At 46.2% G+C, this 67,238-nt stretch overlaps 9 protein-coding genes across 14 annotated transcripts in view; 2 read left to right on the forward strand and 7 right to left on the reverse strand.

The window, feature by feature from the left end:
* Positions 1-4,787: 4,787 nt before the first annotated feature.
* On the reverse strand, positions 4,788-6,094 carry LOC140222004 (uncharacterized). Its single transcript, XM_072291975.1, has 2 exons — positions 5,134-6,094; positions 4,788-5,026 (listed from the first exon to the last, which is right to left on the reverse strand). Exons 1-2 carry the CDS (start codon positions 5,981-5,983, stop codon positions 4,980-4,982), a joined length of 897 nt encoding a protein of 298 aa, XP_072148076.1. The 5' UTR covers positions 5,984-6,094; the 3' UTR covers positions 4,788-4,979.
* Positions 6,095-12,601: 6,507 nt separating this feature from the next.
* On the forward strand, positions 12,602-17,043 carry LOC117846161 (transcription factor RF2a). Of its 2 annotated transcripts, XM_034727275.2 has the most exons (5): positions 12,602-12,750; positions 12,855-13,528; positions 14,526-14,658; positions 16,132-16,216; positions 16,390-17,043. In XM_034727275.2, exons 2-5 carry the CDS (start codon positions 12,969-12,971, stop codon positions 16,746-16,748), a joined length of 1,137 nt encoding a protein of 378 aa, XP_034583166.1. In that variant the 5' UTR covers positions 12,602-12,750; positions 12,855-12,968; the 3' UTR covers positions 16,749-17,043. The 2 variants fall into 2 exon arrangements, with proteins under 2 accessions (XP_034583166.1, XP_034583165.1); XM_034727274.1 differs by lacking the exon at positions 12,602-12,750 and having other exon boundaries at positions 12,757-13,528.
* A 2,488-nt stretch (positions 17,044-19,531) lies between these two features.
* Positions 19,532-25,595, reverse strand: LOC117843710 (flowering time control protein FPA). Of its 2 annotated transcripts, XM_034724388.2 has the most exons (7): positions 25,138-25,593; positions 24,640-24,882; positions 24,460-24,537; positions 23,622-24,358; positions 22,896-23,529; positions 22,199-22,772; positions 19,532-19,943 (listed from the first exon to the last, which is right to left on the reverse strand). In XM_034724388.2, exons 1-6 carry the CDS (start codon positions 25,468-25,470, stop codon positions 22,218-22,220), a joined length of 2,580 nt encoding a protein of 859 aa, XP_034580279.1. In that variant the 5' UTR covers positions 25,471-25,593; the 3' UTR covers positions 19,532-19,943; positions 22,199-22,217. The 2 variants fall into 2 exon arrangements, with proteins under 2 accessions (XP_034580279.1, XP_034580278.1); XM_034724387.2 differs by having other exon boundaries at positions 22,199-23,529; positions 25,138-25,595.
* A 1,175-nt stretch (positions 25,596-26,770) lies between these two features.
* LOC117846541 (3beta-hydroxysteroid-dehydrogenase/decarboxylase) lies at positions 26,771-31,139 on the reverse strand. 2 transcript variants are annotated; one of them, XM_034727748.2, is made up of 10 exons: positions 30,645-31,135; positions 30,358-30,528; positions 29,463-29,579; positions 29,305-29,384; positions 29,020-29,218; positions 28,704-28,821; positions 28,324-28,498; positions 28,046-28,202; positions 27,234-27,300; positions 26,771-27,139 (listed from the first exon to the last, which is right to left on the reverse strand). In XM_034727748.2, the coding sequence occupies exons 1-10, from the start codon at positions 31,107-31,109 to the stop codon at positions 26,988-26,990; spliced, it is 1,701 nt and encodes a 566-aa protein (XP_034583639.1). In that variant the 5' UTR covers positions 31,110-31,135; the 3' UTR covers positions 26,771-26,987. The 2 variants fall into 2 exon arrangements, with proteins under 2 accessions (XP_034583639.1, XP_034583640.1); XM_034727749.2 differs by lacking the exons at positions 26,771-27,139; positions 27,234-27,300 and adding an exon at positions 27,320-27,961 and having other exon boundaries at positions 30,645-31,139.
* A 1,287-nt stretch (positions 31,140-32,426) lies between these two features.
* Positions 32,427-36,682, reverse strand: LOC117845919 (probable hydroxyacylglutathione hydrolase 2, chloroplastic). The gene is made up of 8 exons (XM_034726990.2): positions 36,473-36,682; positions 35,911-36,096; positions 35,054-35,257; positions 34,589-34,712; positions 33,844-33,944; positions 33,236-33,310; positions 33,060-33,158; positions 32,427-32,858 (listed from the first exon to the last, which is right to left on the reverse strand). The coding sequence occupies exons 1-8, from the start codon at positions 36,545-36,547 to the stop codon at positions 32,712-32,714; spliced, it is 1,011 nt and encodes a 336-aa protein (XP_034582881.1). The 5' UTR covers positions 36,548-36,682; the 3' UTR covers positions 32,427-32,711.
* A 2,130-nt stretch (positions 36,683-38,812) lies between these two features.
* LOC117844561 (uncharacterized) lies at positions 38,813-44,638 on the reverse strand. 2 transcript variants are annotated; one of them, XM_034725263.2, is made up of 5 exons: positions 44,497-44,638; positions 42,460-43,433; positions 41,922-42,194; positions 41,704-41,795; positions 38,813-40,054 (listed from the first exon to the last, which is right to left on the reverse strand). In XM_034725263.2, the coding sequence occupies exons 2-5, from the start codon at positions 43,405-43,407 to the stop codon at positions 39,130-39,132; spliced, it is 2,238 nt and encodes a 745-aa protein (XP_034581154.1). In that variant the 5' UTR covers positions 43,408-43,433; positions 44,497-44,638; the 3' UTR covers positions 38,813-39,129. The 2 variants fall into 2 exon arrangements, with proteins under 2 accessions (XP_034581154.1, XP_072147593.1); XM_072291492.1 differs by lacking the exon at positions 44,497-44,638 and adding an exon at positions 44,103-44,473.
* Positions 44,639-50,257: 5,619 nt separating this feature from the next.
* Positions 50,258-52,485, reverse strand: LOC117843403 (large ribosomal subunit protein eL38z/eL38y). The gene is made up of 3 exons (XM_034723986.2): positions 52,270-52,485; positions 51,000-51,183; positions 50,258-50,450 (listed from the first exon to the last, which is right to left on the reverse strand). The coding sequence occupies exons 1-3, from the start codon at positions 52,468-52,470 to the stop codon at positions 50,428-50,430; spliced, it is 408 nt and encodes a 135-aa protein (XP_034579877.1). The 5' UTR covers positions 52,471-52,485; the 3' UTR covers positions 50,258-50,427.
* A 362-nt stretch (positions 52,486-52,847) lies between these two features.
* On the reverse strand, positions 52,848-61,433 carry LOC117843402 (BAG-associated GRAM protein 1). Of its 2 annotated transcripts, XM_034723985.2 has the most exons (18): positions 61,127-61,423; positions 60,977-61,018; positions 60,775-60,872; positions 59,496-59,571; positions 59,017-59,145; positions 58,885-58,931; positions 58,424-58,547; positions 58,209-58,325; positions 57,057-57,086; positions 56,863-56,962; positions 56,213-56,319; positions 55,853-55,996; positions 55,654-55,758; positions 54,388-54,534; positions 54,242-54,295; positions 54,088-54,151; positions 53,897-53,958; positions 52,848-53,295 (listed from the first exon to the last, which is right to left on the reverse strand). In XM_034723985.2, the coding sequence occupies exons 1-18, from the start codon at positions 61,340-61,342 to the stop codon at positions 53,161-53,163; spliced, it is 1,797 nt and encodes a 598-aa protein (XP_034579876.1). In that variant the 5' UTR covers positions 61,343-61,423; the 3' UTR covers positions 52,848-53,160. The 2 variants fall into 2 exon arrangements, 1 of the variants encoding a protein (XP_034579876.1); XR_004637722.2 differs by lacking the exons at positions 52,848-53,295; positions 53,897-53,958; positions 54,088-54,151 and adding an exon at positions 54,848-55,193 and having other exon boundaries at positions 61,127-61,433.
* Positions 61,434-65,649: 4,216 nt separating this feature from the next.
* LOC117849218 (uncharacterized) overlaps positions 65,650-67,238 on the forward strand; it is a 2,320-nt gene continuing 731 nt past the window's right edge. Inside the window, exons 1-2 of the mRNA XM_072291884.1 lie at positions 65,650-65,673; positions 67,154-67,238. The exon at positions 67,154-67,238 is cut by the window's right edge and continues 731 nt beyond it. Coding sequence (XP_072147985.1) covers positions 65,650-65,673; positions 67,154-67,238 — 109 coding nt within the window. The remainder of the gene's footprint in view (positions 65,674-67,153) is intronic.

Genomic DNA, 67,238 nt, shown 5'->3' on the forward strand with positions numbered 1-67,238 from the left:
ACGCAGCTGACTCCCACAAGGTGCCCACGTCGTCGAGCACTCGCGGGTGGCTTCTTCGCTGACACCTGTGGAGGTCGTGGATGATGTGCAAGCGAAGGTTGATGGTTGTATATCTCTTCATCCAGCGAAAAATGAACTCGGAGCACAAATATTTTATCGTCGGGACGTGAACGCAGACTACTTCTGGAGGAGATTTGTGTGATCAGAGCTGCAGCGCGTATACCATTAGGTCATTAGCCGCTGCCATGATCGTCCGAGAGGTATTCTCGATGCTGACTTGTACAGGGAGATTTTCGCTACGACACCCAAGAATGAGGATTGTGGTGATGAGTAGTTCAGACAAACTCAACTTATTGTATGTATTTATTCCGTAGACTCCATATTATGCAAATTACGAGAGGAAATACTATGTGCGCAGGTAGCTAGAGATTCAGTTTTGTGTCATGCATAATGAGACTTAATTGGAGAGCCTCTCTACGACGTCTGCCCCGTCACGCAACGAGACTTGCTTTGACTGCTTCCATTTTTCATCTTGTGGAGTCTCTGGCTGAGTTTTTGTACCAACATTGCTCTTGCATCTCGTTGCTTTGACTGCTTCCATTTTTAATCTTGTCGAGTCTCTGGCTGAGTTTTTGTACCAACATTGCTCTTGCATGCTTCAAGAGGTAGTACTACTCCATATTGAGCTTTCAGTTCCGCTATTGTTTACAAGAAGTGGCCAAGACGATATATATAGTAGATGAATATCATTGTAATATATAATGCCTGCGCGTTCTCACATATCATGCAGAGGATGGTGGAGAACCATGCTCTAGCAGTCGTGCACTTGTACGTACGAGGTACTCTTGCACTTCTACGAGGTTCTCTCATCCGGCGAGCAAGCCGTTGATCTGAAGGAGACCAAGCAGATGCTGATGCGCTACGATTTTCTCTTTGTGCAAGATCTCGATCCTCGATCAGGTTCGTTACACGCAATACACCAACAGTACAATTTTCCAATTCATCCAGGTGAGCTAACTAAGGTCTCCGCGTCCGGGCAGGAGCTGCTGATGCCGCCGACCTGTTGCTGCTGCTGGAGACGCTGAAGCCTGAGGTCCGAGCCTTCGGCGGCGCATGGAACTAGGTGTTAGAGCCTAGCCTATGATCACTAGAGCACATCTAGTCGGGTTCAAGAGAGACATGAGAGGGCAAGGAGTTCCTGGTGAGTGCCTAGGGTGAGAGTGAGAGAATTGGGTTTACCTTCACCCCTAGAGGTGGGAGCAGCAGAGCTGCTGGCCATCGCGGGTTCTGTTGACGGAGTCTGCGCAAGGCAGCGACGCGCAGTGTCGAGCTTGGTCGCCGGCGAAGTGGCGGTGGTACTTCCCGCCGCTACTGCGCAACCTAGATCGGTAGGTGTGTCGGTGGGGGCGGCTGGCTTCGGCGAACCTCGTGAGCCGAGCCGGGTCCCCCACCCTGTTTATATAGCGCAGCGCGACAGGGGCCCACCACCCATTGATAGGGTGAGCGCCCCCGATCAGGGCGCAGATCAAGGTCCTGATTGGCCTTTGGGCCAATCGGGAAAGAGATCAATCTAACATTCTCCCCCTTGATCTCATCATTTACTTTTAGCTTTGCACTTTTCACTTTTATTCGTTTCATCGTAGATTAATATGTAGAGCATGTTTCATCGTCACAGCTTGATTGCCGATAGAATCAACAGCTACAACACACCTCTCTATTTTGAAACAATTCTGTTTCTTTTGGGCCTTATTCAATCCAGAAATCATAGGCTTTCCCTTAAACCCATGCCGGCTAAGTGTTCCCTGAACACATTGGGAGGTAAGCCTTTCGTAAGCGGATCCGCAAGCATATCTTTTGTTCTTATATGCTCGAGACTTATAGTGTGATCCTGGATTCTGTCTTTCACAACATAAAACTTTATCTCAATGGCTTTGGAAGCATTGCTTGATTTGTTGTTGTGAGCATAGAATACTGCTGGTTCATTGTCGCAGTACATCTTTAGTGGTCTGTGAATACAGTCAACCACTCTCAATCCGGGTATAAATTTCTTTAGCCACATTGCCTGCCCCGTGGCCTCATGACATGCTATGAATTCTGCGTGCATCGTCGATGACGCAGTTACTTTCTGTTTTGAGCTTCTCCATGAGATAGCTCCTCCTGCGAGAGTGAATACGTATCCAGACGTGGATTTTCTATCATCTTTGTCTCCCGCAAAGTCTGCATCTGAATACCCTTTTATCTCTAGGGAATCAGATCTCTTATATGTAAGCATGAGTTCTTTTGTGCCTTGCGCGTAGCGCAACGCCTTCTTTACCATTTTCCAGTGTTCTATACCTGGATTACTTTGATATCTACCGAGAACCCCGGTGACAAAAGCTAAGTCAGGGCGAGTGCACACTTGGGCATACTGTAAGCTTCCGACAGCTGAAGCATATGGAACCGCTTTCATTTGATCGATCTCGTACTGGTTCCTGGGACATTGAAAATTCCCAAAACTGTCGCCCTTGACTATAGGAGCAGGTGTGGCCTTACTCGCATGCATATTGTACTTCTTTAGAACCTTTTCTAAATATGCCTTTTGCGATAACCCTAGGACCCCATTCAATCTATCTTGGTGAATTTCTATGCCCAAAACATATGTTGCTTCACCAAGATCCTTCATATCGAAGTTTGAGGACAAGAACTTCTTTGTCTCTTGCAGTAGACTGATATCACTGCTTGCAAGCAAAATATCATCCACATACAGAATTAGGAAAATGTATTTCCCATTTTTGAACTTTGCATAGACACAATTGTCCTCTATATTCTCTTGAAACCCAAATTTCTTTATTATATCATTAAACTTTAGATACCACTGTCTAGAGGCTTGCTTTAATCCGTAAATGGATTTCTTTAGACGACATCCCACATTCTCTTTGTCTTCCATGACAAAACCCTTTGGTTGTTTCATGTAGACATTTTCTTCCAAATCCCCATTTAGAAATGCCGTCTTTACATCCATCTAATGTAACTCTAAATCGAAATGCGCAACTAGTGCCATTATGATTCTGAAGGAGTCTTTACATGAGACAGGAGAAAAAGTCTCATTATAATCTATTCCTTCTCTTTGTGTAAAACCTTTTGCCACAAGTCTTGCCTTATACCTTTCTATGTTCCCTTTGGAGTCACGTTTAGTCTTGTAGACCCATTTACAGCCTACTGTTTTGGCTCCTTTAGGAATTTCCTCAAGTTCCCAAACATTGTTGGAACTCATCGATTTCATCTCATCTTCCATAGCTTCTAGCCACTTCGATGAGTGAACACTTTTCATGGCTTCTTCATATGAAGTGGGATCACCTTCTATATGAACTTCTTCTGTATTATAAACTTTATAACAATCAGGGATGGCTGATTTTCTGACCCTTTGAGACCTTCTAGGCCCCTCACTTTCAGGCATATTCTGTGCCTCTGCTTGTGGCACACTATTCTGAGGTGGCTGCTGCAACTCTTCCTCGTGTGCAATGATGGGTTCAGTTGGCTCCTGAAGGACAGGTTCCAAAACTTCACTCATCGTTTCCACGGGTGGAATCACAGCAGGTGCCTGCACCACAATATCAGGGACTGTAGCAGGTGCTTGCACCACGACCTCAGGAACTATCGGTGCGGGAATAATAGGTAGTGAGAAGTATGGTTCCTGAATCATCGGATTAGGTCCACACACCCGCTTCTCCTCAAGATCAATTTCTCGAGCTACCATGCTCCCCCTCACCATCTCATCCTCTAAGAAAATCGCCTGTCTCGTTTCTACAAACTTTGTGAATCTGTCTGGACAGTAGAAACGAAAACCCTTTGATTTTTCCGGGTAGCCAATGAAGTGGCAACTTACTGTTTTGGGATCTAGTTTCCCGATGTTTGGGTTAAACACTTTGGCCTCAGCTGGGCTCCCCCACACACGTAAGTGGTTTAGTGAGGGTACTCTTCCTGTCCATAGTTCGTACGGTGTTTTGGGCACCGACTTGCTTGGTACTCTATTAAGAATGTGAATGGCGGTCTTCAGCGCCTCCATCCACAGTCCCAATGGTAAGGTGGAATAGCTCATCATGCTGCGCACCATATCCATCAGTGTACGGTTACGCCTTTCAGCTACTCCATTTTGCTGAGGTTCGCCCGACATTGAATACTGGGCTACTATGCCATTTTCCTGCAAGAACCTTGCAAAAGGTCCAGGAACTTGGCCGAATGGGGTATGCCGACCATAGTACTCCCCCCCACGGTCGGATCTTACTATTTTGATTCTTTTGTTATGCTGATTTTCAACTTCAGCTTTAAATATCTTAAATTTATCCAACGCTTCTGATCTTTCTTTGATCGGATAAATATAACCATAACGGGAGTAATCATCTGTGAATGTTATGAACAAGTCATAGCCATCCACACTTTTCACAGGAAAAGGTCCACAAATATCAGTGTGGATTATCTCTAAAATTCCTGTGCTACGTTTAGCGCCTTTTTTAATTTGCTTTACAAATTTTCCTTTAATGCAATCAACGCATTGTTCTAAGTCTGAGAACTCTAATTGAGGAAGAATTTCATTCTTAACTAATCTTTCTATTCTCCCCCTCGAAATATGGCCTAAACGACAGTGCCATAATTTCGACGATATTTCATGAGTTCTCTTTCTTTTCTTTGTTTCTTTCTCTGACGAGGATACATTCATATTCACATCACACACAGAATTGACTTTTTCACGCAATGTTAATAAATACAACTCATTGTGAAGGATGGCAACACCAACACATACATTATCGAACCAAATGGCACACTTTCCATTACCAAAATGACATTCATAACCATCATGGTCCAAACGTGAAATACTTATTAAGTTTCTGTGTAATGAGGGAACATAAAGCACATCTTTAAGTACAAGCATGAAACCATCAACTAGCTCTAAAGAGACATCGCCAACAGCTTCAACTTCTGCTTGGACTCCATTTGCGACTTCAACGCATCTTTCGCTTCTTTGCGTAGTCCTCGTCGAATGGAATCCCTGTAAAGAGTTTGCAACATGAACAGTTGCACCTGAGTCAATCCACCAAGTAGATTTCGAATACTGTGTATACAAGGATTCATTTACAAAAGAAATAGTATTCTCACCTCTTTTTGCCATTATTGACTTTAACCAGTCGGGGCAGTCTTTCTTGAAGTGCCCCTTTTTCTTGCAATGTAGACATTGGTCTTTGTCTACTGGGAGAAGCTTTTGGTGATTCTGCTGCATAGGAGTTTTTCCACGTGCCTTGAAAGAGGGGTTAGCAATCTTTTTTCTGTTATCCTTCACATAGTGCAATGAGCCACCATGTGAGGATCTAAGTCTGTCCTCTTCCTGCACGCACATGGCGATCATTTTCTCCATGTCCCACTGTTCTGGCTGCATGTTGTAATTGACAACAAAAGTGTCAAACTCTTTAGGCAGAGAAGCAAAAACCAAATGCATAATGTGCCCAGGCTTGAGCTCAAGATCCATAGGCTTCAGCTGCGCTGCCAAGTTATACATCCTCATGATGTGATCTCTTATGCCAGTCCCTCCGCCATTGTACCTCTCTGTGGCCAGCTGCTTGAACAGCTGGGTAGCATATATCTTTGAGGAACCAGTGAACTGATTCCTTATCTTGTCGAGGTACTCTGAAACGGAGTCACACTCTGCGATCGAGCCCAAAATGGCAGGCTCAATCGTATTCTTTACCAAAGCCATACATTTCTTGTTGGCAGTGGTCCACTGTTTGTTTTCAAGGGTGTATGCCAACTCCAGTGGAGCATAGTCCCTTTCCTTTTGCTGCCATGCAGCATCATCATCACCATCAGCCCTCACTGGCTTCTGTGGGGCTTGTGGCTGCGGTGTGGTCAGCACCCAGTCAACTTCTCCACAAACGAAGGAGAACTCAATCTTCTTCCTCCATTCTGTGTAGTTGTTGCCTTTGAGAATGGGTATCTCTTTGAGACACGCCATTAAGTTGAATGATCCTGAAATTCACAATCCATAAGTGAGATCATAACGACAATTGCATGATTTATTTCCAACGTTGGTCAAAAAATAAAACATACAACTGTTGATGCAATTTAAAACTATATCACCGTTGGGCAGAGATAGAAATAAAAGCATCAAAATAACTTTTTAAATCATGATACAGTTATTAACAACGTTGGTCAGAAAATAACAGCACCATGATCTAATTAACTTTACCATGCTCTCACACAAATTTAATTATCCCGTTGGTTCAAAATTAAATTTAAATGGAGCAATAAATATGACTTTTGCAGCGGAAACTGTGAAATAAATCTATTTTCAGAAGCAAAACACTGTACAAAACTTTATTAATCTCTAATACAAATTATCCCGTTGGTTCAAATTAGATTAGAGACTAAAACTATGCACAAAACATCAATTAAATGCTTCTGGAAATAGAAAAAACAAAAAAAACCAGAAGTTACTGTGCAAATCGCAAAAACCGGCCCACGCGCGAAAACGGCCCACAGCCCGTTCCCGCGCGCGGCCCGCTCGCGCTACGCAGGCGGCCCGCTAACGCGCGACGCAGCCGGCCCATTAACGCGCGACGCAGCCGGCCCATTAACGCGCGACGCAGCCGGCCCGCGAAAAACGGCCCGGCGCTCAGCCTCCCGCGCGGCGCGCGCCCGCAGGCCGCAACCTGGGCCTGGGCCGCGAAAGCGGCCTGCCGCCGCGTCCCGCCTGGGCCGTTTGCGGCCCAGTCTACCGCGGATCCCCGCCGGCCGCTGTGAGCCGTTGATTTTGATCGAACGGCCACGAGTGAAAATCGGCGGAACAAAAACCCGGCGGAGCGCCGGCTCCCCCGGAACCCTAGCCACTTTCCATCTTTCCTCCCGCGCGCTGTCTCCTCGCGCTCTCGCCGCGGCGGCGGCGGCGGGGCTTTCTCTCCCGCGCCCGGCGATGGCCGGCGGCGGCGGTGGAGGGATGGCCCCGCCGGCGCACGGCCGCGGCAGCCCCCTCCTCCCCCTTTTGCTAGCCTCCCCCCTTCCTCCCTCCAGACCTCCAAGAAGTCGAGATCCAGAGGGCCATGGCAACCATGGAGAGGGGCCGGCGCCACCGCGGATCCCCTCGCCGGCGCGCGCGTCCACCCGAGGGTTGGGCGCGCCGCCGTCGAGCGGTTCTGTGGTGGTGCCTTTGCGCCCCCGGGCCCCGAGCAGATGCTCCGGCGGCTCGGGTGAGCCTTTTCTCCGGCGAGCCCGAGGCTCGTCCGGCCTTTGCCACTCGCCGGCGATGGCCGGCGGCGGTGAAGGCGACAGCAGGTAAGTGTTCCCGCGTCCCCCTTTCTTTAGATCTAGGGTTAGGGTTAGGGTTTCCAATTTCTGTTGCTTTTCTTTCTTCTTCTTTTTCTCGATCTGAGTCTTTTCCCGATCTAGAGTAGCTTCTAGGAGGTGTCTGATACCATTGTTAGAGCCTAGCCTAGGATCACTAGAGCACATCTAGTCGGGTTCAAGAGAGACATGAGAGGGCAAGGAGTTCCTGGTGAGTGCCTAGGGTGAGAGTGAGAGAATTGGGTTTACCTTCACCCCTAGAGGTGGGAGCAGCAGAGCTGCTGGCCATCGCGGGTTCTGTTGACGGAGTCTGCGCAAGGCAGCGACGCGCAGTGTCGAGCTTGGTCGCCGGCGAAGTGGCGGTGGTACTTCCCGCCGCTACTGCGCAACCTAGATCGGTAGGTGTGTCGGTGGGGGCGGCTGGCTTCGGCGAACCTCGTGAGCCGAGCCGGGTCCCCCACCCTGTTTATATAGCGCAGCGCGACAGGGGCCCACCACCCATTGATAGGGTGAGCGCCCCCGATCAGGGCGCAGATCAAGGTCCTGATTGGCCTTTGGGCCAATTGGGAAAGAGATCAATCTAACACTAGGATGTGGGCAGCGTCAGCGGACTCATTTTGGTCATGTTACCAGTTATCAGTAGTACTCTTATCTAAATGTCTGATCCCAAACTATCTGTCGTAGTACGTTCATGAATGGTTGATGAGACACATGGAACCAAGCTCTTGCATCGTTAGTGATGTTCGTTGATCTCCACTGTCAGAAATCTTTTTTGGTTACCACGTTCTTCAATTCCCTGCATAGTGAGCTAATCCCTCACAGCTTCGAGGAACAGCAACAGCAGCACACCAGCGTCAGTAGCAGCTCCAAACTGCAGCACACCGGCCTGAACCAATCAGTAATTTGGACACAAGAAGAATAGGACGTGGTGTTCACTGCTTGTTTAGTTTACCACGTCCCGAGATCAAGCCGCTTCGTAGGCGGCCGTCGAGGCGCCGGTTGTTGTTGTTGTCGGTGAATCTTGTCCACGGACAGGGCCGAGTGCAGCAGATTCGTGGGCTCCGAGCGCACCACCCGCAGCAGCAGCGGCGAGGAGCCGCCGGGCGGGGAGAAGGGCGGCGAGGGTGACGGGGACGGCGTGAAGGCGTACCTCTGGAGCCCCGGGCCGACGCTGACCGGCAGCGGCGACGGCGGCGTCGGGGGAGAGGAGGAAGCGGAGGCCGCGCTGCTGCTCACCATGATCAGTTGATCGCACCACGGTTCGTGTCGTGCACCGGTCGTGGCCGCGCGCGCAGATCGCAGGCTGACTCCGCGTGGTGCGCGTGGGAGTTGGGACGCTAGTGCGTTGGCAGGTCAAGAGTTTTTGGTGGTGCCGTGGTGGTTGTGTACGTGCACGTACTGCGAAACTGTAAGGCGTGTGTGCCTGCTGAGTTTGGCCAGCTACGAGTCAAGATCGCTCCTAGGCACGAGCTGCCACACGTGTAGAGCTAACTTTCTGACGCCCAAACTGACAGTGCTGGTTTCCTTGCTATCCTGGTCATGAAAACCTTGTTTGGTGGCAGTGTTCGCTCAGTGTAGCTGTGCGTTATCTGCAATGAGGTACGTACTGAGCAGTAGTATAGCAACAAGCTAAAGATGAGGTTGTCGTGTGGATTATGGCGGAAGCGAAACATCTTTTCGCTTTACTGGCGCGATGCTGATAGCGACTGAGCTCATAGGGTTGTTTTGTTTTCCTGGTTCAGTTTTTGCCTTATTTCATTTTTGATCAATTGTATTTATCCAGTCTGGATTTCTTCTTTTTAATATAATAGGCAGCTTTCTGTCAGGTTCGTTTAAAAAAATATGCCAAAGGGAAAGTGGTGCTCAATTTGTTTCAGTATGTGTGGTGGTTCTAATCGAAGGTGCGCTGCCTCCGCTCGATGCTGTGAAAGACGTCAGATAATTCTGCCGCTCCGGTCTCCAGTAGGCGTGGTAACATGCGTGCCGTGTGAATCCAGAGTGGCGTTCGATTTGGTTGATGGATTCCGTGACTCTGCATTAGTGTACGAATTGATGTGACGGGAGCATTATTTGAAGTATCGCACGGCAATGCATGGCAATGTGCCGGTTCGGCAACGAGCACTTCCAGTAGGTGGGTCGTAGCACAAGCTAGGTAAGAAACCAGTGCGACACCAAGACCTCTTACATCGTATACGTACAGTGGCACCGTCGCTGACAAATATATACTCAAACGTGATGCACTCATGTGCTACCACAAGGACACAGCGTATGTACACCACGCGTCCGCTCGATCGTATAGGTCGCCACTTAACGGGCCGTCACGCTGTTTAACTTCTCGCGGCATGGCGTAATCCATCACGCGTAGCCGCGCAGGTGGTACTTGTGGTGGTGCCCGGGTCCGAAGCAGCCGAGCAGGGGGTGATCAGCGCGCGGCCTCCACCACCCGCGCCACGCCCTGGCCAGCCCGGCGCCCACGCACCAGCGCGCGCGCCCGGCCGCCCGCGCCACGGCCCCGCCCGCCTCCCGCAGCCTCCGCAGCAGCCGCCCGCGCAGCCCCTCCGCCGTCGCCCGGCCACCGCCGTCGTCCACCGAGAACCGGTAGCTCTGCAGGAACAGCGCCCGCCGCTGCCGCTCCGCCGCGCCCAGCGCCACGTACCGCGCCGCCGCGGCGCCCTCCGCCGCAGGCATCGTATCGAGAGGTCGTGCGCGCGCCGCGCCCGGTGAGCTAGGTAGGTGTGCGGGTGCACGAGTGGGTGGTGAGGTAAATGAGCGCGCGGTTATATGCTGGGTCGGGGGCCTCGGTGGACGGTGTGACAGGCTGATAGGACTAGTGGTTGAACCAGAAACGGTAAACAAGGGCTTGTTTGGCGCCGATGGGTGCACCCGGCCGCACCAACCCGCGCCAGGATATTCCGGCCGGTTGGTTGGTTCAGTTTGGTCGGCATCGGCAGCGAAGTGGTCCGGACTTTTTTTATTTTTGGACTTAAGTGGTCCGGACTTTGGGCTACCTGGGAACGTAGACACTAGACACGTCGTGGTTAGCACAGAGCAGGACGCGTCTCAGTGACTGGACCTATGTATGTAGGTAGCGATGACTACACACTTGCACAGCATCGTGCCAAAAAAACTCAGCTCAGCTACCGCTGCTCCCGGACTTCCCACCGGCCCCACTGGCCCTGCTGAGCGCCCAGATGCATGCCCCCACTGGCCGCTTGCTGGTTGCTGGCGCCGCATCGAGTGCAGTGGCTGCCGGTACCGAGGCTGGGAGTGGAGGTGGAGCTGTTGTTGATGACTTATTGGGAGAGTGCAGTGGCTACTGTGTTTCGCGCGACCGAAGAAGGAAACCTTGCTCATAGTTGAATCATCGAAGGAACAATCGCATCTCACCCCATAGGTTGACTTGAAAACTTGGCATCTCAAACTATCACAAGGTCTGCATAAACAGAGGGGGCGTGATGGGGCAGCATGTCTAGTCGCGAGTGGTACCAGAAAATGACCACAATAACGTTCTCCATTCTTTTTCCCCATTCAATCCTCTCTGTCTCCTTCCCGCTCTCCCCCCTCTCGCTCTCCCTCTCTCTCTGGAACCTTCAATCCTTTCTCAACTCAACTAGGAAGTTTTTCCTTTTCAGATTACATATATAATAGGAAGTTTGCTGACAGCTAAGAAACATGCTAATGCACCCCAACTGGAAATTTTGCTAATACAGCCTTTGAGTTGCTAACGATGAAATGTACACAGGCCCAGCCCTCGGGGGGGGGGGGGGGGGGGGGGGGGGGGGGGGGGGGGGGGGGGGGGGTCGAGCTGTGCAGGCGCCCTGGGCCTCGAAAACAAAGGGGCCCATCCCAATAAGTAGTATAGTAGGCAGCAGACTGTATGTAGATGTATTTGGGCAAGGCCTAAAGAACGATCGTTGCAGAGCAGGCCACAAGCCACGTAACGTAAGTCCCCCTACTGAACCAACAAAGCGAATCGCCGATTCGCTTTGCCCTCTCTGTCCGAGTTGCGCACGTGTTGCGCACGTGCGACTTGTCGAGTCGGACACCTCCTCTCCTCGTGGCGTGACGACCTATCCGATCGCACGAGGGACGCGCCGAAACGGCGTAAAACTCCGTTTTCCCGATACTGACGAACTTGCTGAGTTTATGATGTTGGTTTTGGATCCACTTTAAGTGTTTATAAATTATAAGTGCATTTCATACGTATATTGTTGCTGATAACCATTATTTTGATGTTCATATTAAGTGCCTCGGCTCGTTTTTTAGTCTCGATCAGGCCACGAAAACCTCAGGATCTAGAACTGTATGCCAAATAAAGAAAAAATTTGCTAAACTTTTATGAAGGAAGAATTTTTAAGATCAAAACCTGATAGTACCTTAATTTTTTTTGCTTCCTTTAATCTCTTTCTTTAGTTAAAAATAGTCCTGAGCATTTTTGGCTCGGCCTACGGGCCCGATCTGAGCTCGCTGGGATTTGGCCTGCCAATGCTTGCTATAGGACTAGGCGTGGTCAGTGAAAACCAAGTCTAAAAAATTTCGGATCGATCCAAGCCCATCAAACAATTTATTTGATTTATTTTTCAACTGAAAAGATCGGGAAGCTCAAACCCGACCCGAGCTTAGCCCAAAAAATCAGCACAACAACTCCTATAGGATGGTCTAGGATGGTCATGGGCACAAATTTTCGATCCGAAATGAATCATGCTTTTTTGACCCGAAATGAATCGAGCCTGACTCAGCCCGAAAAATGCTTAGGTTTAGTTGTCTTGTGCAACCCAAGCCGTGGTCTTCTTTCTCACTGATAATCATATTGTTACCAACCTTTTGTCATATATACTACCATGTATAAGTTCAAACGCAAGTACACCTAGAATAAAATCGTTGTTACCAAGCTCGTTATTTTTGCCGCAACATGCTCTCTATTAGATTTAACATTAAAACCTTTCATCCTAGAGCGTGTTCATCGTGTTTATTGCTTGAGCCATGTGGAACTATTATTATCATTACGACCATTATAGAGATCAAACTCAAGTGAGAAAAAAACATTGGATCAACATGCTCATTTTTCATTTGAGAAAAAAACTAAAACGAAGAATATTTCGTGGACTTTTACTTTCTGACTTCTTATTTTGCGCCCATGTCCAATGGCTAAATACTCAATTATCACGCGGTTGCCTCAAAATCTGTTACAATTGCATTGGCATATTGTTTTTGAAAAAAAAATCGGCGTATCCTCATTCACACGAAATAAATGACCCAAATCTTTCCCCTTTTATCCTTTTCCCTAGAAGAAAACATGATATAAACTCTCCCTTTTTCATGTGTAGAGTTCTTCGCTTTGTTGCATTCCAGCATTCCATGTCCATGTACCTCACGCAAAAACGCAAAATTGCCGAAGGGATAAACTGACAGACTGGGGTCAGTGAAGCAGATCAACAAGAGGTAAGCAGTGCTCAAATCTCAGGCCAACGAGACCGGACCCTTGCTCTCCAATCCTTTCCTCATTTCCTCTTGCTTATACTCCGTTTCGTGTTCTGGCAACCCAGCGCGTAGATCTTGGACGAGAATTTCTCCGCAAGCTCTCTGATTTTTGTTCTCGCGCCGCTTAGCGCTTCAACCCCAAAATTCTTGCCTCCGAAACTTGGGCTGTAGCCAAGAAGATGAACAAGGACAAGGCTCCGATGCCGGGAGACGGCGGCTCCGGCGACGGCTTGCCGCCTCAGGCCGTGCGCCGTGCTGGAGCGCCGCCCTCGTCGTCGACCCCGCCGCCGGAGTACGACATCAGCCGCATGTCGGACTTCCCTACCCGGAACGCCGGCCACCGGCGCGCGCACTCCGAGATCCTGAGCCTGCCCGACGACCTCGACCTCAGCGCCCCCCGAGGCGGCGACGGGCCGTCTCTGTCGGACGAGAACGACGAGGAGCTCCTCTCCATGTTCCTTGACGTGGACAAGCTGAACTCGTCGTGCGGGGCGTCGTCGGAGGCCGAGGCTGAGTCGTCATCTGCCGCAGGTGGCGGGGGTGAGGGGGCTGAGCTGAGCCCCGCGCCGAGGCCAAGGCATCAGCACAGCCAGTCCATGGACGAGTCCATGTCGATCAAGGCGGAGCAGCTGGTGGGGGCGCCGGGGATGGAGGGGATGTCGTCCGCAGAGGCCAAGAAGGCAGTGTCTGCGGCGAAGCTGGCTGAGCTTGCTCTTGTTGACCCAAAGAGGGCAAAAAGGTCTGTTTTCTCAAAGAACACTATACTTGTTCTTGTGACATTTCATCTGTTATGTAAGCTTTTTTACATGCTACTTAGTTTGGTTGGGCAGGTTTATTTTTTGAAACAGGATCGGGTAGCTTTATTTGGAATTGACTTCATTGTTTGTTGCTAATTTTATAGTAAATGCTTGCATCTGTAAATTTGCCATTGGGAGGTTCTTAGCTAAATGGTGCAGTTGCTCTAGGTTTCAGGTTTGCTTCATAGAGTAGGCCGGGTGAGAGGCAAGATAGGTCCGTAGGTGAGACTGAGGGAAAAATTACACAGTGAACCTAAGAATCTGATTATTAGGTGCAAAGACAAATAGTATTGAGGGGCAAAAATGTCTGATTCTCAGAGCTTCTTGTGAAATATTTTCTATATATAGTCTTTTTACATACAAATCAGTTCAGTTGGCCAGGCTTACTTTGATTGACTGTATTATCTGTTGATCATTTCACATCAAATGGTTGCATCTGAAAGTTTTCCTGAGGAATATTTGGCCAAGGGAAAATTTACTACATCCTGTGGTATGGTGTGGAACTATGAATGAAGATAAATGATATAATTCTTCAAGGTTTGCTTCATAGAGTATTAGATCAGGGCACTTTAGGAGATACTCTCTCCGTCCCAAATTACTATTCGTTTTGGGTTTTCTAAATACGTAGTTTTTGCTATGCACCTAGATATATATTATGTATAGATACGTAGCAAAAGCTATGTATCTACAAAAGGCAAAACGAATAGTAATTTGGGACGGAGGGAGTAGATAGGTAATGGGCAGGTGAGACCATGAGAGTAAAAAGAAATAACATATGTGGTGAAACACCAAAAAGGTGCAAGTGGGATCTGTTCCCTCAGTTTCCATATCTTTCTATTGCCTTCTTTCAGGATTCATCATTCTTCAAGATAAAGTGAATTTTGCGTTGTGAATAAGCATGCTTACTCTGATTTATTGTTGTTATCTATCATTTGATAGGATTTGGGCTAATAGACAATCTGCTGCAAGATCGAAGGAAAGGAAGATGCGCTATATAGCTGAACTCGAGCGCAAGGTGCAAACCCTGCAAACAGAAGCCACAACATTGTCAGCTCAGCTGGCATTGCTGCAGGTGGGCGCTATTACTCTGGAGCTCCCTTATGGATTTTGCTGGTTTGAAGTTAGATCTATCTGCTTGGCATATATGTGTTAGTCCAGCTATTGGGGTCCATCCTGAGATCATCAAGGTTTAGGAACTGATAGACAGTTAATCCATATCGAAGAAGAATGATTTTAAAAAACTAAAGTGGTCACGAGCTGCTCACACTCACAGGCAATTTTGTGGTTGAGCCACAGATAAAAATCGTGAGATGCCCTAATATATTTCCATACAATGCAGCCTAGCTCTCCCTCCCTGTAGCTGTGTGCTCAGGAACCCAGGACCCGCATTCTACTCCCATCAACACGTGTTTTTAGGGATCTTTTGACTGCAATCCACGTGAATGGTGTTTAGTCTATACTATATATTGCCTTGTCATAAGCATGATAAGCATATTCTGGGCTCTAGGCATGATCACTTGACTGCAAAATAATTAAATGGCATTCAACCCAAGGTGAAGTTTTAGCCTTTTCCTTGTCATAACCATAGTAAATGTTTCTTAGGTAGCAACTTGGGGGTTTTGGAGGAGAGGTCAGGGTTCGATCCACCAATCGTGCTTACCTGATGATTAGCAAAATAATAAGTACTGGCCAGTATATTTTCCTTTATGATTTAGGTGTCATTCCGGCTACCAGTTCCTTTTGGGTGTGCCAAGATATAACCATCTATAAGTGCCTTTTGGTCTGCCTGATATACTGACCATGGTCATTTGCAGATGCTGTAGCAGTTTTTTGAGATCTTGTTTAATATCAAAGTAGTATTGAGTAAATTTGCTTTCGTTTTGAAACATAAAGGAAAGTCATTCCAGAAATGAATGATGCCTTATATTTGTGCAGTTGTGATTGAGATATGTCCGTGCATTTCAGAAGACAATATTACGTAAATGTAGTTTGAATACAGTGTGATGCATTTCTTGGAACCATCATATTACAAGATGCAATATCTTATATTCCTATGATGTGAAACTGTTGATCAAATTCAACTCCAATGCTATATCATCCTATTACCTCCCCTGTTGCCAGGGGTATAACCTTCTTCAACAAGTTGTTACACATTTATTAGGTCTTTATTCTATTGACATACTTAGAGAAGTAATAGGATGTGCTGTTTGGTGTCCCCTAGGTGGGGATAATATTGTATACTTTCTTATGTCACACACACAGTGACCTGTCATATGCTATGCGCAGAATGCATGCCATCATGGTTTCATATAAAAGATTTAGTGAACTGCTCGGTCCTTGATTTTAGTAATTTCTCAAATCAGCAGGAGCACTATCCCTCTTTGGATTTACCAATGAATTTGCAGAATCCTTGTGGAAGGCACCCTGATACTTGCATTTCACTATGACCATTTGATTACTTTTGCGTTAACAGTTATTCTGCTCATTTGCCTTGAATTGCTTCAGATAACTAATGGTTATTCTGTTCATTACATTGCTATTTTAGAGAGACACCACTGGGCTAACAACTGAGAATAGCGAGTTGAAGATACGCCTGCAGACCATGGAGCAGCAAGTCCACTTACAAGATGGTAATATTCATTTTACCCTTGTCCATATTGTCATAGTTAGGTCTACTGCATTAAAAGTAGAACTTCTGTGCTAAGACATTCTCCTCTTCCTTGCACGCCAGATGCCACTGTGTGCAATCGAAGTATATATATATTGCTATCTCATTACTAATGTCTGGTTGTTCTTGGTGTAGCCTTGAATGACACTTTGAAAGCGGAGGTCCAGCGGCTGAAGGTAGCGACAGGACAGGTGGGCAATGGTGGTGGAGGGATGATGATGAACTTTGGCACCATGCCACGCCAGTTTGGAGGGAACCAGCAGATGTTCCACAACAACCAAGCGATGCAATCCATGATGGCGACACACCAGCTCCAGCAGCTCCAGCTCCATTCCCAGCCTCAGCAACAGACGCTGCACCCTCAGCACCAGCAGCCATTGCACTCGCTGCAGACGCAGCAGCTCCAGCAGGCGGCAAGGGACCTCAAGATGAAAGGGCATCTGGGTGCCCAGGGCCAGTGGGGCGATGGAAAGTCCGGGAGCAGCGGCAGCTGAACCCACTGGCACTGAAAGTTTGGTGTAAGCGGCGGTTAGCAGTGGGGATTGCTTGTTTTGGGGATGTCGCTGTGCAGGTGTAGTTATCGTTAGCTCAGTTGTTTTATCTATAGGCTCAACTTCAGTTTATCGTTAACTGCACACTTTTGTTTGTATCTCGTTGTGAGTTTAAGGGTTAAAAAATGGTTGGAATTAAGGGCTTCAGATGAAATCTCCCGTTTTGGTCGTGTACAGGTATCACAACACTAGATGTACGACATATTGACATTTAGATATGTGGTCTTCACCCGTTTAATCACTCTTTCACATGCATGTAGAATTGTAGATCACCCGTGAACCCTACCACTATCTTGCAGTCTTAGGAAGTATGCAGAAAAGCACCCAAGAACGGCTCGAGACCCATCTTCTCATTCGAAAATAGAACAGGTGGCCATGAAGATCTAGCAACGTAGCCTAAGTTTTACGTTTTCCTTCACGAAGATAACAACATAAGCATGGTTGACTCTGTATATTCAGATTAATCAACAATCAATTTATCCATTACCTAATTTGTTCACTCACAATAATTCCCCCAAATCTCAAGTGGGTAATTTGTCACGACCGAGTAATTAATGGGTGCTTCAGTCCACAGCCACTCCCACATTTCAAAGTATTCCATCGGCCGGCAGTGGCAAAGCCAAAAACTCAAATCTTATCTTGTTAGAGGACCAACACTATTTATATTTTCAAAATTTAGTTACAATTTAAATTTTTTAAGGAAATTTTGCATTGCTCGGGGGCCTTGGCCCCCCTAGCTGCCGGCGATGTTGGAGTGATCACTGCCACTGACCACGAGATGAAGATGCGGGAATATGTGACCTCGGTGAGTGACCACATGGGGTGCCTCGACGCAGAGGCAGCATCGACAGCCACCGCCGGAGGCGCCGCGACCATTGGCTGGGCCCCGACTGCCAGCAGCGCCGCCGGCCACATGCCGCTGCTAATGATGCGCCGCGAGCGTCGCGTGTTGCCGCTGATGCTGATGCTAATACACCCCGAGTGTCGTCGTCGCGTGCTGCTCATGCATCACGGCGGCCACTTGTTGTTGCGAAAGCACCCCAAGGGCCGCCTGCACGCCGAGCACCACCCTGAGCGACGCATGCTGTTGATGCCCGGCATACCTAGTAAGTTGGGATCAAAAAAAGGAAAAATAGGTTCCCAGATCGCATGCTATGCTGCAAACAATAGGACACAATTGGAACAAAGAAAGAAGATGAGAAGAGAAAAACTAGGAAGGAAACGGGGAAGAATGGAAAAGAGGTCCAGCTTAGTGACAAGGCCCCCGTTCCAAGTGTCCATCTAAGGCTAATCTCAGTGGGAGTTTCATAGAGGTTTCATGCACATTAAATACGGTGACACATCAGCATATGTGATGACATGGCATGGTAGTTATGAAGTGAGAGAGGGAAGGAGTTTCATCAGGATGAAACTGTGTATACATTGTTTCCAAGATTATGAAACCTATTGAAACTTGCATTGGGGACTATAGAGTTTCATTTCATCTAACTATATCCAATCACATGCCTCACAATTAAATGTCATAAGCATCCTATGAAATCGTGAAATGAAACTGTACACTGGGACTTCCTGTTTCATTCATGAGAATACACCTCATGGGATGATGTGGTATCCTTGGAAACAGTGTAATGAAACCTTGCACTGGGACTAGCGCTCGCTTGATGTGCAGTATGCGCGTAGCATAAGTGTCGGGTCAGGCCCATTTATTTCCTCGTAAAAAACGTGATTGCAAAAATAGTTTCACCAAATTGACCGAACGGACGCGCACAAATTTGTTGGGATCGGAGTGCTTTTCCACGGTTGGGAATCTTGGGATAGTCACATCAAGACGTTCTCTTTTATCGGTAGATTTTATACGGTTGGGAATCTGCGAACGTATAAAGACACAAAATCTGAGATCCATGTGTTGTTATTCAAAATGTATTGTATTTTATGTTGGGTTCGAGAATTCAAATTGTTTTTGAAAACTAAAAATGTTTTGTACTCAAATTGTTTTGTGTGAAATTTTGTAGTGTTATGTAGTAAGTCCAAGGTATGTTTGTTTTTTTATTTGTTTGTATGTATCTGTTCGAAATGCAGTTGCGAGAACCACTTTCTTATGTGTTATTTGTCGTTATTTAAGACCTGACCGTTCTTGTAATACCTTTTTTTTTATCTTCCTCTATCATATTTCTTATTAAGTGACGATCTTTCCTCTATTGTTGTTGTTAGGTAGTTTTCCTTCTGTTTGCTATTTACCATGAAAAAAATGTGTTTTGTGCGCCAGTTGATTTTCCAAATAGCAAATCTTCTCTTTCAGGTGGCGCAGCTTGTCAATCAGTTTTCCTCGTGCGTGTGTGGATGATGAGCAAGCCCGGCTCAGTTCGCTACCCGCTGGTCATCTGCAGCTCCTGCCGTGCGTGGACGCTGCACCGAGGCCACAGCCACCAAGAGGACTGATCAAAGCCTCACCGCGTCACATTTGTTCGGTTAATCCAATTTCACGTTTTCAGTCGAATTTTTCTTAGCAAGTTTGATGGGCAAATCGGTGTATTTTTGGATTCCTGCCACTCGATTTTCCGAACCGGCAATACTACGTGGCTTCATCCTATTGGCCTGAAAATTGATTGACGCCATCACACAGATTTCCTCCTCTTTATTGAAGGCAAGCTCTAAAAGCCAACCTATCCAGCGACGCGAATGTTTCTTCGATGGTTCAGCTACGACAATCAGAGTACACAGTGCGGTACAACACCAGGCCAAAAGAGTACACGCATATAATGATAAAAACATATGATCTGAGATAAGCATACAAAATAACACCAGGCCAGCCCAACAAGTGGCCATGCAAACAGAAGGCTAGAAAGTCCAGTCTGAAACCTCTACTTGTCAAAATAGTGCATAAAAATAAAAAAGGAGAAAAACAAATTGTTTCTGGTGAAGCCTGTCTTCTTTAAAGAAAAGGCAGAACTGGGGATAACTGCGCTTATTCGGTCACCGTCCGGTAGGTAGGTACATCCGTATCGGGAAGGTAACGAGTAGCCACTGACATCATGGCCCGCTTCCGTTGTGCGCGCTGGAGAAGAGGAGACGAAACCGCCGAGTTGGTATTTGTTTTCCTGTTTGTTCGAGACAATCCGAGGTGGGATTCGAGGGTACCTACAAACAGACGCACGTTGCTGTCAGGCATACAGTGCTGAAAATCTGACTTGCTGATAAAGAGAAACGATTGTTCAACGCATAGTATATACTTGCTAATCACGCATGTACTCGGTTGCAGGAAACGCATCAAAAAAAAAAAAACACAAGCATCAGACTAACGCAACTTAAGAGCCATTTTTCAAGTCGCGAGTTTAAAAGCCAGCTGAAGCATTAGCGTACGCCAAATCTATTTGCCTGAGCACAAGAAAGAGGTTGGAGCTAAGCCTAAAAAACCAGTCGTGTCAAGCAAGCGCTGCACTTGCCACACAGACAAAAAAAAACATGTCAAGTACCGTATGATTTGAGGCATTCAGCCCAGCTTGACTTTGAGCCGCAAGGGCCAGTAGCACGAGCACGACTGGGATACCTTGCGACCTGCATCGAAGATAGAAGAGGGCGAAAGCGAATAATCGACAAAAGCCTGCTGGCAAGGTTTTTACCGATTTACCCTTCGTAAAAACGTCGAGACAAGAAAGTCGTATCAGGTCCGGGCGTCCGGCCATGAAACTTCGTACGCACATCTCACTCACCCACGCACGTGCTGACCAACGACGTGTCTACCCAGCGAACGATTGGCGGAAGCAGTGTGTTTCAGAGACTGCCGCGTGCGACTGTATTCGGCGAGAGGGAGCCAGAAGGGGACGCCAAGGATTACTGCAGCGCCAGCGTGCGCCGCACGTAGTGATTTGTTTAACCGGCATGCTCTGCGCAGGTACTCGCATACGATATTTTATGATTTCGTGGATCAGATCCTCCCGCCACCACAAGAGCCACAAGATGATCAGATGGTTCTACCGATTAGGAACGCAGCACACCTCTGTCCAGGTCGGCGCACTGACGGATATCCCCACAACGAGCGAATAACGAGCCACATATGCAGATGTCCTACAGGACTGTGATTTTGTTTCGTTTGGCCGCTATTGTGGCTGCGGCACAAAAATCACACCTAGCCAGTACGAGTGCTGCATTCGCTTGTTTATGCACGGATGGGAACAAAAGGTTAAAATGCCCTAACAACGCACCCTTAGTCCTAGAAAAGCAAAAAGCCTCAGTACTGGGGTTGCACCCTTGCAGGTTAAATATACTGAGCCTGTGAGCCAACTGTGCGTGTGGCCAGTTTCTCCACTTCACTAGGCAACCAAAAACGCTGGTACGATGCAAATGATTGGAGAACAGAGAACGGCTAGCTTCTTAGCTAAATGGATATATAGCACCCATCGCTAGCTTTGGATGCAAGTTCGGTCAACGTCAAACTCGAACGCAGTCCACCCTTCGCTTTGCTTTGAAGTTTGAGAGTGAAGAAACTTAATGCCTTAACTGAACGTGGACAAGATATTCTACGATGGCTTTGTGGGTGATCTAGTAAGTACATACATTATCGTATAGGCACGCTGTTGGGTATAATGATTGTCTAAAGGTTAGCCCGGGTCAGATGGTCGATCCTATATAGCAAATGCGAGCTAAACTGAGTCCCACGAACGAACAGTGGGGTTAGCAGAGGGCGATGACGTGCTGTTGTATGGTTCCTCAACGTGGCATGAGAAATGTGCATTTCCGCTGTACCATGAGGACCAAAAAACGGCGTGTCAAGCTGTTGAAGAATGCTTTTTGTTTTGTTTTGTTTTGTTTCAATGTACCCCCAAGCTTCTCAAGTAATTGATATCACAAAGCCATTACATTAAAGATCTCCATACATTAACCAACTAAAGAACTAATATTGCCTCATAAGATATATGCAGTGTTTTAGCATGCCTCTGTCATGCTGTTTTACTGTAATGCTAAAACACTCACAAAAAAGATTATGCAGATATCAACATTTATGAAAGCATCCTCACAAAAAAGTAAATCTTACGCAAGAAATACTATTAAAAGCAAGTGTGCAAAAATAATCTAACTTAACAAGGATGTAACTGTCTGTTATTGCAACCAAAAGTTGCTCATAAGTGATACCCTTGCGTAACATTTCAGTGTGTTTGATGTGCCTTGTGCCTAATCAGCCAACTTAACATCTTTATTAGATGCCAAACAATGGTTATTTTCCTGTGATAGTTCTGTTATATTGTTTAGAAGTAACTATTTTGCATAAATTCATATTTTTAACTTAACAAATGCATGGTAGTTGTTAGGATTAAGTAAACAATGATTAGCTAACCCTTGCACATTAGCAGACATGATATAACAAAAAAAAATATCAGATGGAGAAGTGGACTTACCTGAAGCAACAATTAGGTCTCAGGGCTGATTTCCTGATTGACGCTGCTGTATCTGAAGTAGTAGGTTTTGAGCTAACTGGAGGGTCGCCTGGTACTTCTTGCTTTTATCTGCCTCGTCCGGAGCTTGTGCAGTACCAGGAGCAAAATGCTGTTGTTGTCCATGAGATGATGGCTGGAGCTGGGGCAAATTTCCCATCTGATTATTTGCTGGAGGTCCAGGGTAAACTTGCGGAAGGGGAGGGGCAGGGTTGTTAGCATTGCTGGCTTGAATGTTAGAATGGCTACCCATAGCTAATGGAACATAGTTGCTTTGGGGAACATAATACTGCTCTGGCAGCTGTTGGTTCGTCTGTGTAGGCAAACTGTGTCCACCTTGAGATGGTAAGGTAGTAGTAGAACTGTGTGTTGGTGTAGGAATTGGAGGAGGTGGTGGTAGGTTCAAAGCAACTTCAGGGTTGTAAGCAGTATGCTGCGTTGAGTGCTCCTGAGCACCCACCATGCTCCCATAGTTTGTCAAATGAGCAGCTGAAACTTGCCTGCTGAACTGCTGTCCTGGCTGCTGAAGATTAGCAATCTGCCCAAAGGATAAATTTGAAGTTGTAGATTGATTTTCAGGATTCCATACTTTAGAAAGCATTGACAGACCATGCATCTGCGATGGTCTGTCTGTGGAATTCACAGGTATCTGACCACTTACCAGAGGTGAAGATTGCACACTTGGCATAAGCTTTGCTAAAGTAGCCATAATATCAGGCTTGACTGAAGGTTGAACTTGCGCTGCAGCTGTTTGGTTTGTAGGAAAGCCTGCAAGAGCTGGCTGGACTGCTTGGCCTTCATCCACCCGAGGCCTTCCAGATAGTTGCCCCAAATGATGCATTGACTCCTCACGCAAAGATCCCCGATAATCAGCATCAGAATAGCCATTGTCACTGGGAGAAATGATACTATACTTTCTTTGTGAAGTAGGCAGAGCTTCCCTTTCATCATAGTAAGGTTGTAGTTCTGGCCCAGTCAATTGTGGCCTTAGTGCAGCAGCAGCAGACATTTGTGGAATATGCAATACTACACCATAAAGGCGCTCTGGACCGTCAACTTGTAACACATTTGTCAAGAAATCTGATGGTGGTACCAAAAATAAAGTAGTCCCTGCATCAACCTTTACAACCCCTGCCCGGCTTTTCGAGCCCAGGTAGCGCAAGAACTCAGTATAAGAAACAAAGTCATCTTCGCTATCTGGTAAGAAAAAGACAACATCAAATCCAGTAGCATCCGCATAGTGCTTTGCCAGCATATCCAGTCCCGTCCTAGCTGAACAATTAATGACATCAGGTCTGCAAAATTGAAAAATACCAGACAAAGATCAACAACATGCACAATCAACTTGATAAAACAATAACATTTGTGCAGTTATGCTTGGACTTACAGAGGTATGTCACTGCCCTTTGTTATAGGCAAACAACGAGCATGGCAAACAGGAGATCCACCTTTGGAAATACTGCCTCGCCAGAAATGCTCAAGGTATGACGTTCGATGCACTGTGCCTCGGACTCGAATAGCAGGACTTGAACTCCCCTCAGCATGCACGGAGCTGTCCCGATGGCGGATCCCAGCAGAATAAAGACTTGTGCTGCCTGCCCTTACTTCATAAGGGTCAGCACCAGCATCGAGCCTCATTCGTTTTGCTTCTCTTGGATCAAATGATTCAGGTGGTGGAAGGATTCCACCTGGAGTAGGTAAACCACCATAATCAAAATGTCTTGATCTTCCTCCTCTTGGAGGATCGTACCCTTGCAAAGTACCACTGCCAAGACCATGACGTCCATCACTGGAATACATTTCTGATCTAGGAAATCCAGAAAGCGATGTTGGATTATCCAATTTATTTGGTGCGAGCTCACTGTTCGAGAAAAGAATCTGAATCCTGGGATCATTGAACAGATGACCATCTAGATTCGTCTTAGCATTGTAAGCTTCCACAACACTTGAAAACTCAACAAAAGCATACTGCCTTGTCTGGAAAATTTTTATCTTTGTAACGACACCAAATGCTGACATAGCCTGCCTAAGCATCTCCTCATCAATAACTTTATATGAAGCTGGAAAAGCAACCCAGAGAACATTGGTAGGCTGTGCATCTCGCATCCGTGATCCAGCAGAACCCTGGCAGGCAAACAGACAATGATAATAAGCAACAGCAGATAAAATAGGAAAACAACCAACACAAAAGAGATGAGAACGATATAGATGTAAACAGAGCATACCTTGGGAGGGCCAGTGCCTCTCTTGTCAGCTGGTGGTCCTGATACCCTACCATTGAAGCCACTTGCTTCTGACCATTCCTATACAAATCAGTAAAAAAAACAAGTTGTCATGAGAAAAACAAATCCTATCATAAACCTTTTATAGAGAAAATAGAAATCCAGTCAATAATGGATACACACCGCTCTTCCCTTGGACCTCTGGAAATCAACACATAATTCTTTGCCACCTAAAGTTCTTCCATTCAAAGATCTGTGAGCAGAAATTGCATCTTCGAGTTTCTCGAAATCAACGTACGCTGAAGTCTGATCTTGGGAGAATGCAACACCTTCAACTTTTCCAAACTTTTGGAACTCCTCCTCTAGCTCCTCCTTTGAAACTGACGGGCTAATGCCACCAACCCACAAATTCCTAACAGCTCTGGCCTGTAGAAACCAAAACAACAAACAAAATCCATAAGGATCAGTACCCTTTCCAGTTCCAACAAAACAATCATATCACCCTCATCAGCAGCTCTAGATTACAGATCAATCTCTACCAACACACATTAATTAGGTGGACCTTTCCTACCTAGCACGGCAATCACGCCGCGGAAACACAAATCGCAGCAAAGCAACGTGGGGAAATCTAGCGAGGCAGGGAGCAGATCCCAGCGTGGGGCAAAGCAAGAGAGGAATTACCGGCCGCGCGAACTCGGTGCGCATGGCGGCGCCCTTGACCTTTTCGCCCCGGGTGGCCTCGACGGCTGCGCGAGCCTCGGCGGGGGTGCGGAAGAGGACGAACGCGTAGCTGCGGGAGCCGGCTCGGGCGAGGGCGCAATCGAGCGCGCCGTGCGGCGCGAACAGCGCCATCAAGTCGCCCTCGCTCACATACGAGGGCAGGTTGCCTACCCAGAGCGTGTTCGTCTCCAGGAACCCAGCAGCGGCGCCGGCCCCGCTGGCAACAGCGTCCTTCGGAGGGGAGGCCGAGGCGCGCGCCTCCGGAGACCCCGCGGGCGGCGGTTCCGACGACATCGCCGGCGCGGCGGGGAGGGGATGGAGAGAGATTGCGGTTGCGGGAACCCTAGGCGAGGATGGGGAATTTCGGGTTCAGCTTTCACGCGAGCGAGAGCGGCCTCCGGGCCTGGGCTATGGACTTGGACGGCGGGTCTGGGGATTGGCTCGTACTTATGTGGATCGGGTCGCATATCATGCGTTCGAGTCGGACCACTTTTCGCTGGCACACTTGCTTTGTGAAAATCGACGTCGACTTGTTTCTGATTAAACACAAAATTCTGGTTTTACAAGGAACAAGTTTTTTACGCGGGTGGCTATTGCCTTATTGGAGTATCCAAACAAGATTTTAGTGGCAGTGGAGTAAAACCCGATCTTAGTAAATCAGGTTTCCACAAAATCGATAATCCTAACAAACCTTTGGTACTTAGGCCTAAAAGGTATTTTGCGTAAGTCACGTATATCTTTGTGTGTGGTAGTGTGTCTGTCCCGCGCATCTAAGTGGTACATATATCTATCTCTCCATTTTATTGAATGTTAAGGTTGATTAAATTTATCCGTAAAATACCTATCTCGTACTTTGCCATGCCTTATCTAATAGATTTTCTATTTATCCTATAGATTTTCTATGTATGCATATATCTCGCATGGTATGTTATCTATATGGTCTATCTGGAAAACGACCATTTGTACCGATCTCTAACCCTGTTTCTTTTAAGTGTCCATACTTTAATCAACGTATACTCTGGGGTTCATATGATCCTGAGTTGTGCTTGCTGGTCATATACAATACTGTAATGTGTTATGCTGTAGAGACCGATGATAGATTACATCATTCTATAACATTTAAATTCGTGTGTGATACGTATGGTTCGTATTTTGCTTTACTGTCTGTTTTACGTGAGCGCGCTTCACTACTGTGTGTTGGCAACGGACATAGCAGTTTCTCTCCACCATTACTTTTTTTTATTGCAATTGACACATAAATTATAGTATCTCTTGACTTCTTGAGGCATGTTATGGAACAATGCTCGATGTGGCCAGTGGCCACGCTATTGGGAGAGGAAGACAGCTGGACGATACAGGTGGCGTGACAGGAAGAACGGAAGATAAAGCAAGGCTTGGTAGAACTATCTACACACGGCCAATCTTTGCACCACAATCCCTCCCTGCCGCACCACCTGAAAGCCCAAACTTTATTCAGTACAGAATACACAAAATATTTGATCGTTTGGTACGGGCACACCATGCGTGAGCATGAAACACAGGCAGCTGCGCAGCTAGCCAACATTGTGAAACCGCATACCAAATGGAACGACGCTTACACCAGCCATAAACTTTGCATAGAATCTTGCTGTATGTCAACTCACAGATTCTAAACAGCAGTAAGCAAATTCGGGTAAATTGTACAAAGCATGTTAGCATAAAGGAACTAAGGCCAATTTACAGACAGAAGCGCAATGGTAACAACAGCTTCAAGTATGTGAAATGTGTTCTAGCAACAAAGCATAACTAGGTCATGTTCATGGATGTCTGCTCTAGGATATATATGCCTTCAAAGACGCCGGCATGCGTTCGACTACTCTGTCCATTAGCCACTTGATTTTGAAAGAAGCATTTGACACCAAGCTGTCAATTTCTTCCTCGCATTGTTCATAGACTATGAAGACAATGAACAAGGATGCCAATACTGCATACAGGAGAAGAGAATCTGATGATAAATTTGTTCTGCAACAGTAAATGAGCAGTTGAGCACAACTTAGTGGCAAAATATAATCCCTTACCAAGACCCATCAGAAATCTGAATTGAAAGTTCAACAATAGCTTGATGCTGTACAAAAATGCAAATACCTGCAATATAGCGAAGAAACCATGGATCATTTATAACACAGGAACCTTTTTTCATAATTGTACCATTCCTACAACAAAACAGCTACGTTCTCCCTGTCATGTAGTATTGATTTGCAGTGACTTTCTTCAATAAAGCCTATCTTTTTGTTGAGGAAAACCTGTCGCTATTTTATTGATCCTTCTAAACACCATTAATCAAGAAGGATTATTTAGACAGGGTGAGTTATTAACTGATTGAGATATAGAACGAATGGCTGCTTCTAACAACTAATAAACTGAGTAGTTCACAAACATCAACTAAACATGATGAAAGAAACAGTGTATTTTAGATACAGGAAGGCAGTTTACCCCCATATATATATATTATTTCTGGCTGAATAGAAGCCAAAAGCATATCAAGCTAACCGAAGGCTTAAATCACTTAACATGACTTCACAGATATCTTTTTTAAGACAAACTGCAGAAACATCTAGAATAGTAAAAGTGCATATATATTAAAATTTATTCAAGACAACTCAATCTAATCATGTAACTGTCAGAAAAAGAAAAGATGGCTTATGAATATGCTAGAGATAATACACCTACTGGACCTCAATCCCCGAAACAAATAAAATTCAAATGCCATGTGTGGGCTCAAGAGCCCAAACTTGATAGGTGGTACCTAATGGAAAAGGACACATCACATAGGGTATTCTAACAAAATATAGCTTCCAGGAGATGATTCTCAACAAAGCTGAACACCAACCTTTAAAAGGGTACTCCAGTCTTCGCCTTCTGCTAGAACCCTCAGTTTATGAATGCCCCCATTCCATGCAGAAGCCAGGCACATCAGTGAATTCCTCAATGCTGAGTGTGATACTTCAAAATGATCAGAAGTAACTTTCTCAACTGTAAAACCAAACCTGCAACAGGAGTTCAACTTCAGTACTCAGACATCATATACAAAATTCTTCTGCGTTGACTGGGGAACACCCACATCAAATTAGTGTACTCAAAAGACAGCTGAACAACCAAAATACATACACTTGTGACGGCAGCACACCATGGATGAAAAGAGCAAGGGAGGTCACTAGAAGAAATTTGGCAGCTGACGAAACAAAAGTTCTGTCTGAAAGCAGGAACCAGTAGAAAAGCAGAAACAATACTGTCACAAATGAAAAGGTTCTCTTTTCATCCCTCCAAAGAAGAATATCAGCAGCTGCAGTAGAAACGTAACATGTCAACAGGGGAAAACATATATAAATCACAATGAAGTGACCGGTACTTAAATAAAAATGAAAAGAGTTCTACACAACTGCATCAGAAAATTTTGGTATCCAAGGCTCTTGTTCATTCAATTTGGCGGAAAGCAAAAAATACCAGAGGGCTATTTTTTTTTTTTTGAAGAAAAAGGGCCGTGTCACCTGTTCCACTTCCTAACAGCTTATCTGCTTTCGATGATCCACAGGAGCGCTGTTTCCTCGAGAAACCCAAATTATCTGATAGTTCTGAAAATGACCTGACAGTTCTCATAATTCCATCCTGATACATATTAAACATTGAAATGTATTAGCTATTAGCATCTGCATTGCAAGAAACAGAAAGCCTTTGTAGAGGCCTCATGTGTCTTTTATGAGAAATATATTAAGCAATACAGATGCAGAATGATTGCAGAGTACCAAAGATGATCAAAGGGAATGTTCGTGATTGCAATACAGCATGGTAAGAAAACAAGCTCACCTCCAATGATACAATTGGGTAGTACCCAAGTAATCTTCTAGCTTTTGAAGTGTTAAAAGTTCTTGTGCATGACAAGAAGTATATTGTATCTGGATGCAGAAGAGGAGTGGAAAACATTTGAAAACCAAGCCTGTGACGAATCATATTGGAGAACAAGGCCGCAGACAATAACATCTTGGCAGGAAGATTAATCCTGGGCCTAAATGGATGAGAAACAACATCACATGTTAACTTCACGAGTTGACTTCAAAGAGTAGAGAGGGGCAAAGAGGGAGGGAGAAATACCTCTGACAGCCCATAGCTTCCATTATGCAATTCATAAACTCCCATGTTTCCATAGGTTCATCATTGGTAACAAAAAATGGCTGTAAAAGTTCAGTGCACAGAATTAACCATAAAAGTAATATCACTGAAACATAGCACTTTTATCTGTAAAAATGTACCTTCCCAGCAACAGAAGCTGCATTTGAACACAAGGCTTGCTCAGCACAAATATTGGCATGGGCCACATTTTCCACATAGGTAAAGTCAGACATGTTACTGCCACCACCTATTACAAACTGAAAAGAACTGCTTAAGAAAACCAGTATTTCATAGTTCAAAGAGGCTTGGGTAAAGTTTGTAGTTCATGTTTTTAAAATAGCAAATCCTAGATTGGGTTCAAGGAAGTGACAGATATGCAATTTTCTCTTCAGAAGATGCACAAGCAGCAACTGCGTCAGCTAAAAGGAGCCTAATAATTGAAAAGGGAAAATGAATAGAAATCCATATTGCATCTCCCAAACAGAAGCCCAGACTGCTCTAGGTCCAGTTCCAATCGTGAAATATTATACCTACCGAATCATCTGCTTAATGAACAGTAGCAATTCACTCAAAAATTAGACATAACCAACTGGGAGAGTAATGCTCTCTCTACCAGATCCATTAATTCAAATAGCAATCAAGAATCCGTGATCTGGAATCACTACTGATCGCCAAAACAGAGGAATGCTAGCAGAGTTACCACCAACCAGGTATTAACACACTGTACATGCTTTTCTAACATCCTATTGTCACCACAGAAACGCAAGATGAATTGTAACACAATTCTTAATCACATATTGAAATGGAAAATCTATAGGTCTACAGCAACAGCAGAGCTCTATGCATATTTACCAAATCATCATTTTATGGCACATTAAGCTCCATGCTATAAATAATATGTGTTGCGTCCATGTATCATTAGCTCCCCTCAGTTCACTAATCATGTTAATACGGAATCAATCGCTATGTAGTTCTTCCACATAAGAAATTGAGGTGCAAACATCTGAATGTGGAGACAATTTCAGTTTGGAATACCTTGCCCAAGGGAGACCTTGCATATCCAGCAACAAACCTCAGCAGGCTCGAATCGCCAGGCCCGAACATATTGCTCGGGCGCAGCACGCATGTCCGCATCCCGTCCACCCCGTCCGCACCCAGCACCATCATCTCCACCTGCGCCCTCAGCTCGCTCACCGCGTTCCCAAACTGCGCCGACAAGCAAAAACCAAGCAGCCATCACTCCACGGCACTACCTCCAAAACCAAGGATCCCAAAGCCGAGCAGATCACGCCGAGGAAATGCAATGTCGCGAGCCACCACACCTTGTCAGGGTAGGGCGCGGAGTCCTCGTCGGCATTGACCACATCCCGGGCGCCGGCGGCCACCACGTCGGCCGAGCCTGTGTACACCACCCTCCCCACGCCGGACGCGCGGCAGGCCGCGAGGAGCCGCCTCGTGCCCTCGGCGGCGAGGCGGTGGAGGGAGAGGAAGGACCCGTCGCTCCCGGAGGCGGCGGCGGTGGTCGCGTCCACATGGAAGACGGCCGCGGCTCCGGCGAGCGCGGAGGCGAGGCCCGCGGGGTCGGAGAGGTCGACGGCGTGGTGGCGGACGAGGGGGGAGGCCGGCGGTGGGGGCGGGGAAGGGGAGGGGTCGACGACGGCGACGGCCGACCAGCGGCCCGAGGCGGCGAGCGCGGCGGCGAGGTGGCGGCCGAGGAGGGTGGAGCGGCCGAAGGTGACGGCGCAGGCGGGCTTGCCCGTGGTCGGGCCGGCCTCGGCGGTCGCCATCGCGGGTGGGGTGGGAGTGGGACGGAGGTGGGGGACAAGGCGAAATGGGGAGGGAGCAAAAGGGGTTTTCGTTCGTATCTTTTTCAGCTGATTTTGTTTTTGTTTCCGAAAAATATTTTTATTTGCCACCGTGAAAACTAGAGCATGCACAATTGTACATCAGGTTCGATACAGGCTGGGGACCATGGATTCGTGCTTAACCGAACAGCTCATGGAATCAAAGCTTTTCTTTCGACAACCAAAGAGCAATCTGCCTCATGCTTTCCGCGAAAACAATAGCTAAGCTCATGTAACTTTTGGCTGCTTCTGGGATGAACGGTCAAGGGGGTGTTTGGTTTCACCTTTTTTTGCTAAAGTTTAGCAACTTTTAGCTGCTAAACTGCTAAACACCCTTGCTAAAACTTGTTAAAGTTGAGTTGCTAAAGTTTAGCATTTTAGCAAGTTTTTGGTTGCTAAAACTTACTAAAAGGTGGGCTGGACAACCTATACCCCTCATTTATTGCTCGTCTCTCTCCTCCTGCGCACCTTTAATAAGGTTAGATAAATCTTTTTACAGCTCATTAAATGCTTTTTACCAAGAGTATCCAAACAGCTTTTGCTAAAGTTTAGCAACTAAAGTTTAGCAACTTTTAGCAACTAAAGTTTAGCAAGAGGCCCTTGGACAATTTGGTCGGCGTACAGCTTCCAAACTATGACGGACCGACAGTTCAGCTTGCCAGAATCATGACGCTTCGTTTTATGCTTCCTTTTTCGGCACGGTTGATGATTGAACACCACTTTTATCAAAGGGAAAAGCTAACGAGTGCTCGGGTGTTTCAGAGCTTCCCAGCACTCGATTTTTTCTGCTGCTGCCACAGTGCATGATTGGAGACTCCGGCGGCTATCTTCCTCAACCAAGGCGAGGCTCCGGCCATCTTCCTCAACCACGGCGAGTGTGCAGCGAACCAACGACCTAGTTAGTGTTCTGGGGTTTGGGGTGGGGGATTTCTATGGAGCAGCGGCTGTAAAGGAAGGTCGCCGGCGGCAGGTTTATCCGGCGGCGGTTGCGGGCGCGGGGGTACTCGAGTGTACTATAGACACTCCCTTATCAAAATGTGACGTGAAATCCAAGCCTGGTATTCATATGCCATCAACCAAAGGACACATTGCATGTACCTTACGTACAAGGCAGCTAGAAGTACACTAACAAGCATTGCAATGTTGATCCCGGATTCGTGCGGCTTCAAAAATACATTTGATTCGTGCAATGTCACAGCGTCAGAACATTCGGTGAGCATTCTCCATTGTCTAATAGACCATCAAGACAACACGAACGTATTGAAGAGCAAGAACTGAGATTAAACTATCGAACAGCTGACTCACGTTCTTTTTACAGAGTAGATGATGGCAGAACATGCTTATTTGTAGTAGACAAAAGAATCACTGGCTGCTATAGACAAGCACTGCCCAAGCTACATACACTCGACACAATTTTGCCGAAGCATTTCAAAATCTAGCCCAAACTTATATACCTTTCTTTCCTACATTTCTTGTGTCTTAGGGGTTTCTTTGTCCGAACTTTAACAAGATAGTTGTCATGTCACGAGAATTTCCTTTTGTTAGTCAGAAGTTATCTTTTGCTCGACGGACAACTTCAAGCACACGGTCTTCATCAAAATGATCTGGAATGGACAGAGTACTCTTAATTTCTGGATTGGAGGTCCGCAGGAAAGGATTGCACTGTTTCTCTCTCCCAATTGTTGTTGGCACCTGGTAAACATGAAACTTGGATTAAAGTCAGAGAAGGGGTGGAAATATAGTCCACTTAAGTATTTGATCAACCCATCAGTGGTATATCTTACACATCATGCATTCAGAAATGTTCATAAGAATGGGAAAGTAAACAATGCATGATATCGCGTCTAAGAAACATTAGTTTATCAAGCAAAGACTGGGAACAAGTCATATTACCGTGGGTATATTTTTATTGCGCAACTCAGCTGCATTTGCAGCGTATTCCTGTAATTCTTTATTTCCTGGTTCTACACTCAGGGCAAATTTTGAATTACTCTGCAGGGAGGAACATTAAGCATTAAATAGCGGGTCAATGCAGGAAAGTTTTTGACCTGAAATGAAAAATTACTAACCAAAGTATATTCATGTCCACAGTATACTTTCGTCTCATCAGGCAGAGCTATAATTTTCTGGAGTGAGGAATACATCTGCAGTAAGGATAAAATGGTCAAAAATCTATGCAAAAGGAAAAAAATGCACTGAGCCATTGACGATCAATAAAACTACCAAGAGTTCACAACCTTATAAATTCATATTAAATCGTCAAAGTCCAAAGTGCCAGTAGTTGGATTTGATCACGATTGTCCCATTTGATGTTCAAATAAATGTAAGTACACTACTGAACATAATGTGCAAAGGACTCGGTGATTAAAGTTCGTACCTTTTTTTTGATATTTCAGTTTCATATAATGAATTTTACTTACTCATTGTTTACAAGTTATAATAGTTGCATTTAAGACATAATTTAAATCATATAAAACATCAGAAGCTCCAACATTATGTGTATTAATCACAATTAAAGGACTTATTTGCTGAAGTAAAAGCACAACAAAGGAACTAGCTTGTTACAAAGTTGAGTAGAAAAAATAAACCAGACATACAAGAATTTTAAGTATCTTATTACAATTTACATGAAAACTTAGATGAAAACAGAAGAGTTTGCAAGCCAGTAAAAGCAAACCTGCTGTGGAGTCCCTTCAAAAAGCTTTCCACATGATAGATTGAACAACGTGTCACCTGTAAATATGGCTCCAGAACCAGCAAAATAATAGCACACATGACCTGATAGAAATACATGAAAAATCAATGAAGTGAACCAAATTGCGCTAGTAACTTCTTTTGCCAAAAAAAGAAACATAAGATGTATTCTCTGTTTGCTTTTTCTAAGAAATACAACGACTTTGATTGCTTCGAACATGTTTTGTAACAAGCACTGCCAGTCTGCCACAACTCACATATTTTATCATAGCAACAAGAGAAAAGCAGTGTTTAGAACAACTTATAAATTTTAAAATAAGTTCTATAGAAAACAGTCACACAGATGTGATAAGGCAAACATCTGGTGGGCAACGTAGTGTGAAACTTTTAGTGCGCTCCTAATGTGAAAACAAGGGGAGAAGAAGAGGGCGGGCATCCCTCAGCTTCCATGAACAGAACTATATTGTTCTCCTCATGTTGATGCAAAAATATATCTCCAATGTAACAACTGATGAGAAGTCCCTTGTGTTTCCTTTTTTGTTTTTTCATATTTTATTAAATTTTCCTTTTAGCTGGCGGCTTATATGAGTTTTTCCTTTAGCTTACCCTTTTGTTGTTGATGATGTAATGTGAAGCCTTTGTGTACATAGCAGGACTTACACTTACAATATTCAAATTGAACATAAGAGAAGACATAAGATGAGTTAGAAGAAATTTCTAATAACAACCTGAAGTATGCCCAGGAGTTTCCAGTACAAGAACTTGATGACCAGCAAACATCCATGTGTCACCCTCCTTAAGAGTGATGTCAATGCCAGGAATTCTATCCCTGTCCTTTTCAGAACCAATAACCTAAGAATAATGTCTACGACTGTTAGAAGATGAAAGCAGACAACATATCTATCAACTTCACATTAGATATTTGACTACTTGAGAAACAATCATCATTATCTTCTGGATTTTAAACTTCAGCTACCTTGAAAATTACTAAACATCTTGAATTTGACAGATACATTACTGATAAGTGTAATGAATGGCAATGTAAAATGTTCATTGTAAGCCCAGCCTTGAGTATAGACCTATATAATTCAGTTCAGTTCATAATAATATACATTTTGATTGTGTCACACACTGTCTCAGAGTTGCTAAACAATGAAAGAAAAGAAAAGAGAGGAAAGAGCCCAAATCTATACCTTTGCACCATATTTTGCCTTCAGTTCCAAGTTTCCACCAGTATGGTCGTAGTGATGATGAGTGTTCAGTATATAGGTCAAGTTCTGATTTCTCTTTTCCAATGCATTTATAATAGGCATAGCCTCAGAAGGGTCCACCACTCCAACTGTTCCAGTATCAACATCATGCAGGATATATGCATAGTTATCTCGAAGGCATGGTACCTGCACAGAAACAACAATATTTGCTGATGAATACTTAGGATGCTCAGAAATATGATTGAATGACAAGAAATCTACAGGCAGTAGGAAGAGTAATATATTGATAAACAAAGTCTTTTGGAAAATGAATTAATTCTGGTTCTTTAATAGTTTTCCCTATTTGTAACAATGCCTGCAATTTCTTTATGCTTCCATCTTATGAAGGGTAGCCAATCTGTCTGGAAGACACTACGAACAAATGATTTGACAATTATGTGGCCCACCAATGCATGCTTGAAAATGTCAGTCGTAAAGACAGTCTAAGGTGTCCTGTCCATATCATTGTAGGTAGAGGATAGATGAAAAGCCAGGCATGATTGAAGGAATAACTCATGGAATGGAAGAAGAATAAGACTATAAGAGAGACTTCTTTTCGGGAACAAGTGCTCTTTCCTGATAAAAATGGCCTTATGACCTTGTCTTTCTTGCTACAAAGCCATGCCATCCAATTCTAAGAAGCACATCACAACTAGTTTCAACTGCTGATTGCCTACTACAGAGCACTCCTATGTCAATACTCAATACAGCATCGAGGCACTTACATTGACAAGTGTTAATCAAACAATCAACAACATTAAGTCTGAATAACAACACATTGGTTAGCTAGGAGCGCTTACAAGCTCAATTTGCAAGGAAGATGAGACGCTGGTCATGTTGCAGAGGAAGCGCCCTGCGCCAAACACACGCCCTACTCCATGCAGCGTCCTCAGCGGCATGACCAACAGGGAGCCGATTCCGTACAGCAGAGGCTTCCCGAGCCATTGCTTCCGCACGCTCGGCAGCAAGGACGGCTGCCCTCTCATCTGCAAGACAAGTAGACAACAGAACCAGACCGAAATTTCTCAAAACTGAAATTCGCAGAGAACTACACACGCAGCGAAATTACGGTGACTAAACACCAATCCCATCTCCACACCGCGCAAATTCACACAAAAACTAGTAGCTAGAGTAAAGGAATAAGTACAGAAACGATAAACAACTGGCACTCCTCGATTACGCGAGAACCCAGGGACCGGTGCGCGAAACAGACAAGTTCCGTTGGCTGGAACCGAGGCAGTTAAAGTCCGCGGCAACGCGCCCCGACGGAAATCCCCGACCCCCAGATCCAAACCCCCGACGAGAACCACCGCGAAGAAGGAAGAGAGGGGGGGGGGGGGGGGGGGGGGGGTGAGAGGCGACCGTGGGGGCGGCGGAGGAGGAGCAGCGCGGGAGGGAGGAGGCCACGATCGAGCACGCCTTCGACAACATCCTCATCCCCGCTCCCTCCCTCCCTTCCTTCCCGTGCTCGCGGGGCGCTGCCGCCTTCCGAGGAGACGAGGCGATGCGTGGCGTGGGGAGCGAGGAGAGAGGGAGGGGGAGGAGGGGGGACGGCACGGCGAGTAGGGGGAAAGGAGACGGAGAGGTTGGCCGGCTGTGATGGCGCTGGCTCGCCCGCGCCGGGTCCACACGGCCCCTCGGGGATGTCTTCCCCTGTTGATCTGGACGGTCCGTCGGGCGATCGACGGTGCCGATGGGGCCGCGAAGCGGTGCGTGGCGTGGGGCCGACGTCAGGCGCTCGTGATCGCTCCCCGGTTGGGACAGTTGGACTTGGACGGAGCCGCGTGTTCTCTCCAAAGGTGCGGTGCACGGCCGGCGCGTGCCACACTTCTTAGCTGGGAAATTCCGTGAGTCCCGGCCGCCTCGCGCTCGTAACCAGACCAAGCATTTCCACACGATTTTGTGGCGATTCGCTTTGAATTTTCTATGCGCAAAGCTCAGGCGAACTCGGGCCTTTTTTGTCTTTTATAGGATGCTAGGCCATATGGCTCCACACCATACACACAAAATTTATCGGTGCTTTGTTTGGTAAAAAGAAATTGCAAATGCCTTTTGCTGTGGTAAACTGTTTGTTTGTTGATAGTAGCGCGATGCTTGACCTCTTTGAATACGAGAAAAATTTAGATAAGATATCGTAATGCTAAAAGTTAAAAGTACTCCTAATAATTCTTCTTAATCGGATGGATTACCGATTAAAATTAATTATGCATACACGCTTGCAGGAATTGTAACTCGAGCATCGATGGTGGTAGTAAATGATCGATTTGCTAACTGAGCCAGAAGGTAGCATGAGGGCAGAGCTGAGCCCATGCATATGCAAGAGGTTCAATGGAACAGGGTCCCCAAAATTGCAGGGGCCTACCAACCTGCTGACTTCTATATGGTATAGCCGTATGCCCGTATAGGCCCTGGACCCTGGTGGCCTGGTTCTAGCCTTCTAGGCGGTAGGCGCAGCGCCGCGCAGGTGCCAGACTACCAGGTCGCGGACTCACAGGAGTTCATCTGTCGTGCATGACGCGTCGCTCGTCGGTCACGTCGGCCGTGCAGTGTGCAGTCACGTCGGCACGTCGTTGGTGGCGCACTGGCGCAGCACGTTTCCCCGTGTCAACTCTGGTCACGGTGCTCTGCGTGTGGCCCTGCTTCCTTTAAAATGCTTTTCGCCGATCGCCAATTCGCCGGTTAGGGTGCCGTCGTGCCGGCGGTGCGCAGTGTGTCCGCGGCGTCGGGTCGGGTCGGGAATCAGGATCGGCACCAATACAGCTGTAGAAGACTTTCTTTTCACCAATCGATCTGTCAATTGTGATCGATCGCTCCAGGTATACTAATCTGGTTCAATTAATTTTCAATATTTTAATCAATGTTGATGGGTGATGACTAATATAATATTGATCCATTTAGGTGTTCAATAATCTTTGTTCTAGTTCTAGATAATCTAGTGTTCCAATCCAAGATTGTAGTCATGTCTTCTGCAAACCGGTCTAGAAAGTATGAATCTGGTTAAAAAACGTAAGAAAAAACAAAAACGTAAGAAAAAATAAAGAATAGTGGATTTAACTCAATCTCAAAAGAGTGCTATGGATAAATTTGTTAGAAAAGAGTCACAAGAATGAAGCAATTCAATTAAAGATTATGAAAGCAAAAGTCGAATAAGTAGGGTTTTTGATATATCTTATTATGATATATATCATATATCTTATTTATAGTCATATTTTTTGGGGAGGTAGGCCTCATTTTAGAGTTTAGTATAGGGCCTCGATTTTTGCCGGCTCAGCTCTGCATGAGGGTCTTTATTAGGTTGTCCGAAAGTTACATGAATACTCTTCATGGAATAAGTTTTGAAGATTAATGAACAGCCTTCCTTCGTTGGATAGAGAGTAGTACTTCGTTGATCTTCAATTATTAACGGCACGGCCGATTTAATTAAGCATGTTCCGTGCGAGTGGGTGACACTTTGACTACACAGACCAGCACGTGACAGCGCAAGAGATTTTCCTCGGTTACTCCGAAGGTCAAAGATGTTTATTAAGCCATTTTTAATGTCATCACGCAAACTAGGTAACTATAGGTTTCATGGGATGAAACTCCTCTCATTTCATGAAACTACATCCTCCCTCTCCTCGTAAAGACCCTCAAATCAGCAAAATTGTTAATATGGTATAGAAATTAATGCAGATAAAACTCTCTATAAAACTTCCACTGAGATGGATGGAAAAGAACATGGATGAGGTGGGCAGATAATATTCAGGCAAAGAATCACTTTCCAGCCCGAAAAAATCAGAACAAACCCATCCAATCGAGCAATATAATTATTTCGGAGCCACCCAGTCGTCATCAGTGATAAATACAGGTCAATTTTTCATCACCTTTTCTTTTTCCTGTAATAAACCCTCGAAGAAAGAACGGAAACAAGAGAAAATCACAAAAGCCCAGTAAAGAAACAAGAGAAAGCCTAGATTAGCTAGCCAAGCCCATTTTTTGGCCCAATCAAATTTCACACTGCTACCGGCCCAATCCACGTGTCAGCCCTTCTTCCCGTTTGTCGGCGCGGTCGGCCCGCCGCCGCCGCCGAGCATTGCGGCGGCGGAGTCGACGTTGGTGAGGAGATACTCGTAGATCTTCTTCCTTAGCCGCTCGATCGTCTCCTCGGGCACGCCTAGGCCGCCGTTCGCGGCGACGGGGGCGGTGCTTGCGGCTGCCGCCTCACCGTCCGCGTCCGGCAGCGTCGGTGGAGGAGCCTCGCTGCGCTTCCCGATCTCGCCGAGCCAGTCATTGACGCGCTTCAGCTGCGGGAGCATCCTGGCCGCGCGCTCCCGGTCCCATGGCGCGGCCGCCGCCACGTCCGCGTCCAGGAACCGCTCCACGAAGCCGAGGAACCAGCCCCTCGACTCCTCCCCGAGCCGCCTCGCCAGCTCGCCCCTCTCGTCCGCGCCTCCTCCCCTCTCCCACTCCGGCGGCGCGGGCGTCGTCGTCAGCGCCGCTGCGGCCGCCGTAGCGCCAGGGCCCGTCCTCGCCTTGCCCTTCGCGGGGGACATCCGCGACTTAGGCGACGGCGATGATTTCGTAACCGTGGCCGCGGCCGCAGCCGGCTTCGAGGACTCGTCGACGACCACCACGGCCAACGGCGAGGAGACCGTGGCGGGGACTGGTTTGAGGTTGTAGAGGCCGAAGGCGGACAGGTCTGTGGCCAGAGCGGCGCTCACCCATGACGTTGCTCGTCTCCGGCGCTCGGCCGCGACTGCCGCGGCCTCCTCGTCGGTGGTGGAGGCCACCGTCCCCACGTCGCTGGCCGCCGACCGGTCCGGTGAAGCCACAGAGGCGGTAGGCTTGGTGAGGGTGTCGGTGATCACTGTTGCCCGCGAGAGCGCGGCGTGGAGGGTGAGAAACTGCTCCACGGCCGGCTGCGGGTTCTGCTCCTCCGCCGTGGAGCTCACCTCGGCGTACGAGCTGCTCCAGCCAACATAAGGCAGACGAGGTCAGTAACTAACTACTAAATAGTACAAGAAAAGAAAAAAGAAATACAGCAAAAAATGGCATTATGCTGCAGGTCTTGCTGTAGAACTTCCCTGACATTTATATATCACGAGACAGTAATTTTTTCAGCATCGAGTTGCAATCTAGACATTTTACAGAGAATTTAACACTAGCAATCATATGATTGACGTGAGAACATACTGGAGCTAGCAATGTAAATAAACAGGTGCTTTTAGTAGAAGACAACAGCAGGCAGCTCCTCCAAGTACAGCAGGAGAAACTTCCTGTTTGTCCAGTGCAACATCTTAAGCATCATTATACAGTGCAATAGCATGGTTCGCGGAGACAGTTCACAGACATGTCGATCCATGTCCTGGACTGGACCATGTAGATGGCAACAAGCAAAACTAACACACAGTACACGCCAAGGCCAGGACTGTGTGCAAACCTGTATACCACAATACAAGATCATTTTTTGTTCTCTGGGTTGTACCATCTGCAAGTTTGTACTTTCTAGCATGTCCAAATTGGGGCTTCACAAATGTTAAACAGATAGTAGTAACTCAGAATGCCGACTATGTTTCAACTTCAGATCTTCTGGTAAAGTCAAAACCTAGGTTAAGTTATGTAAGTTAATCTCCATGTGTAAAAAGTAAAAACATTCACAGCTAATAACTGCCCTCAGATCAGAAAAAAGTTGATGGGAAACAGGGACCACCTCAGAATGGGTGTCGAGCTCCAAAAGGGAGCAACCGAGCTGGTTGATAGCATTATTGCAACATGCTGGACAGCTCGAACTGAGACATTTGGACCATGAGACCAACGGGTTGTTCATGACCTTGCCCCAGTGAGGTGCAAGCACAAACCAACCATGTGACCATGAGCAGCAGGCTTTGCTAAAAGCACAGCTGATACCACCTGTCCTAGCGCCGGATCACAAGTCCTGTATCTAGCATGTTCATCAACACAGGAACAGGCAATCAAGGCTGTCTATGGCTAGATGCATGTGAAACCCTTGAAGGCTTCGTAAGACTTTGCCCTTGATGCATAGTTGACTCATTCCTATGAAAGGATTTCCAGAATACCGAAATAGTAGAAGATGCAGCATTTGAACTACAAGAGCACAGGAGTGCAAGTCCAACTTGGAAATTCATTAGAAGATTGATTCATACCGAGAACTTTTCTAGTTTGAATTAAATGGAGGCAGAGTATGCTGCCATTACTAGGTGCCATATCTTTGCGTAATTGGATAGAAGCTAGCAAAATATGCCAGAATTCCCAATCAAATCACAAGATTCTCTTCTATTATAATTTAATAGACAGATCATCAAAGCATGTGATGCCATCTAAGTGTCAAACATATGTCTATAATTATCTATAAGCTAGGGATGCTGTGCCCAAATTTAAGTACAGAATAAAGTCGCAGTTTGAAAAGAACGCGTGCATTAGGAGCTACAAGATAGGATAAAGGAATGGATCGGATAGCAAAACAACTCAGAGTCATGGGGAATATATCAAATGGTATGTCGCAGTCTACCAATAAAAAAAATGTGCCTAGAACTAGTTAGAAAGCATACAAAATTGCCATGATTGCAGGGCTTGTGTCCAGAAGAAAAAAGTACCTTAAACATCTGAGCAAGCTCTCCGCAGCAGAAGCTTCTTGCATGGCTTCAACAGCAGCCATTTGTGCTGATTCCCTGTACTTCAGAAGCTCCTGTCACAGAGTCAACATGGTATGCCAATTTAAAATCAAAACGCTCAGCAATGCTTGATCTTTCACACTATTGTGCAAGCAAAAGTTTAAAACCAAATCAATTGCGTCAATGAACTATAGCCATACCTTTCCTAGTTTGGCAAGAGATGGAGGGAGTGATGTCCATGAAGTGCTTGCATCTGTTAGCTTTTTGCTATTGGGAGGAATCTTGACTAAATTTGTAGCATTTGAGTTGCCCAAAACCCCAGAAGTTCTCTTTACAGTAGGAGTATGCTTCTTAACTGCTTTGTCGGCATCATCTGAAGGAGCACTTGCGGTGCTCTTCCTAGCAGCTTTCTGAATCACACTATCATCTTTGCGTGACACTTTCTCATCCACTGGTGTTTTTCGTCTAGGAGTCTGCATATTAAGAATGTACAATGGTTCATGCAAATGGGGGAAAAAGAACGACATCACATTTCCTTGCTACACACGATGTCATGGACGAGACAATAATAAACAGATATGATGAGATACAGGTTCCATTATCTATTGTCACTGGAAATCCTAAAAGTTGAACCAGCCTCAAGAGAAAGCGGTGGATATCACTGATCACTAATCACATAAATTAAATGCATCAAGTGCAGTTATCTATCATAACCAATAGAGTCAATACATTACATACCACAGGGATCTTGTTATCAGACTTCCTGTCAGGTTTCGTTGTCTTTGATTCTGAATTGCCTTTTCCTTTAATATCCACGTTTCCTTCCCAGCTTCTTCTTAAGGCCTTTGGCCCTGATCCAATACTCAACACAGAGCTACTGATCGGATTACTGGCAGAGGACTTCCTCCCGGCAGTAGTAACCTTCAAAACAGAAGCTGCCTTTTCTAACAAGGAAAGCCTAGAAGATGATGCTTTCTCAGCTCCTTTTACTTTATTTCTCTGTTTCAGATCATTAGAGAATCTGTCGAATGATGCAGGTAGAGAATAGACACTTGTTGGAGACGAAGGTGTTGACCTCGTAATAGCTGGTTTCACCTTTGATTTAACTGATTCCTTCTTACCACCAATCCCATTCAAAGCTTGTTTCGACAGTGAAGAGTTTGATTTGGTGAGCATTGGCTTCTTATTTTCGGCTCCAGTAGGCTTGCGTGAAGCATTTATTTTCTCCAATTTGCTCGTTTCCTTTTCTAGAGACAAGCTGCTGGCATCCTTCAATCCATTTGTTGGTTGTGCCTTCTTGCTGCCATGAAAATTTGAGGAGCTGGTTACCACAAGATCCTCGGGTGTGCCAACACAAGCATGGCGACCAGGAACTGGCCGGACTCCTCTAAGGATGGGAACAGGAGTGGCTGCCTCCAGGCGGTCCACATGGATGAACTGGCCCAGCTGAATCTTGTCGCTCAAGATGAGATCATGCTGCTCCTCCGGAAGGGAAACATAGGTCGCATGGGATGAATCAGACACCTTAAGGTAGAATCCTTGGTTGGTAAAAAGATCGCTACCGGCAAGTGCTGGAACAATGCTGACAACCTGAAGGAGTGAGGACCGATGCTCGCCGGCGACCTTAACATCGGTGTTCATATGCTGCAGGAGCTTCACAAGGACACCAGGCACCAATGAAGCCATTGTCGTAACTCCTTAAGCGCATCACTCTACACAATCGAACAAAAGGGATTATCAAAATAAAGGCATGGAGAAAATTAGAAGTAAACCTGGCAGGCAGCCTGGCTATTCCTAACAAAAGTGAAACCCAACACCCCTGAATGCAATAAAGGTAACAACTTTTTGTGGATATAATGTGCAGAAACCTGGCTCATAAGTCACTGGGGATATAGCATTTACTCATACTAAGAATCACAGGGCGATGCGAGTACGGGATGGAATCTTAAGAATGCACGGCGGCGGACAATAATTTTAGAAAGGATACGAAGAAGAAAATTGAGCAAGAAATGTACGGCGGCAAACAATAATTTCAGAAAGAATACGAGGAAGAAAATCGAGCAGACCAATCCAACGTGAGTGATTGAAGCTCCGAGAATCGTCCTGAAACGCGCGCACAGGTGAAAAATGCAAGAAATGTTGCTGCTAGAAATGCAAGTTACGGAGGAGATACGTCTGGGGAATATATGTCTTTGCTTGTAAGGAATTGAATTGAATTCGGTCCGAACCGAAACATGCTCAACAAACACCGGAAGTCATCATGGCATCAAATTCAATGTGCGCGGCGGTGGTCCTGTCGTCCCCAAACCAGCTTTTTTTCACGACAAGAAAATCATGAAAAGGGAGGGCAGTGAGAAAGAGAGTGGAAGAACATCACCAACCAAATCTTGCGCAGAGAGCACTACAACTGGTTGCGCTATCAATTCCTGCAGCCTTAAACAACCGCTGAATTCGAAGCGAAGCAATTAGCAGGGGGGCTTAACAAGGAACGCAGATACTTCGCAATCAACCGTCCACTTCAGTTCAGGCTCCAACCAACCCCGTGGTTGTCCTGAACGAATGTGTTCTCCTGGATGGAGAAAAATGTGGGGAAAGAGTTGCTTGTGTGCAAACGCAAAGGCAAACGCAAAGCGAAATCGTCGTCAGGAATTCGGTCCCTGGCGTGGCAAGCGCTCGAAGTCGAAGAGGAAAGGGGGAAGGGAGAAATCTTGGAGGAACGCGGGGGAGGAGACGGAAACCACTGATTAGCAGCACGAGGAATCGGAGGGGGCGAACCTCTCGGCGGAAATCCGGGCGGGGCGCCAAGCGGTCACTTCCCCGCCGCTTTCCTCCTCCTCCGGCTCTCTGTGGGGCGCGCGGAAGGAGGAAAGGCTGGGGGAAACCGGGCCGCCGGGCGGGCTCCTTCCGCCGACCACCACTCGTGGGACACCAGTGCGCAGCTCCGCCCTGCTGCTTCACTGACGGACCTCGAACCGGAAGGGAAAGAGGAGCAGGCCCGGTCAGAGGAGGGAGGGGGGCGCGGCTGCCCCGCGTCACATCCAACAAGTCAAGGATTCTCCCGCGCTCCGGACCTCCGGTCTCCGCCTCTCCTTCCTCTCGCTTGCCTTTGGCTGCCTCCGTCCGGCCCTGGACCGCTGCGTTGGTCGCGCCTGCTCGCTCGAGAGAGCGAGGACGAGACGAATCTCCCCCTTTCGGCCTTTCCCTCCCCCGCCCCTTCTCTCTCTCTCTTCTTGGCTGGGATGGAGTGGCCGAGTTGGGAGATTGCGGAGGGGAGTGGGGGGCCAGCGAGCAGTAGTAACCGTAGCGAGCTGACACACGCAAGCCAGGCAGCCAGGCAGCGGGCGCGTCGTCGTCCACTGTGCTGCGCTGCGCGCGGAACAGCACGGCAGGGCAGTCACCCGTCGTGGGCGCGTGCAGGCGTTGCCTACTTGCCTCGCGTGGTGTGCAGGAGCGAGGCTGCGAGAGGGCACGGTGGTAGTGGGTGGGTGGGGTGGTGCCGTGGTGGTAACTGTTGCGGTGAGCCGTTGCTTTCCTCGGGGCCAAGGAGGGGGACAAGCTGGGGAGACGGGAGAGCGTCTTCCATTCTTTATTCACCAACAGCTTTGTTATCCGCTCGAAAAAGAAAGGAACAAACTCGCGCTCGATTCGCCCAACTTCAACCAGGACAGCCGAATCCGGAATCCAATTATCCAAATCCCCGCGTTGCCTTACGTAAAGGTCCTGGCAGTACGCGTCCGTAACCTTAACGGCCGTCCTCCGGGGAAGGGGATCGCAGTACGGTGCCCGGAGCGAGCATCGGCAACGGCCGGCGCTGCCTCCGGCCGGTCGAATTGATTAGCGGCGGCGACCGACGATGAGGAAGCCGGCGAGTGATTGGCACCCCGTAACCACCCCGCGGGCGTAGTGCCGAGCCTGCCGGTGGATTATACGTAGTAATCAGTCGGTACTGAATACTGAAAATTGACACGGAACAGTTTTCCTGTGCGGGGGCGCTCTCCACCTGCCGTCATCGTGCGCTGGAGCCGGCCCTGCCTGCCATTTCTTTCTTTCTTTTTTTCTTCTACCAACCGCTGCGGCTGCTCGTGCTGCAACGGTGGAGCCATGTGCTTCAGGGAAGTGGAGCTGCTCTCGGGCAGCCATGTGGCAGCACGTAGTACTCGTACTTGCGGCGTTGCCACTTGTTCCCTCCAGACTCCCTTCCCCTACGAATAGAGTCTTCTCTTGTCTCTCTTTTTTCGGTACTAGCAGTAGCAGATTGAGGCAAAACTTATGACGCATAAAATTTCCAAAATGGTTCATTTTATTTATTACATTAGAAACATGCTCTCTGATACTATCCTCCGTTTCTTAATACTGGTCAATATTGCCGAAACATAATTGCCAAGGCACCCCTTTTTAAGAATGATCAGTGAAGTTGCCAAAATGAACTCTATAAAGCTGTCTTACAATGTTTCTTAAATATCCCTACAATATTTTTTTTTGAAGCGAAATCCCTACAATATTTTTATGTAAGGACAAAATGGAAAAGCGTATTTTGGAAAACTTGTCAAGTATTTTTAAAACAAACAGATAATGTGGTCAAAAGTGGAAAGTGTATTTGAAAATGGAGGTCGGCCGCTGCTCTGACTAGAGTCGCTCTGGTCCGGCGTAGTAAATGAAATCGGATGGAGCGAGCGAGAGAAGCCGGGGAGAAAGAAAGTGAGAAATTAAACTCGTGCAGCCGACGACAGCCGGGGACCCTCCTCAGGCCGACGAAAGAAAGCTGTGCTCCAGCTGCATGGACCTGCCGAAGGGGACAGACAGCAACTGGACCGAGCGAGTGAAGCCGTAGCTGGTGAGGATACGCCTTTCGGGGGTCGTTCGTGCAAACGCCTACAACACATGGACCTGGACGTCTCCCTCCCCGGTCGTCGTCGGTCGACTTCGTGTATCATCGATGGCAGCCCGTACCCGTTCGTAAACTGCGCGCGCACGCGACGATCGCCGTCGCCGCCCGGCGTCGGTGCGGTGCCTGCCGACTGCCGCCGATCAGCGCGCGGCCGCGCCCATCGTGTAACGAGGGAGCGACCGCCGACCGGGCTGCAACCGCCGGCGCGCGCGCGGAGGTCCACCGATGATCAAGCCGGGCCGGCGGAGTCGCCGTCGGACGGACCGGCGGAGTCGCCGTCGGACGGACCGACGGAAACGGTGCGGGGGTTTGCATTGCCGTTTCAGTTTCAGCTGGTGGGGCACTGGTGGTGCGCGTGGCGTGGCCGCGGACCGCGGGCCGCGTGGGGCTCGCTCGCGCGCTCCGGCGAGAGCGCCACGCCATCCGACCGGGGCCCGGAGTGAGACCAGGACGAGGCGGTTGGTTACGTGTGCGTCAGAATGCGTGAGGTCGCACTCTGAAAAACCGGTCTGCAGCCAGCAGCAGTAGCTAGCGCTACTGGTAGAATCATGTGACGTTGGATGGCCACACGCCGCGCCAAGGAGTCGCTAGTCGCTATATGCTAGTACAAAGAAGAGCAAATTCCCTATGTACCATTGGAAATTTAACTCATCCATCAAAATTTAGGTCATCCCTAGCCACTGCCGCCGTTCCTGGTGGGAGGACTGGCGGAGGGGGCGCGACGGGCGGGAATAGGCCGTGCGAGCGGTCTAGACGGGCGCATAGGCCGGGAGGAAGCGCGCGTGCGGGCCGTCTTGGGGGAGCGTCGCTCGAGCGACTCCGCGGCCGCCCGACCGAGCCTCCTGCGATGCGGCGTGCATCGATTGAGGAATGGTGGCGGTGGCTAGGGTTTGGCTACTGTCGATTTGGGGAAAGAAACAGAGAAGAACGATGTGTGCCGACGGTGTGGGATACAGGACGTGGAAGGGCAAAATGGAATAATGATCGACGATGGAAACGATTTAACGGCGTTAAGGTGCTTTTCAGGGATAAAGATAGCGGTAACGGCACGTAGGGGCTGAGGGGATGGCCTAAATTTTGATGGCACATAAGGGATGAGTTAAACTTCCATGACATACATGGAATTTGCTCTACAAAGAACAAGACAAGATCCGAGCCCTGTTACCGAGCGAGTTCGTCGTTTAGCATGCATCTGGCGCCGGCAAATCTGAACACCAACGAACGAGGGTCGAGGGGAGGGAATCAGATCCTCTAACGTCGATGTCTTCGACTGTACTCAGCAGTCAGCGTCTGTACCGTCTGCACTGATCCAACGTCGACTAGCTCCCAGGCGCTTCACCCCTCCTCCACGCGCTGGGCCTCGGCCCAACTGAAGCATGGCCTGTTTCGCCACCGCGGCGGCCATGGCCCCAGCGCTTCCTGTGCTCCACCTGTGACTGTGAGCTCCACCGGCACGGGCGAGGTGCGATCCGCACGCAAGGCTCCGCAGCAGGCTGCTCGGAGGAGGAGAAGGATCGGAGGAGCGCGGCCAAGCTCCGCCGCAGCCAAGCCTAGGTGAAGAGCGCAGGCGGTCGCAACCTGCCCCCGGCTTGCTTCTCGTGCTCCACCACGGTCGGTGCCCTGCAGCTGGTGTTGCAGACGCGCTCTACAGCATCCAGTTTCGTGCAGGAGAGCCCTGCCCTGCCCTGGCCCTGTGAGTGTCTGAACCCATCAAACAACGGCTAGACGCCGCCGCTTCGTGCAGGAGGAGGCTGCTCGCCCGCCGTCCTGTTCACGCCAGCTCCTCCTCTGCAGTACTGCAGAACTCAGCTCACTGTCGCGTGGGCCCCCGAGTGCCACCAGGCCGAAATCGGCCGTGAACAGCGTAAACTAACCCGTACGGCTCCGGTGGGAGCCGTGCGGTTTTGGTTAGAAAACGCTCGCCTTTTCTGCTCTGCCCATGCCAGCATCCAGCAGCCCACCACCGTATCCCCGAGGCAACAGCGCGGTGCTTGTCCGCACTCGCTTGCACTCTAGGCAAAGCGGCGGATTCCTGCGCGAGACGACGCCCACAGCGACTACACAAATATCCGACAGCTACAGCATTTGACACGATTAAAACATCCTGTTTGTAGACTTGTGTAGAGGAGTACTAGACTTTTGTACACTTCTGTTTGAAGAAGCAACTGAGTTTTTATGAATTCCTCGTGCTAGCACAACGGGTGGTAAAGGTACATCAGCCCCGATGTGAGGGCTTGGTTTTTTCCTCGGCCGCTTCCTGATCTCGGCAGAACTCGTTGGGTCTCAGAGTATCAGCAATTGCTCTATAGTCTACGTGATCCAACCTTCTGGGGTAGACATACACGTCGTTGCTATTCCCTCCATTCATAATTATAAGTTATTTTTTTAAGAGTCAAACTATTTTATATTTGATCAAAATCATAGAGACGATGATAAAAATTTATGGCACTGAATAGATATATTATGAAAATATATTTAATGAAATAATTAATGGTACTTATTTGGTACCATGAGTGTTACTACTTTATCGTGTAAATTTGGTTAAATTTGAGATGTTTTGACTTTAAAAAAATTAAAATATTTTATAATTTGAACGAAGGCTGGCGCTGGTAGGCACGAGTACGAGTCCAAACTCGGCGGTGGCGCCGGTCGTGAGGTCACGGCTTGGAGTTATGGCGCTGCGCTGCTCGTCTACATGCTCCTAACGGCCAGTGAGCAGTCAGCACCAGTCAGGCAAAACCACGCTCCATGCTCACTGGTCGTCTTCTAGCTATGAAAGGAGCAACTCGAGGCAAGGATCTCTCCTTGTCTGAACCGGGACAGCCGCCGACTGATGAACAATGCATGCTTGCATTGCATTGCATTGATTCGTCTGGCCCAGCACTAGTAGACTCTCAAGTATGAACCTAACCGCAAACCCAGAATGGCCGAGCGCCCTGGGCCACCCGTCCCGTGGCTTCGAGCACATGGGGTGTGCTGTGCTGTGCTGGATGCGCGTGCCTGCCGTCGCCCGTCGGCGCACGCGACCGGGAGGGGAGGCAGGAGCAGCGCCCGCACCGGCGGCTGCTGCACCCCTCCTCTCGGGGCCTCGGGCCCTCGGCACGCGAGCGTTCAATGCCGCCGCGGCCGGGAACGGGCCCGCGGCCAGTGGATCCAGGCCGAGACATGTCTGGTGTTTCCCACAGCAGATTGGCCCATCACATCATCTGCTACCGCTGCTGCTAGCATTGCTGGTCCTGTTCACTGGTTCGCCCGCCCTTGTCTCAGACAACCGTTCTATCGCGGTGCGGTCGTGCAGTGTATCTCCTCTCGTGTAATGAGAATGCGAGCAATCTGATACACGGCGCAGACGTGCTACATGGAAGCATGGAACGGCAGGATTGTGCGAACGCGAGTACGTTAAGCGATACAATTCTGCGACATGGAACATACGAGCACCGAGCTGACGCACGGAATGGATCAGGAGTTCAGGAATCAGGACGTATCAAACTAGAGATCATCTAAAAGGGCAGGGAATTCACGATTTTGGATCTGCTCCAGCAGATTCTCTCCCCACTATTACCACACAAGCATCAAAACTGCTGCAAAGGTATCGACCTTAAAAGATAAACACATCACGGATGAGAAATCAGTAGAGATATGTCAATCTGACTGGACGGGATTGGTCTCTCCCCGCACACAAAACTGCCAATAATATTAATCCATGGCGAAGTCTACATTGTTCACAGGACAAAAGTTTTTCAAGATAATTCAGAAGACTTCTGATGATGGCAAGAAAAGCTTCCCGCTACACCACCATCTCTCTCTTGCTTGAATCTTCAGATTTCTTGGACACTCAAACCTGCAGAATTAACCAATGTATCAGTAGCTGGATTTACTTGCATTGCCAACGAGCTTAATAGCATAGGCTGCATCACAGGCACAGAGCTGAAGCAGCAAATGAACTAGGCTGTCTGATGTAAAAAGGGAGAAAGTGGGCAGAAAGCATATTTTCGCCTCCATGTTCTCCAATACTAAGGCACATTTCAGATCCTGTTTAACCATCACGACCGCAGCTAACCAATCCTGACCTTTGGAAGTATAGATAGGAAACAAAGCAAGAAACGCGGAATCAAACTTTGTATTCAAGGTATATAATCACATCCCTTGGATCTCATATCTATAGTTGTCCATGCCTGATTAAACTACTCAAATTTACCACAGAAAGCATTCATTGACAAGATCATGTTGATTGGGACAAAATGGACTGAGCAGAAAGAATGCAATTAAGAAAGTCAATTTACATAGCCACTAGAACAAACAATTTTGTGAAAAATACGGGCAATCATCAGTTGGAAACACCCCAAAATGGACAATCAAAATTTGGTTACACGAATACTGTTATGCTAACCTGGAGGGAGGGATTGCTTCAACTTGTTCGCCTTCTCCGCATCAAAGACACAGAGGGTGTACAAGTACTTGGAGCAGCGCACCTTGAACTTCACAACATCTTTGCTTCTCTTGATTTTCACAGAGCGAGCATCCTTCCTTCTAGCAGTAAGGAGGAAGTCCTTGATCTCATGGATCTGCTTCGGCTGCAGCAACAAGTAGAGTATGATCAGAGGATGGTACACACTAGTAACCATTCAGACAGCAGAGTGTAAGTAACTAAGCGCAATTGAGCACAAGCTAATATCTGATATAGTGCCTACAGTCCAAGAATAAATGACAGTAATAGCAGATTTGATATATAAAAAATACATTCAATACTATGATTGCATTTCAATGCAGAAGCATGATTTCACAGTTGTAATGAAGACAAAATATGAAAACAAGCTGAAATAATTGTGATACCTTTATACTTAAAGAGAACTTTGCACAAATACTCACTCTACTAGTCTACTTAACATTCGCTACAGGTGATTCTATTCCATGCTCATTACGTTTTATCCAAATCATAAGCATAATCAAACATTACATTGGGACCACTTAGTGTTGGAGAACTCAATGTTTCCATGTAATGCATCTATGCAGCACAAAGTTCAGAACAACAATTCACTTAAAATTCTACTTTGCCAAGCAAAACTAACTTAAGCACTTATTGGTTCAAGTTTTTAGTTAACCAAGTCCAAGTATACTGCATTGCTCCAGTATCAGTTTCCTAACTTACGCACTTATCTACACCCATGACATGAAAAGCAATCTACGAAAAGGTAACCTGAAACTACACCAATCCAACATGAACATATATCTACAGTCTCCATAACCTTAGCATAGTTCCTGAGAAACTATGTTTGGCTGCATACGAAATGGGACACAACTACACGCAAGATACTTCAGCATCTGTCTTGTCGACTAACACAAACAGGTCGACACGAAGCGCGCCCAATCGAATTCACCAAATAGAAATCCGCCGAGCAATCCCATCCTATCGGCAGAAGCGAAGAACAACGAGTACTACCGCATCCCAAATCCATTCTCCAACACACAATTACCTAACGATACAATGTCCAGGAACAGAAACGACTCCCTCACACACAAGTAACTGATCGATCGAAAGAGGCAGGGTTTTAGATACCCCTACATCAGAAAGCACGGATCCTCTTCGTATCGGATGAGGCGATGGAAAACCAGTGGACAGACAAGCTGAGTCAAAATGGGAACGGACGTAGCGAGCTTACCATCTTTCCCCGAGGGCTGGTGGTCGCGGCGGCGGAGCGTCGGGGAATGCCGTGGCGGCGGCGCGCGGAGAGGGAGAGCATATTTATACGGGCAGAGAGTAACCCTAGCTGTGGGTATGGGAGTTTCCGGAAATGCCCCGCGGGGTGCACTGCAACTGCAAGTGGGCCTGGTTTCATACCACGTACGGAGTAGTAAAGCATTTCGGCCCAGCTTGTTCCATTCCCAAACCGCAGTTCAGATTGCTAACCATGGGCATAAGGTCCCAAATTTAAATTTTACACGTATGAGACGAGAGACAGCCAGACAGGAAACAATATGGATAGACTTATTTAAAAAAATTGTGCATGCTAGGCGATGCCTAGGCATCTATAAACGGGGAACTACATGCGGCACTCCCATATACCGTCAGAAACGTGCACATTGATTAAAGTATCACCGAACTAGACATAAATTGTCATATGAAACCGGATGCTTCTAAACAAATACACATGAATGTTGCGAGGTTTTTAGGACATGAACTTTTATTTGTACACAAAGCCTTTTCTAACTAGAGAGATGTACACTGCACAAGTTCTGATGGTTGTAGGGCACAGATTTCTCTTTGTTTCTTTCTTTGTTTATATCTTCAACAACACAAAACTGACCTGCTCAGAGTCAGCACTATATTTCACCTTTTACACATATACATCAGTCAAACTGCCAGAATGGGTAGAGAAATGACAGGAAAAGAACTTTACATGATCTACACATTCTTTTGAAAGGCAGCTTGTCATGTACTCATGTTAGATGCGGACCAGTTACAAGTCCACCTGTCCTGTGTATAACATCATAATTCACTGTGTCATGGGGTTGCGGTTGTCATCCTACATCAGGCGGCATAGCTGAAATAATTATTGATCACCAGGCACTGCGTCGGGCTCCATGTTGTCTTCTTTGGTAAGATCACTGTTCTCTTGGTTAGGAGACCTAACTTTGAGCATATACGCCTGTGCAAAGTCTAACATTTCCTTGACTTCCTTTTTCAACTGCAAGATTTCAAGACAAAATGAACAACTCTAAGTGCGATGTATGTACTTTCTGGAAGTTATGGCAGGAAAAACTAGAGTAGAGTATTCCAGAAACTCATATTTTGCATTCTTATCTGCAATATTATATCATATACTCATGTGCTACAACTAGAAAAACAGTAAAAGCTACATAATTTGGCAGCCTATCACTTACGCTATGCTCAACAAGGGCTGCATAATTTTATTGAGGTATTATATTCCACATGAAAAAACAATGTGGGAGACATGATGTTTGACTCTCCGTAGCCTGGTATAATTCCAGGATAAACTTGCTTGCTCATGCTATCTACATGAATTTCAAGTGAATAACAAGTGAAGAGGAGCTTTGATAAGAAGATAGATCAATCTCTTTTAGACAATTATATCTGTATGCAATCATGTCTAGTTGGAATGTATTTGAACCCAGGAATTAGTCTTAATACATCAATTGTGCAGGTTAACTGTTAAAGAAAAATGTAATTTTGCCACCAACATTCACAAGTATATTAAGGTTGTAGCCAACTTGATTTAAAACCCACCAACAGATCAAAAATAGAAAAAAAAATTGCTAAGTGCATACCTCATCCACAGCACCACTCTTTATTTTAGATTGCATTATGCACCACTTCTTGAAATGTGCACCTGAAAATGAAGCATGGCTATTGCATTAATAAAATCACTACATTAATCTGCAGCTTAAGTAGAGAAGAGCATAGCCACCACAGTATAAAGAAATAAAAGAACACACAGAAATCTGAAGAAATCACAAACCAGCACTTATGTTAAGGCTGCACGAATCAGAACTGATAGTTTTCACAGACCACCTACAGTGTACCTGAAAGGTAGCACATCAGTTAAATAAAATCTAGCATGACATATATTGTGCCACTGTAAAATATTCTCAAGCGATATTTCCCACAAGTACCTCAAAGAATGAACCAAATGGAACATCATGTACTTGCTGTACAGTTTCGAATACCTACAAATAGCAGTGAGAAATTACTTTACAGTAATACAACATATATTATTATTATCTGCCATATTGGAACTTTCAGTTGTTTAGAAACATACCAGATCCATTTTGTCAGCTGAAAGAACCATATGCTGCCACTCTGTCATCGCTGAATAAGGAGGGCACATTGGACTATGGCATATTGATTTACAATTAAGTTCTCGCACCTGACCATCATACTCATCCGCGACGTGCCATTGGCCCAGCTGCAAAAAACAACAATTTAAGCAGAATATTGAGTAAAAGAAAACAAAACCCATTCATCTTGCTGATAACATACAGGAACAACATAACTGGTTCTCTGTTATTCAGCTAGTAGATTCAAGTATTCAACTCTACCGTTTTTTACCATATATATATTAGCTAAGAGGTGGAAGGTCAAACATAAAAAAAAAATATGTGGCGTATGAACAATACATATGCTGCTTTGGAGGAACTAATTTGCATTACCATATGGCACTGGCAAGCTTAATGGGGAATAGTAACTAATTCAAAATTCATCAGGAGGTGGAAGGTTACCCATAAAAATAAGTGGAGAATGAACAGTACATATGCGGTGATGGTAGAGCGGCCGGCAGTCGAGGGTAAGGGGCAAGGGCCAACAGCAGAAGGATGTGGCCAAGTTTGGTTGGTGATAATTGGATCCAGACTCCGACAGCTTCCCACTGTCGACTTTTAGGAGGGCAGCGTTGTCTGCAGGAGGAGAGAGGCTGCCTGCGCATGGAGCAGGCCCAAGACGTGATGGACGTGGATCAGGGATAGGGGCAGGTGGTGCAGTGGGGAAAGAGGGTAAGTAATGCCAGAGCAAGGGCAATAGTTTGGCTGACAAGGTGGACAATGTTCTGTTCCAGTTAGTTATTTTTATCTGTAAAGGAAACATCAATGGTTGAGAGTATCACAAGTCCACACCTTGTGGTGACAAAATAAAGGAACTTCAGTATTCAAATATGCATAGTATAGGGGAAAGGGCCCCGAACCCGCAGCTTCCGCCTTGATGTACATTGAAAGGTAAATTTATCACGCAATGGAAAATTATGAATCTCACTATGATGGAGTGCACCATATACATGAAAAATTGAATATTTCAAGTTTTGAAACTTAGACGTTACTCAACTTAGATCCGTAGCAACAAACAGGCACCTTGGTTGTTAGTTTGAAAATTTAGTATGACTATCTACTCCATTTGACATATTATGACCATCTACCAATTTCTATCCAACAACTTTGTTGAATTTCTATTATGCTTAACAATCAATGAACTGGGAACAAGTTGGTCATACAGAATGTACTACATGCGACAAAAGCTGGCATTGTGCTGGACTTACATTTATATCTTTATCCTTCCGATCTGTCCGGTACTCTGTTATGTAACTCGAGTCATCACTTAAAAGAATACTAAAAAACTGCTCCGCAGTGCATGGAAAAGTTCCCTGAAATCATGAATAGTTACAGATTAGTTATCAATCATAAAGCAACATTTTCCAAAAAGAATCATGAAGTTAAGATACCGATAGCCATAATTACATTGAAAACAGGGACTAGAACTTCTTCTTTGACAAAAGGTTGTAATTGCCCTGTTAATGCAGCACAATCTTCAGGAACATTGATCTCCTTCTTGCTATTTTTTCTTGAGCTACTGTGTGCACGTAGGGCAGACTGAGCACGTTCCTAGAACCCAAAAGATAAAAAGGTTATCAAATCTGAAGAATGATTATGGAGATCAAACTTATGTGAACTCCTAACTATCACACACAGCAACATGAAAAAAGATCCCTTCAAAAGTCAAAACTAGAACACCAACAGTAAGGCTGCAGATATGCAAATGTACCCTATAACATTCAAGCAAAGGTCTAGAGTGTATTGCACACATATGCAGTTCTGTACCTGTTTCTCAGCCTCTATCATCATTTGGAAGTTCTTCACAGCTCGCTGCAATGCTCTAAATGTATGGTTTCTGTTCCAAAATGATGCAAATTTGTACCTGACTCTTCCTACAAAAAAAATATATATGAAAACATGCCATGTAACAACCAACCCTGCCTTATTGGATTACCATTAGCAGTCTTTTTTGCAGACTACATAAACTGTATGATTTTTATGCTATAGTGATCATGCATGATTTGATAGTGCAAGGAAATTGGTTTGTCAGATTACTTCAGTATTCTGTTATAATAGAAGTGCTTTGGTCAATATGGGGGTGTTTACAGATAGATAGGTGCGTCTTTGATAAAGTGACCACCCGCCCCTAAAAAAGGTAGGTGGAAAAGAAAGCATATGTGTCTGCTAAATGAAGAGCATCCATGAGCAGTTCTGTTTCACTTGATTGTTTTTAGACTTCCATTTGGTCCTGTAGACCCAGTAATTTTTTTATTTTCTTTATAGTGTTTAGACCCTTTTCACGTGTATTATTTTTTTATTAGGGTCCTCTCCTGCTGTTTTCCATGAAGAGAGTGAAGTGCTTTTCATTCCACACAAAAAAGGACATGCAGAGTTCCATCTGTTTAAGAACTACGCAGGTGTTAAGAAGATATTACCATCTGGACATCCTAATGGAGGAACACCAAATCCTCCAGCACCCATTCGGAGAAATATTGTAATAGCTGGATTAATAACAGCATGCTGGCTTCTCCTGATCTGCAGTGTTTGCAACAAAAGAAACAGACAGCACCTTAAGTGTATAGCACAGAAATTGTGTACACATAACAGAACAGCATCAAATAAGAATTACCTCATCAATATCTCTCAAAGGAATAACAACCTTCATATATGGGAAAAAGATTGTTTTAGTCACACAAATAAATCAAACAATGTATGCACAGACAAATGATTAGATATGAATGGATTTTATTTCGAAGGAGAAAAAACACAACTTCCCTAATCTCACAGAATCAATCTGATGGGAAAAACATCAATCCACATAACTTCAGAGTATACACAGAAGAATACTGCTGTTAACCAGGATTAGTAGCTTCATTGATTAAAATCAGGAAGAGAACTGGTGCATGTCAGCTTGTATGGAAAGTAATTTGCTGCAAAGCTGAAATTCAGCAGAATATATTCCTAAAATGAAAGCACTATCCAGTGGGAAGAATATCAACCCACATGTCTTAAAAGAGTATAAACAGGAAAAAAACTGCTTTCAACCAGGATTTGTTGCTTCACTGATCAGTGATCAAAATTAGGAAGGGGACTCGAGCATGGAAGCTTGTATGGAAAATCAGAAAGAAATTTGCCAGAAAGCTGGAATTCAGCAGAATATATTCCTAAGTTGCAAGCACTAGTTCTTGAATGATTGCTGGCACATACAGTAAACATCTACTTAGTTCATGAATGGTGGAAACATTGGGAGAGAAAATAACCAATTAGGATTTATGTACAAATTTCAATGACCCATTGGAACACAAAGCTGCTTTAGTTTTGTTCCTGTAGTATCTCAATCAAGAGGACAAGACCATATAATCTTTAATCACATCACCATTAAATAACAAAGTGTAAAGGGATATCACTTGAACACCCATCAACAAAGCATGTGTATTTGTCCCCACTAACTGACCAAGTAAGTGTTTCCCTAATTACTCTGCTATATGCTGTTGACTGAGAGGTGACACAAGTTTTAGATTTAATTTGACAAAAAAAGCTAGGTCCAAGTGACGCTCTGGTTCTTCAATATAAACTACAAAAATTTATCAGAATCTGTCATGATCTAACGATCATTGAAGTGTCTGTTTGTATGGAATATGCAGTTAAAATCATAGGGCATTTAAAAAAATTGAATAATGTATCAAACACGAAATAGAAGTAAAGTGGGCTCTACACGAAGAATCTATAGTAAAAAGAATTAATCGAAAAATGGCAACTGAGAAGTTTCATGTGAGCTAACCTTAATCTGCTTAGAAAAGACGTTTGAATGAAAGCAAATGTGCCATGAAGAGACATACATGCGGCCATGATACAGGAATGACCTTTCAAGTGCACATGAATAACTGTGGTCAACAACCTGAAAGGAATAAGACAAGGAAACAACTCGTGCAAGTTGGAACAACTGGTATTACGTCCACAAATGAAATTGAGTCAAAAGTTGTAGCAGTTACCCACCTCATCTGGAGGTAGTTCAAAAATTGTCTGCAAAGGACCTGGCTTTTGATGGACTACAGTGGGACCTTGCTTATCCAGGGATATCCTTCTACGAGCACCAGCCTCAGCTGAGTTATTTAGAGCCCTGAATTGGAAAAGTGTATGAAACATCAGAGAAGCTGACGCCTCATATTAATTTTATCCTAAGACTAAAGAAACAAATGAATTTGGGCCACATGAGGTACAGCAACGCAGGCAGCATATTTAGCATAACGCCCTACTATAGTTTCACTCATGTTGTCCAGAAAAGTAAAGCAAAATAGTGAAGCAAAAAATGGCTAAAACATACAGCAAATCTGTTCAAACCTGTTATTTTAACAAAGAATGGAATAAAAATTCATTCCTTCTGATGAACAAATAATAAGACAAGGACGCAGGAAAGCCAACACTTCAACGGTTAAAGAAACAGAGTGAGATTTAACCTGGAGGAACTCTCATGAACCTTGATTGCCTTAATATGGAGACACACCTGACAATAAAAAAAAATGTACAGTAAGATAACTGAAAATTAAATTTAACCTCAGAAACGAAGCGGTTCTGCAGAAATCATTCACCTGGCCTGATGTGCTGTCAAGTGTATACCAAACTGGTCCACTCGGTCCCTCAGACTCGACTGGAACAGTAACAGAACCAAGGATTGTGCTTTTCCATACAATGTCCCAGTCATATATTGTAACATTTATCTATGGAATTATAGAGAACAAATGCATGAGAACAAGGGAAATGAAATGTACAGATCTTCCTGCATCCAATGACCAATTGAGCACGGGACATTTTGGGATTACACTATATAAACTTACGAATTGCAACAATTTGTGCCAGGGTGAATGGAAAGTTGCAAATCCAAAAGAGATATGTGACAATATTGTTGTAGAACTAGAACAGTGCAGCCACAAATTCCAAATTCTTTTAATATAAGAATGGTGCAACAGTAATGTGACTAGCTAATTTGTCACATTTTCCTGTAGCAAGAACAAACACAGCATTTTTACAGGATGCCAAACTAATTAGGAGAGAAGGAACTGGGAATAACCTTTACAGGAAGACTATCAACAAAAAAGTTGAATTCCTCTCCCCACATTGGGTTTCTTGAGCCAGGAACCATGGAGCTGTAAGGTGTGAAGAAAGATGATTAGATTAGCTGAGCTACATTACATTATCAAATGGACTAATTTTATGTTATACTCAAAGGATGGTGATTTGAAGCTGTGTTCCTGCCCTACCTTCCACCATTGCTTCTCCCACAGAACTATTTCAGAATAGATGTGTGTCGATTATTTTACACATTAGCCTATCACTATCATCTAATTCCCCACATCTCTCACCAATTGCACAAGACTTTTAGCAGTTGACACAATCCTGGGGAAAGTCACCCTTTGTTTCATCTGTTTTACTGCCTATGCTTGGCACTGCTAGATCCAGAGTCTTTAAAAAAATCAAATTGCCTTTTTACTTTCCTATCTCTAATGAACCCCACAAGTGCCAATTTGCTGAACCGTCTCAAACCACCCATGATCTTATGCAAAAATTAGGGAAGATCGTTCCATTCATAATGCCTCCCCTTGAACCTAACTCATATGCACTAGTGTACACCCTTACGAAGGCATTGGGTTTGTTTCCCACTTTTCCAAGCTTAAATTCATTAAGGCCCCGTTTGGATCCTTGGAATTGAATTCCATTCTAATAATCATAATTTAGACACAAATTAATTAAGCTAATATAGTTGTATGTGGATTATATTTGAATATTATTGTTAGCCATATGGGAGAGATACTTATGTGCTGCACTTCTGCTATAGGGAAGCGAGCCGAAGAGTGTGTTATAAGTTGCACATTAGAAACATAGCATGAGGATCTATAGAATCAATTTCCATCTCCCACCCCCATGAATTTAAGATAGGCTTATATCTAAACTTTGGAAAGTTATGGAATGCCACATTCCAGACGAATAGCCTACTCCATTAAGTAGATTCCAATTCCTTCAAAATGAAGGGATCCAAACGGGGCAAACCCATCACAGCCAGTTTAACACTCTTGCCCAAAACACGGTTTTCTTGAGCAAAGGTCTAGATTGCACTCCATGTCCTCTCAAAGGAAGATAGAATGCGGCTAAGGCTACACGAACTACAGCTTGACACATTTTTGTAGTTTGAGAAATATGCTAGAAATGGGAAATCCTCCAAAAGCTATATACAGTTGACGAGAGCTTGAAACGAATAAAACTATCCAGTAGAGAGGTTCTAGAATCGAAAGCCTACAAGAAAGGTTACCGTATACACCAAACTGTTGGAATCACTGAATCAGTGTGATCACCTGAAACGCTTCTCTGCCCCACAAGTGATCAATGCATACGGGTCAGACGTCCCATTTAAGTTGGCCGCCATCAAATTCTTCGCGGCCAACAGCTCGAGCTGAACAGACACATCCAACCCAAGTCAGGAACCATCCAAACGAAACTGCAAGCAGCACAACTTAAAAAAAAAATCGGAGAGACAGAAAGCTGATCACGGATTACCTTCACCACGTACGCAGAGGGGCCGGTCGAGCCTCCCTTGAACTGCCCCCAATCCAATTCCACACGCAGCCAATCAAACGATCGCAGCATCAGCACCCGTGATCACCGCCCGAATTCCCCGAAAACCCAAGCAGAAGCAGAGCCGTTTACCTTGTCGGCGCCGTCGAACTCCCCCAAGAGGGGCCCGTCGGCGGCCTCACCTCCCGCGCCCGCCTGCGAGGGGCGCGGGTTGAGGAGCTCGTAGGCGGCGTAGAGCGCGACGAGGATCATCGCGGCGGCGCAGGTGACCTCGATCTCCCAGCAGGTCGGGAGGAGGAACCCGAGCGCCGCAACCGACGGGGGCGACCCCGCGGCCTGCGGCGCCATGCTGCCCGCGCCCGCGAGGAGAGGAGGGTGCGTGCGTGCCGCGCCCTAGGGTTTCTGGAGCGGGAGGAGGGGGCCGCGCGCGAGGGCCATGGTGGGGGCGGGCGGGCGGGCGGGCGACCGGGCGAGGAAGGAATGGGAGGAGGTGGTGGTTAGGGAGGGGTAGCCCTGTTAATTGGGTTGTAACCCATGTTGTAACCACACCAATCTATTCTCATAAGAAAATAAATATAACCCACCCTAAACCAAACCTCCACTATCACACACCACACCACCCCAAACTTACCATTGCATAAGTTATACAAATTACTTGCCAAATATGGTTACAACCCAATAAGAACCCATTAGGTACCCAATAAAAACCCATTAGTTAACTTTTTTTTTGAGTTTGTATGTGACTCTCAACGTGGGGCCCACATGTAAGTCTAGCCATACTACTTTGCACAAAGTAGCGGACTGTCAAGCTAATTCATCTGCAACAAGTTTCGGTCAATTCATCCAAAATTTTAAGGTGTGAACACGAGGTTTTAGTTTTAGGGTCCGACTCTTGACGCGGACCCTACATGTAAGTCCAGCCGTACTACTTTGCATACAGTAGCGGACTATTAAACTAATTCATCTGTAACAAGTTTCGATCAATTTATCCAAAATTTTAAGGTGTGAACGCGAGGTTTTATTTTTAGGGTCCGACTCTTGATAGATGAGGCTCCAGGCTTTTGGGTTCTTAATGGGTCTCAACCCACGGGTTGAGAGTCTTTTAGATCCAAAAATAATACCACACACCCCAAACACCTTCCAAACTATTTATTTGTAAAACCCAAACCAAACCAAACCATCTAGCAGGCCAACTCATTATAAACCAATTCAAATGAACTTATTATATAAATCAAACCATTAAAACCAATAAACCCAACCCAATTAACAGGGCTAGGGAGGGGGGCGACGAGGCGGAGAAGGTGGGAGCGGTCGGGGCGTCGGGCTCCCTGGGGGTGGGGCCCCGTGTACCGGAGGGTCCCGTGGGGATCGGACGGCTGGTACTGCCTGACCTAGGAGGTGGCGCGGATCGTTATGCGCTGCGGGGAGGGCGGGCTGTGACGCTGGTCGGATGGGCCCGACGACGCCGGCGCCGGTCGTCCTGGAGATTGACCGACCGTCAAAGTCGAAGCTGTTATTAACGCGTGTTGTAAAAAGTCAAGAAGCTGGTGTGTCCGGCGGAGCTCCCTGATTTTCTGCTGAACTTCTGCTAAATAATTTTTAAGAGAGAAGTGATTTACTACTGATTCTGTGAAGTGATTCTCTGAAATGAATTAAGAGGTCGGTAGCTGGAAAAAAATAGATTCTCCTAATTCTGTGAAGTGATTCTCCATCCTAATTTTAAAAATTTATGCTAAAGAATCAAAGAGAATCACTTTCAACCACAAAATCATTTCTTTCAGAGAATCAGCTTCCACGAAAAATTAGAATTAGATAGAGCTCTGCCATTTAATCCTTAGAACCTTCCATGGGTTAACTTCGGGTGAGCACCTGCATACTCCTGAAAATTTCGCTTTCTCACCTCCCTTTTAGACAGGTTTGTGTGTCGCCGCCGAGGCCTAGCCCAGAGTAAAAAGCCCATGACAATTGACAGACCGGCCTCGCAACGCTTGTAACGGGAGATCGCCGAGGTCTCTCCCGTCGACGTCCCCGCCACGGCCACCGGCTGCATCAGGCTGCTGTTGCCGGCGAGCAGGACTGCAGGAGTGTCGAGCGCGCCGGTCACTCCTGCGCGCGAAAAGAAAAAAAAACTGCCGAAAGATTTCAATACGCCGGACTCAGTTTCTAGATCCTCCATTATATCCCTAGCGGCTAGTGCGGTGGCTTCTCATCGGCGGCCTCTTCGCCTCCGATTTTCCCTCGACGGCTTCTCATCGCCGGCCTCTTTGCGCGGTTCTTCAACCTTCTTTGTGGTGTCGATGGCCCTCTTCGGGAGACGGAAGGCAAGAGGCATGGACAAGTCGAATTCTGCGAAAGCGAGGAGAACCAGAAGCAATGGTTTGAAGAAGCGACCTGCGGTGCGAGGTGCGTACGTCCTTGACGAACAGGTTGCTTAAGCTTTCATTACCTATCCTCAGCGCTTGATTTTGGTTTTCTGCGTATCAATCTCCTGCACTCTATCTAGATCTTCATGCGCCCACCTTCAGTATTTTATCAAAGGTGCAACATATGCATCCTGCCCTGTCTAATTTTCGAACCTAGTTTGTTCTTAACTTTGGTTTAGTTTATGCATGCGTATTTGGAGTAAACCCAAATCATATCAATTAATTTTGTGAACCCTGGAATTGTCGGTGCACCTTTGTGCTGTGAACCCTGGAAAGTCAATTCCAGTGGAGAGAGATTTGATAGATGAGTGTGCTGCTGAGTGTGCAAAAACTAACAATTCCAGTGAAGAAAAAAAAACAGAAAATTACTCGATGCTTTTAGTTGCAAAACCCTTGGATTGTTTTGATGTTTTACTTCACTTTGTTATTTGGACTATGTGCACGGTAATTATTTTTTCTTTTTAACATTGCCACCTTGATTGAGACGAAATCTAATACATAGATCTCGGTTGGTGTTCTTGCTGACGACAGAGCCAGTACGGAAGTTTGGCATGATTCGGTTTATCATGGCCTGCCCAAAGTCCCCAGAGCAAGACATCTGCGGAGACGACGACGACCACGACAGCATGGAGCACCTCTGCCCTTACAACCACATCTATGGGCGATACTTCAGTGATACTGATACTGACACATGCAGAGGAGAATGCGCCCCTGGAGAACGTAGAATTACCTCCAGGGGGTCCTCGCAAGTTCCTGCGGTGTTTCATACGCGTGAGCAACCTGCCGCCAGGCTTCAGGGGGACCTCCAAGATCTCTTCAGCCCATTCGGACTACGAAATCTGCGGCTGCACGACTGAAATCCGCATGAGTTTCGGCTATGTGTTCAAGAAACGCAAGGATGGGGAGAGGGCCATCAACGAGCTCAGTGGCTATGAGGCTGTGGAACACAAACTTCTTTTTTTTTTTAAACGAGTCAGCATGAGAGCTGCTGCTATATTGGAAAAGAGGAATACCTGACGAACCAAGTACAAAAGTTGTACACACTTTACATCCTTATGGAGAATCACAAAAACTCCACTAGTATTCTGTACAGCTAACTACAGATTTCACACCACGTAAATGAATGACTCTAAATGCTTAGCTCCTGCCGCGATCCACATAGCTGCTTGCTCTTTAATCCTATTAGATACCCGCTGCACTGTTTGGTCGTTATGCTCGAAAATTCTGGCGTTTCTCTCCGTCCAAATCTCCCATAGGACCAAAATAATGAGGCTCCGCAACCCTTTCTTGTGTGCCATGTTATTTGCCCCCAGAGCTGTCCACCAATTATGCATGGAGTCATGTGCGCCCCAGCTACTCGGGGATAAGTTTGCACATCTTGTCCATGCAGACATCTCTGCCCAAATTGTCCTCGCAAAGGTGCAATCCGTAAAGAGGTGGAGGCCGGTCTCTTGTGTTGTGTTGCAGAGCGCACAATGTGTATTACTGGGCCATCTGCACCTTTGCAGTCGATACGTTGTCCATACTCTATCTTGGATAGCGAGCCAACAGAAGAATTTGCACTTGGGTGGTGCCCACATCTTCCAGATGAGGTTCTTAAAATTAGTCATCGTTGATCCTATAAATTGCGCACAGTAGGCCGACTGTGAAGTATACTGCCCGTCTGCTGTGAGCTTCCATACGATGGTGTCTGGGAATCCCGGACGTAACTACACCCGGTTTACTTCGACCCATAAATGGTGGTATTCGATAAAATGAGATATCGAGAAACCACGATGCAGAAGATTTAAATCCTGAATCCATTGTCACTGTCACTGCCTCATAAAGGGATCTATTTTTTCTCCTAGAGATGCTAAACAGATTGGGCGCCATGTCCCTCGGCCACTGTCCATTCACCTAGCCGCTGTGCCAGAATGATGTCTTTTTCCATCTCCAATTGTAATCTTTGTGGCCGCAACAAATAATTTGCGGTCAGTTTGGGAATAGGGGATATGGCATCCCTCCCATTGCGGCCCTCCATTCATCCATTCCTACCATAGCCATCTAAGACGTAGAGCTCGGAAGAATTTTCTGAGGTGTAGCACTCCTAGTCCACCCCCTTTCCGCGGTCTTGCTGACCTTATCCAATTGACTTTGCACTTCCCTCCTGTGATCTGTTCCGATCCCGCCCATAGAAACTATTTCTTTTTAGCATCAATGAGCTTTATAATTTCTTTAGGGGCTTGTAGGGCCATGAGTAGATATACTGGTTGCGAGGTTAGTACTGATTTAACTAGTGTGAGACGTCTAGCTATCATCATGTTCCTGCCGCTCCAATTGCTAAGCTTGCCAATAGCCTTGTCTAGTAGAGGTTGGAAGTCAACCGTCTTTAAACGCCTAGTAGACAGTGGTAGACCCAGATATTTGATAGGGAACGTGCCAAACTTTGCCGGAAGATTTTTGCAGTACTTCCCTCAATTGAACGCCCTCAGAGCATATAGGTACAACAGTAGACTTGTGAAAGTTTGTTTTTAGTCAACATCGCCGCGTCGTCAGCATATATCGATATGCGGCATGATGGTGCCCATCCATAGATCGTGCTGAGGACTCCCATTTCAGTTGCTAATTCCAACATCCTTTGCAATGGGTCAATTGCTATTACAAAAAGCAGCGGAGAAAGGATCGCCTTGTCTTAAGCCCCTGCCATGTTTAATTGGCTGATTGGGTACCCCGTTTAGGAGTACTCGGGCAGAGGATGTGGATAGTATCGCCGCAATCCAGTCACACCAACGTGTTGGGAAGCCTAGGTGTTGTAGTAGTTACGGAGTCGAAAGTTTTCGCAATATCCAACTTGAGAAAGATGTCCGGTATTTTATTTCTATGATACCGTCTAGCCGTATTGCATACCATCATGAAGTTGTCATGAATACTTTGCTTCTTGATGAATGCACTCTGATATTTAGAGACAATTAAGTTCATGTGCAGCTGTAGCCTAATTGTCAACGCCTTGGTAATGATTTTGATGAAGGAATGGATGAGACTTATGGGCCTGAAGTCCTGTATGGTGTCAGCTCCCTCTTTCTTCGGCAATAGGAAAATATTGGCTGTGTTGATTAGTTGTAGATTGTTGCTTCGTAGAGAGTAGAACGGATTTACCGCTTGCATGACGTCGGGCTTGATAATATCCCAGCACGATTTTAGGAACAACCCCGTGTGTCCATCCGGCCTGGTGCTCTATCATTCAGTATGTATGGCATGCTTTATTTCTTCTTCAGAGAAAATTGAGTCTAGTGAGGATAGGTCGTGTCTTGTTATCCCTAGGAGGTCCCAATTAAAATCTGCGCGGTGAGGTAGAGGTTGCTGCATCGTCGCTTTGAAAAAATTCTATATCTCATTTGATTTTTCTTCATGTGTGCATGCCCATCCACTTTCTATTTTTAGTTTCTGTATGAACCTTTTGCGTCGCCTTTGATTGACTTTTTGGTGGAAAAAACATGTGTTGGCATCTCCTAGCTTAAGGTTTGTTATTCTGCTCGTTTGATTCTTTCTTGCACGTTCAATGACCGTTAGCCCCATGACCCTAAATTTCAGTCTACGACGTAGTAGCTGTTCTGCCTTTGTAAGTTGTCTATGTTCTTGCGCTATGTCCAACCGTAGTATTACTTCTAGCGCCATGTGCATGTGCAGCTTCGCATTTAGGAGGAGACGACTACTCCACTCCCGCAATGCTACAGCCGTGGTATGAAGTTTGTGGTAGAGCTTGTGGAAAGGCTCTACATATGATGATCACTCCTTCCACGCCTGGGTTACTGTGTCCTTGAACCCCGAGCAAGATATTTGCT

The sequence above is a fragment of the Setaria viridis genome, chromosome 2 (genome assembly GCF_005286985.2).
Source record: "Setaria viridis chromosome 2, Setaria_viridis_v4.0, whole genome shotgun sequence".
Lineage (NCBI taxonomy): Eukaryota > Viridiplantae > Streptophyta > Magnoliopsida > Poales > Poaceae > Setaria > Setaria viridis.

Coding starts and splice junctions, on each gene's coding strand:
- LOC140222004 (XM_072291975.1), bottom strand. CDS start 5,983: ATGGCGTGTCTCAAAGAGATACCCATTCTCAAAGGCAACAACTACACA. Junction 5,027..5,133: donor GTCAATAATGGCAAAAAGAG/GTGAGAATACTA, acceptor AACTCTTTACAG/GGATTCCATTCGACGAGGAC.
- LOC117846161 (XM_034727275.2), top strand. CDS start 12,969: ATGAACAAGGACAAGGCTCCGATGCCGGGAGACGGCGGCTCCGGCGAC. Junction 14,659..16,131: donor CTCAGCTGGCATTGCTGCAG/GTGGGCGCTATT, acceptor TTGCTATTTTAG/AGAGACACCACTGGGCTAAC. Junction 16,217..16,389: donor GCAAGTCCACTTACAAGATG/GTAATATTCATT, acceptor TTCTTGGTGTAG/CCTTGAATGACACTTTGAAA.
- LOC117843710 (XM_034724387.2), bottom strand. CDS start 25,470: ATGTCGTCGGAACCGCCGCCCGCGGGGTCTCCGGAGGCGCGCGCCTCG. Junction 24,359..24,459: donor GAGGCACTGGCCCTCCCAAG/GTATGCTCTGTT, acceptor TTTGCCTGCCAG/GGTTCTGCTGGATCACGGAT. Junction 23,530..23,621: donor AAGGGCAGTGACATACCTCT/GTAAGTCCAAGC, acceptor TCAATTTTGCAG/ACCTGATGTCATTAATTGTT.
- LOC117846541 (XM_034727748.2), bottom strand. CDS start 31,109: ATGGCGACCGCCGAGGCCGGCCCGACCACGGGCAAGCCCGCCTGCGCC. Junction 29,385..29,462: donor CAGCTTCTGTTGCTGGGAAG/GTACATTTTTAC, acceptor GAACTTTTACAG/CCATTTTTTGTTACCAATGA. Junction 27,301..28,045: donor ACTGGAGTACCCTTTTAAAG/GTTGGTGTTCAG, acceptor GCTATATTGCAG/GTATTTGCATTTTTGTACAG.
- LOC117845919 (XM_034726990.2), bottom strand. CDS start 36,547: ATGAGGATGTTGTCGAAGGCGTGCTCGATCGTGGCCTCCTCCCTCCCG. Junction 33,311..33,843: donor TTGAAGGGACTCCACAGCAG/GTTTGCTTTTAC, acceptor TCCTTACTGCAG/ATGTATTCCTCACTCCAGAA. Junction 33,159..33,235: donor GTGGACATGAATATACTTTG/GTTAGTAATTTT, acceptor TCCTCCCTGCAG/AGTAATTCAAAATTTGCCCT.
- LOC117844561 (XM_034725263.2), bottom strand. CDS start 43,407: ATGGCTTCATTGGTGCCTGGTGTCCTTGTGAAGCTCCTGCAGCATATG. Junction 42,195..42,459: donor CTGATAACAAGATCCCTGTG/GTATGTAATGTA, acceptor CTTAATATGCAG/ACTCCTAGACGAAAAACACC. Junction 40,055..41,703: donor AGCTTGCTCAGATGTTTAAG/GTACTTTTTTCT, acceptor TGGCTGGAGCAG/CTCGTACGCCGAGGTGAGCT.
- LOC117843403 (XM_034723986.2), bottom strand. CDS start 52,470: ATGCTTTACTACTCCGTACGTGGTATGAAACCAGGCCCACTTGCAGTT. Junction 51,184..52,269: donor CCAGCCCTCGGGGAAAGATG/GTAAGCTCGCTA, acceptor TTGTTGCTGCAG/CCGAAGCAGATCCATGAGAT. Junction 50,451..50,999: donor GAAGCAATCCCTCCCTCCAG/GTTAGCATAACA, acceptor TTAATTCTGCAG/GTTTGAGTGTCCAAGAAATC.
- LOC117843402 (XM_034723985.2), bottom strand. CDS start 61,342: ATGGCGCCGCAGGCCGCGGGGTCGCCCCCGTCGGTTGCGGCGCTCGGG. Junction 56,963..57,056: donor CTTTGAGAGATATTGATGAG/GTAATTCTTATT, acceptor CAAACACTGCAG/ATCAGGAGAAGCCAGCATGC. Junction 54,535..55,653: donor GGAAGGATAAAGATATAAAT/GTAAGTCCAGCA, acceptor TGTTTTTTGCAG/CTGGGCCAATGGCACGTCGC.